The sequence below is a fragment of the Desmodus rotundus genome, chromosome 10 (genome assembly GCF_022682495.2).
Source record: "Desmodus rotundus isolate HL8 chromosome 10, HLdesRot8A.1, whole genome shotgun sequence".
Taxonomy (NCBI): domain Eukaryota; kingdom Metazoa; phylum Chordata; class Mammalia; order Chiroptera; family Phyllostomidae; genus Desmodus; species Desmodus rotundus.
Genome location: NC_071396.1, coordinates 40,061,803 through 40,130,256, shown reverse-complemented (window position 1 = coordinate 40,130,256; position 68,454 = coordinate 40,061,803). Strand labels below are relative to the sequence as shown.

The 68,454-nt window shown below is 45.4% G+C and overlaps 3 protein-coding genes and 3 pseudogenes across 3 annotated transcripts; 3 read left to right on the top strand and 3 right to left on the bottom strand.

Annotated features, from left to right (window-relative positions):
• Positions 1-3,143: 3,143 nt before the first annotated feature.
• Positions 3,144-10,011, bottom strand: LOC128779402 (olfactory receptor 14K1). Its single transcript, XM_053913023.1, has 2 exons — positions 9,194-10,011; positions 3,144-4,305 (listed from the first exon to the last, which is right to left on the bottom strand). Exon 2 carries the CDS (start codon positions 4,280-4,282, stop codon positions 3,335-3,337), a length of 948 nt encoding a protein of 315 aa, XP_053768998.1. The 5' UTR covers positions 4,283-4,305; positions 9,194-10,011; the 3' UTR covers positions 3,144-3,334.
• A 7,417-nt stretch (positions 10,012-17,428) lies between these two features.
• LOC128779346 (TIP41-like protein) lies at positions 17,429-18,256 on the top strand (annotated as a pseudogene).
• Positions 18,257-40,649: 22,393 nt separating this feature from the next.
• Positions 40,650-43,605, bottom strand: LOC112296399 (collagen alpha-1(XVIII) chain-like; annotated as a pseudogene).
• LOC112296398 (keratin, type I cytoskeletal 19 pseudogene) lies at positions 43,604-44,801 on the top strand (annotated as a pseudogene).
• Positions 44,802-48,722: 3,921 nt separating this feature from the next.
• On the top strand, positions 48,723-49,685 carry LOC112296396 (olfactory receptor 14I1). Its single transcript, XM_024551252.2, has one exon. The coding sequence runs from the start codon at positions 48,723-48,725 to the stop codon at positions 49,683-49,685; it is 963 nt and encodes a 320-aa protein (XP_024407020.2).
• Positions 49,686-58,163: 8,478 nt separating this feature from the next.
• Positions 58,164-67,004, bottom strand: LOC112296395 (olfactory receptor 8U3-like). Its single transcript, XM_024551251.3, has 2 exons — positions 66,908-67,004; positions 58,164-60,318 (listed from the first exon to the last, which is right to left on the bottom strand). The coding sequence occupies exon 2, from the start codon at positions 60,131-60,133 to the stop codon at positions 59,210-59,212; it is 924 nt and encodes a 307-aa protein (XP_024407019.2). The 5' UTR covers positions 60,134-60,318; positions 66,908-67,004; the 3' UTR covers positions 58,164-59,209.
• Positions 67,005-68,454: the final 1,450 nt, after the last annotated feature.

Below are 68,454 nucleotides of genomic sequence, written 5' to 3'. Positions count from 1 at the left end.
TACCATTAAAGCCTATGTCTGGTGATAGAATTCCTACCTCTAATTCAACAACCTCCCTTCATTCTACAAAGAACTTTTTAACTTTTATGCATTTTTATGTCTCTTCCTTGTCCTTTTTGTTTGTATGCTTTTAATCCATCTCGTCCCAAATCATTATTCCTCCATATGAGTTTCCCAAATTTGTTGATTGAAAGGGCAAATACTTGTAATATTCTTAATTTATTTGTCTTATCTACTGATCACCTCTGGCATTTAACCTACAGGCAATGGAAGCCCCCCTTTCTGGGACAAACAAAGAAATGGCCAGTACTGGACATTTGATTCAACTGCCTACTTGTGGGGGGTCTTTGAAATAAATATTTTAATATGTCAGAAAATAATAAGCAAATGTTTACACCACACCAAATTCAGACTCTTCCATAAGCCCATAAAAATGTTTATGCTTTCTAAAAGTGACATACATGTTTTGTTTCAAATTATGAGCACACCAATTTCTTCTTCCAGATATGAAGGGCCACTGTTGAACTGAGGTGGAAATCCTAGTTCCATTTATGTTCATCTGAATCATTACCGGGGTGGTAATGTTTGGGGAAAAAAGGAGTGGGAGGGCAAGACAGGAGTGTAAGCTTGCAGGGTATTCATGGCTGTGCCAAATCACCATCTACTGTCTGCAAGTATATTATAATGAAAGTTCCATGAAGTGAGTAAAGGAGGACCTCGAGGATGGAGAAAGATTTCCTAACACAACCCTCAAAGCGATATGCTCTATCACTGTCACATGGTGTCACCAAAGGTCCATGACTTGTCACAGCCCTTTTCTCTCAGTGTAGAACATGAGAAATCATCTCAGCTCTACTTCTTTGTACTACTTCTCACCCTGCTTCAAACTTTGGTTGTATGTGGGAAGCCCTGTCCCGTGGAGCACTCCCAGCCACGGAGGAGAATGAGTTGTTCTGGACACAATCTCTTGTTCCAGCGGGAAAGGGGGTGGCGATTCCCTCTAGTGGAGAATGCCCCGAGCCCTTCTCTGAAATGGCTTTCATTGGGATCGGTATGCTCAGGGGTGTACAGTATGCATACAATGCTCATTGATCAATGTCTCCAGGCTATAGTTATAGAAAACAGACATTATCTATAGATACCAACTGAAGGAACACAGAGATCTGCCTCAGGCCAGGGTCTGTTAGACACGCTGACGCCAGATCATTGTTAAGCCCGTTCATGGGATGAGGAGTTGACTCCTTCTGCGTTTGGACTTCCATATCTGATTCCTGGCCACAGGGCTACCCAAAGCAAAGCAAGCCTCAAGGGATACAATGCGTTCTTCAGGCCCCATCTCCCACGGGAACCCTCAGTGCTGGTACCGGGTCATGCCTGCCTCCAGCATTGCTGGCGTTCCGGTAGAGACTTGCAGGCCTCTTTCCAGGCCTTGCTTGCACGGACGGGGCTACAGTCTCTGATACCACACAAAGTCGTCCCCAACAGTTGTATTTCTAGTCTTTAGGATTCCTCCTAAAACATGGTCATTATTCCATGTCCTTAATTGTTAGGTAAATGTTTTTTTTTAATATTTCAGTGCCTCTGTACTAGGGATTCATTTGAAAATTGATATATTCACTCAGTGTAATGTGCATTTCTGAGAAAGGCACAGTGAGATTGTGCTGCATTTGAACTGAATTGCTCCGGATGAAGAGTGTGTTGAAGGAGCAGTTATGATGTAGCTAGTGTTTGCTCAGCGTTGAGACCTAAATGGTGACGATCAATCAGACTCTGGGCATGGACTTCCCACCAGTAGGGCACCCCATCCATTTGCTTATTAGAAGAGATCTACAATTTATTTCCAGTCTAGTTTATTTATGCATGAGGCTCACTAGGCGATGTATTTGAACTATTTCCATCAACTATGTGCCGGGCTTTAGAGATCGGTAAATGTGTAAATCCGTGCTTTTAGAACTCCAGGTAGCCAGACTCTGCTGAAGCTACACTTGGAGGTACGATCTGGACAAGTAGAGGATTTCGTGAGGACAGCGATATGATCAAAGCTTCAGAAATGTTACAATGAGCCTACAGAACTTGCAAGGTGTTTCTACAGGCAAGAAATTATACATATATGTAACTGAAAACATGCCGACCACCGCTCCTCAGTCTCGGTTATTTGACGGGTTTCGCTGCACTCAAGCCACGCCTGGTCGGTCGGCAGCATCAGCAGAGCGCATGCGCACCTGTCTGATTCAGTGCAGGTGCCGACAGGCACGCATCTGTGTCTTGTGCAGTTAAGGGAGCACGTGGAGGAAGCAGCAGGCAGGAAAATAAAGGCGAGAGGATGTTTCTGCAGGAAAAATGGTAAATAATTTAGAACACTTAGGATATTGGAAATCTTACACGATAATTAAATCTGAAAAAAGCAGGAGGTGGGATTTATCACAGGAACAAAGGCAGTTGTCAGGCGGCCATCTTTCATGGGTTGTAGTGCGTTGTAAGAACAATCATCCCAGTGTCGGGAGTCAACACAGTAGATGGAAGGAAATTTTAATAAACAGGAAAATATCTGAGTCCAAAGAGTATGACTGGCATCAAAACAAACAGATACGTGAAAGAACCACCTTCTTCAATATGTGAGCAACCGTATAAAGCAAATAATCAAATATGCGTTCTCAAGTAAGTGGGGCATATGACAAAGTTGAGTATGTACATATGTTTTTAAACTGCAGTGTTAAAATCATCGTTTTAAATTAAATTCATAATTTTCATTGAATACTGGAAGTCAGAGTCTAGTGAGAAAGTTAAGCCCTGGCTGGGTGGCCCAGTGGGTTGGAGTGTTGTCCTGCGCACCAAAAGGTTGCAGGTTCGATCCCTGGTCAGGGTGTGTATGGGAGGTAACTGATCCATGTTTCTCTCTAACATCAATGTTTCTCTCTCTCTCCCTCTCTCTCTCCCCCGCCTTCCTCTCTCTCTCTCTCTAAAAAGATTGATTGAAACATATCTTTAGGTGACGATTTCAAAGGAGGTTGAGTAAATAAAATACAGATGCAAAATCTAGGCTATTAAAACATTTGTTAAATGGAGAAAACGCCAGGGAAGATAATCATGTTGGAGGAATAAGAACCCGTACAAACCTCACGTGTGTGGGGCTCAGACAGGAGTCGAAATCACCAAAGCTACAAGAAGAAAATCTTCATAGTTTCCATGTAACCAAGTGAAGGAGTATAAGGAAAACACGTACTTCCTATTCAAACTGATGGCCTGAGTTGAACACCCACAAATCTCTGTGGTGTACTTGTCTCTAGTACTAATCATTTCAAACAGCTAGCTCATGATGGAGCAAAAAGAGATTCTACTTTCTCCCTGCAACGTTTCTGCTATTTCTATCAATCCACAGGACTTTTCCTAGTGCTGCCTTAATGTCCTTGTTCCTCAGACAGTAGATCATGGGGTTCAAGGTGGGGGGCACCACGGAATAGAAGATAGATACCAGCACGTCTAGAAGGGAGGGCTTGTCAGATGCTGGTTTTAAATAAGCAACTGTGCCTGTCAGAACGAACACGCTCACAACAATGAGGTGAGGCAGGCAGGTGGAAAAGGCTTTGGACTGCTTCTGTCTGGTTGGGATCTTCAGCACCGTGGAGAGAATGTACACATACGAGACCACAATGCACACTGAACATGAAAATGCATAACAGACACCGATGGCCACGCTGACATTAATAGTCACGTGCTGTTCTGAACACGTGAGCTTCAGTAGGGCAGGAACATCACAGAAGAACTGTTGTATCTTGTTGGACCCACAAAATTTCAGAGAGAATGTCCCAGTTAGGTACAAGATTCCAAAGGCCCCTCCATTGAGCCAGGACACAGCCGTCAAAAGGACAGAGGTCCTTTTACTCATGACAGCTTCATAATGCAGTGGGTGGCAGATGGCAACATAGCGGTCATAGGACATCGCTGTGAGGATGCCGATCTCTGACCCAGCCATCAGCACCACCAGGAAGAGCTGGACCGCACACCCCAGGAAAGAGATGGAGTCGCTGAAGGTGACAGAATTGAGAACGGACTTGGGGACTGTGGCAGAAATGAGACAAAGGTCTAAGAAGGACAAATGCCTGAGGAAGAAGTACATTGGGGTGTGGAGGTAATGGTCAAGAATTGTGAGGAAAATGACGATGATGTTCTCCCACGTGGCCATGAGGTAGAGAAGCAAGAAGAACACAGCGAGAAGCCTTGACAGCACCCGGCTGTCCGTCCATCGCACCAACGAGAATTCCATCACCAGGGTTTCGTTCATCGTGTTTTACGGTCATAAGCCCCCTGTTCGGTCAAGAGAAATAGTCATGTTAATGTCACAGATAAAATCCACTTGCTTCTTTAGCTTTGAAACATCGTGTACATTAGCATCATGGGCTAGATAGAAAGTTTAAAAATACAAAAATATTCACATTGATTGTTGACTCGGGTATGAAAACAACCATGGATATAACATTTCAATATGACTGCAGTTAAATTTGTGGTCAAAGAAGAAGAGTGCTCCCTAGCTACTTAGAACTCATTTTGAGTAAGTTTATTTCTAATGGGAATTGCAGGGTTGACTATGTGATTATGACAAAGCATTTCTGTTTTTTCTCCCTCACCCTAGGACTTGTTTATTGATTCTTAGAGGGAGGGGAAGGAGGAGAGAGAGAGAGAGAAGCATCCATGTGAGAGACAAACATCAATCGTATGCGCCCCAAATGGGGACAAAGCCTGTAATCTAGGCGCATGCCCTGGCTGGGCATCGCACCTGTGACCTTCAGGTTTACGGAAGAACATTCCAACCAACAGAGCCACACGGTCTAGGGCTCAGGTGCACTTTTCATGCACAAATATTATCCTAGTTACCGTAAATTTTCTTGTGAATTGGGCATCATGGACTCGTTTCCTGCTCACTGCATACTGCAATCTGTTTAAATAATCGTGATTAGGAGACGATATTCTAAGTTTTTATTCAGCAGCTCCTACTGAAGGACATTAAGGTTGCTCCCTGTCTTTGCACTAAAAAAAAAAAGAGAAAGAAATTGATTCTTTGTTGCAAATGTCAGAGGATTTTGTTGTTGCTGCCGTTCTAGTGCAGCTGTTTAGTGCGGCACTCAACAAATAGAGCGCTACTCTGGTAAGTTTGATTAATTGGTTTGTAAATGTTTGCTGCCATTTTTTATGGAAAGACCTAAACTTGAGACCGTCCAGGTCATGGGCACGTAACACTAGGAAGGAGTTAATTAATGGCAAGAACCAACAAACATTAGCAATGTCCCCTGCGCCTAATGAGAGAGGCTGTGTCCTCTGGCCTCCCAGGGCTTATCGTCCAGGGTCAGGGTCACTCAGACGCGCCAGCGTGAGGAGGTCTGTGGGCATGTTTTCCTCCTTCGCATCCTCTTTGTTTCTAGAAGCTCTCTTCGATTTTTCTTTGGCATCCTTTAAATGACAGCTGCTTCATTCCCGTGCAGCCTCAGTGCTCTCTAATATTTGTGGCTTTCCCTGTAAGCACCGGGAGGTAAGAAAGCACGATGGTCTCTGACTTCTGTAAGTACCACTCAGCCTCCCAGGCGCCCGGCTCTCAGTGGGCGCCTACTACAGAAGCTGCGAGGACTCCCCGCCTCAGCGCCTTTCTCACTAGATACCTCCCCCCGGCCAACCCCCGTTCTCGCCAGGTTTCTGGGTACCCTGGCCTGAGCCCAGCTAGGCCACACTATTGCCTGTTTCCCCAGAAGCCATGGGTACGCGCTGAGCTGCCACACCTTGGAGTTTCTTGTAAAAGCTAGATGGAGTGGAGCTTTGTAACCTTCACCCTGAGACTCTCCCGCCCGGGGAAGGCCACCTTCAGTTTAATTCCAGGGCCTTGGCTGCACGGGGCCCAAGGGCCCACTCAGCGTTTGTGCAGCTGAGCGAGAGCAGATGCTAGTCCTCGGTGGTGCCTGTGCAGCCCTAACCAGACTTGGAAGCCCCCTCCCCCCCTGAGCCTGCACTGCAGCCCCTCTGCACCTCCTCCCCTGCTGGCGAGGGAGGCCTTGTCCCTCCAACGATTCTCTCTGTGCTTTCTGCACTCTGCCAAGTAACAGGGCCGCAGCTTCTGGCAGGTTCCATTTTGCTGATCTCTTATTAATCTGTAATTCCAACAAGTGCAAGTAAAACATATGCATGTGGATTGACCAGGGCAGCTTCCTTCTCACAATGTGGACTTATTTTTTATTGATAAAACCACTATTTAGCCCTGGCTGATGTGGCTCAGTGGATTGAGCAGGGGCCTGCGACCAAAGGGTAGCTGGTTCGATTCCCAGTCAGGGCACGTGGCTGGGTTGGGGGCCAGGTCCCCGTAGGAGGACATATGAGAGGCAACCACACACTGATATTTCTCTCCCTATCTCTCCCCTTCCCTTCCCCTCTCTCTAAAAATAAATAAATAAAATCTTTTTTAAAACCCCACTATTTATTTTTACAGCTAAAAGCCACACTTACTGGTTTTACAATTAGACAAAATTATCAATATTTTTCATAATCGAACACAATTATTACCATTTTTGGTATGAAATCTTATTACATTTTAATATTATGATTCTATCTAAAATAAGTTAAATTTACAAAACCCCCAAAGCTAATATTTTCTATTTTTGTCTGATAAGGACGATACATGCCCACCTAGTGTTTGAAGCCACCTAACTCTAGACAGTGCACTAGTGGGAAATAGTCATATTTTTAAGGTAATCCATTAGTAGCAGGGATAAAATAAATGGCAGGGAAGAAAAGAGCATCTCAAAGAAAAAATTTAGGCATTCTATTTATTTTATTTTTCGTAAGGGTAGAAAAAAGTTACATACTAGAGAAGGGACAAAGGAGAATGACAAAGTGAGCTAAAAATATACTTGGTTTCAGGAGGTTTAAGAAGATCAGAAGCTAATGATGAAAAACCAAGCAGGACATCTGAGTCACCTCTCATCCTCACACACACACACACACACACACACACACACGCATGAACACACACTTCCTTCCCACCACACAGAACCACACACATGGCACCACGACAGGACACAGACAACACACACACACACGCACACACACAATCCTCACACCACTTCCCGGTGTAGTTTGTAAATCAGACTAGACTCACAGACACACTCCGTTTAGGAGAAGCATCCTCCTCACTCCGAGCAAGCGTGCTCAGATACCTGTTCTGCAAACATCTAGTTATTTCCTAGGACTGAGTTCCACGTGCCCCCGTTTTGTGAATAAAGATGAACGCACCCCTTGTGGCCTGTGACTGACCGAAGAGGGCCCAGCACAGCTTGCACCAGGTTGGAATGAGGAGAAGGGAGCGAGAGACGGGTGGTTAAAACGCAGAACTATGCGGAAGGAATTATAAGGGAAGAAAGCTGGACAGACGTGGTCACCGGGTCAATGCACAAAGGCAGGAACAGGGGGAAGAGTTTCAAGTAAAAGGAGGTGAGAAACAGCATCGCACGTTTCAGAGAGTGACCGCAGAGACTAAGGAAACAGTGACAGCCCCTCTTCCGGGAGGCTTATGTGGCCCCAATTCAACAGAGTAGCAGGAGCGGAGGGAACAGATGAGATGAGGGAACAAGTAAGCACACTGAGTATACTCCTTCTGTATGCTGGCGATAAAATCTTAGGGAAACCTAGTCACTGATTATGCTGAGCAGTGGCTTACGATGATTTATCTGGAGCAGTATTCTACTACATAAACTCAAAGACACAGGCAGAAATGAAGAAATGCAAAAGGAAGAGAGACAGAAACGGGAGAGAGGGAGTGAGGTATAAAAAAAAAAGGAGGGAGGAAAATAAGAACGATGAGGGGAGGGAGGCAGAGAGAGCAGCACTTTATTGCGGGAGAATGAAGAACATGGCGGGGGGGGGGGGGGGGGGGGGGGGGGGGGACGCCTGCTAGGAGGAAGCACCTTCCTCGGGGAACAGGGGAGCAGGGGAGCAGGGAAGAGCTTACCGCGCACGTCAGCACACTTGGCTTTGTTTCCTCTGCATCCGTGTTAGTGTCGTGAAGATGGACCGAGCGTGTCCATGGGAGCAGGCGAATCGCCCACCTTCATAGCACCCCCCAGCCCAGCGCAGGAGGCTTTCTGTGGAGTAAGAAGTTCAAAAGGCTCCTAGGAAAAGGCGATTGCGTTGAATTTTGCTAACTTTGGGTCCCTTTGCTAGAGAAGGGCGGCCCTGGCCCTGCTTTTGGAGCAGCATGGAGGAGCCTAACTCAAAGGTCACACCCGAGCCCCAGCTAGGCCAGGCGAGGCAAGTTTGCGGCCTGTGCTGTAGCCCCAGCTGGAGTGGGAAACTTCCAGCACTGTCTACAGGCCCTGAGAGCTGCTTTCAAAGGAACCAACCCTCTGCCATGGGTTCTGCTCAGCCAACCTCAGGGAAGGTTGTGTGCTCAGGGAAGGTCAAAGCCCATCAGCAGGGCGCGTCCTCTCATGCTCCTGCTGCCCCCTAGGCGCCTGACTTTGGCAGTGGGTTCTCCTCCCCACGGCCTACTGTGCCTGGGATCACCTCTGAAACAGGTGAAAGCTCTGCGTGCTTCGCTCTCTGGGTAATGCGGACAACACGATAACTTTTTCATGTACTATGATGCGCTCGTCCACAGCGATTCCCCAGAACTGCATGAAAGTCCACGAGCTGTGTCCTGACCGAGCTTCCAAAACCTTCGAAATGTTTACAGTGCATGGAACAGCCCCAAAGTAAGGGGGTTCTATGGGAGAGGCTTAGAATTCAGTGGGGCTCAGTTGACACATTTCTGAACTATTTCTATATCAGAGAAAGAAGACTGTCGCCGTTGGTGGAAGCGGGAGGGCGAGGACGGAAAGGTGAAGAGAGAGGGAGGGAGGGAGAGGAGACAGCTCCTGGAGCCTGTGCCGTCTGGGTAACGTTTCAGCGTTGAGTACAGGCAAGAAAAATAGCGTTTACAGGAAACTGCCGATGAGAATGCTTTCCCAATACAAACACGTTTATTTTAGATTCCAAAATAATTTTTTGGTGAGGAAGTACAAATGAAATAGCTCAGTAATTTGGGGCTTCTCTCCAAAATTCCCGTTGAAAAGAGCTCTGTTTTCAAGCCAGAGAAAGGGGCAGGACGCTGCAAAGAGTTTTCCCTTGTGCCTCCAGACTCCTGTTGGACGTCCCCTCCCACTCCATTCAAACTTACCAGAGTTTTGATTGAGTATCTCTGTCCTCCACACACCAGTATTTGTTCTCTGTGTGGTCTCCAGTTTCTAGGTGGAAAAGAGTGCTGTTGACGTCCTGTGCCTCACACGACTCTTCCCTGGAGCAGGGGCAAGGCTTTGAAAGCAGTCACAGGTGGGCCTTCATAGACTCCAAGGGGCTCTCCCAGCAGGCCACTGTCCGCTCTGCCTACACTGAGCTCTGAGATTCTAAAGCCCGGGAGACCTGGCCCTTAACTCCCAGCCCGGACCCGAGAGCTGCTGCCACTGCCCTTTCCTCCCGTGAAACCGCAGATGAGCTCTCTCTGGGGCTCATTAGAATAAAGGGCAGCAACATTTTAATTATTCTTATATGCATATGACTATTGATCCTAAGACATTCGTTTGCTTCTAAAGCATGGAACAATTTCAGTTTAGGTCTGCTCCCACCAACCTTTAGGTTGAGTCTGATAACCTCAGCTCAGCCTCAGCAGAGAGGGACACTAAGCAACACGAGTCCTCTGATCAGTACGTGGTTTTGTTTACTGCCTTGAGCCACGAAATGTCCCACTGATCTTTCCTTTACCCCCTCCCTGGACTTCAGCCAGCCCCCAGGGAGGGAACTGCCCTTCATTGTCACTAGTGACCAGAGACGCCAGGGTACACAGTTCCAAGAATTGTCCTAATTTCTGGCGCCTGTAGCAGGCGTCAGGCGCTGTCCGTGGCAGCAAGGGTCCTCGGCTCCTCCTGGAAGCAGCGTCTTGATGAACCCCAGCAGGGCCTTCTCCGTTGTGGGATAAAGTGGGCTACATTTTCAGTGCCTGGTCATGTAATGTTCTCCTCATCTGCTAGAACAGACATGAATTTTCCTTTATTTGTTCGTTGTTTGGCTCCAATTATTGCCTCGCCAGGTACCCTGGATGATAAACCCTCCAAGATGCCGACATCTTATTCCTATCATCTTGCAACCTCTTGCTGACACCCTCCCACCTTCATATCGAGTTGGTGTTTAGATTAGAATGTCATCATTTTTTCATTCATGATGGCATTTAGAATGATCACGGAACCGTCAGCCTCTGGGACCAGCATCATAACAGTTTTTTCAATGGATTTTTGGGAGAGAGAGGAAGAGAGAGAGGGAGCGAGGGAGAGAGAGAAACGTGGGTTTGTTGTCCCACTCACTGACGCACTCATTGCTTGTTTCCTGTGTGTGCGCTGACGGGGGACCCAACCCGCAACCTGGGCCTACCAGGATGAAACTCTGACCAGGTGGGTTCCCCAGCCAGGGCATAAGAGCTTTTGAATCATCTTATCAATTTCCAAGTAGCTTGGAAGACATTTAATTGAAATTGAACTTAGATCAACGTAGAGAGTACCGTCATGGTAGGAAATAAAGGTGGCATATGTTTCCCATTTACAAACATTTTTAAAATTATCTCTGCCATGTGTAGGGTTCAGCACACAAGTCATGTGCCTATTTTGTTACATTCATCTCCAAAGACTTCATTCCTCACCCACATCTCTATCAGTTTGCTAGTGCAAACTGACAAGTAAATACAACGGACTGGGTAACTTCAACAGAACGTGTTTTCTCACCGTTCTGTGGGCGAGAAGACCAAGATGGAGGGAAGGTGTGGGTAGGGTTGGTTCCCGTCAAGTGCTTTCCGTAGCTTGCATACAGCCACCATCCTGCTATTTATTTATTTGTTTATCTATTTCCTTTTAATGGAATTTATGCAGTGGTCCTGGAACTAAATCATACAGGTTTTAGGGGTACGATTCTACAACACAGCACCTGTACCCTGCGTTGTGTGTTCACCACCCTGAGTCAGTCTCCTTCTATCACCATTTACCCCCCTTTACCCTCCTCCGCCTCCCCCCAACCATTCCTCAGGCAATCACCACACTGTTGTCCAGGTCCGTGAGTTTTTTTCTCTTTTTTCCCTTCTTTTGCTCAATCCCTTCCCCCAATGACCCTCCAGAGCTGTCAGCCTGCTCTCCATGAGTCTATTTGGCCGGTTAGTTTATTTTGTTTATTAGATTCCACACTTAGGTAAGTCATATGGTATCTGTCTTTCTCTGACTGGCTTATTTCATTAGCATAATACTCTCTAGGTCCACCCATGCTGTTCCAATAAATAAGTAAAATCTACTTCCTTTTTATGGCCAAGGAGTATCCCATTGGGTCAATGTACCACAGCTTTTGTATTCATCCACCTACTGATGGAACCTTGAGCTGCTTACAAATCTTGGTGTTTGTAAATAACACTGCACTGAACACAGGGATGCATATGTTCTTTCAAATCAGTGTTTCGGGTTTCTTCATATATATCCCAGAAGTGGAATCACTGGGTCATAAAGCCCTTGCATTTACAATTTTTCAAAATAACTCCATACTGCTTTCCACTGTGGCTGCACCAGTCTGCATTCCCACCCACAGTGCATGAGGGTTCCCCTTTCTCCACATCCTGGCCAGCACTTGCTTGTTGATTTGCTGATGACGGCCATCCTGACAGATATGAGGTGATGTCTCATTGTGGTTTGAATTTGCATCTCTCTGATGATAGCGATGTTGAGCATCTTTTCATATGTCTGTTAGTCCTCTGAATGTCCTCTTTGCAGCAATGTCTACTCAGCTCTGTGGCCCATTTTTTAAATCAGATTGTTGGTGGGGGCGGTTGTGTTATTTTATAAGTTCTTTAATATTTTTGATATTACCCCCTTATCAGATGTATCTGTGAATACGTTCTCCTGTTTAATGAGTTGTATTTTCATTTTGTTGATGATTTCCTTTGCTGTGCAAAACCTTTTTAGTTTTATGTAGTCACATTTGTTTACTTTTTCTTTCATTTCCCTTGTCCAAGGAGATATCTCAGAAAAAAATATTGCTACAAGAAATGTCCAAGATTGTATGTTTTCTTCTAGGATTTTTATGGATTCAAATCTAACACTTAAATCTTTGATATATTTTGAGTTTATTCTTGTGTATGATGTGAGGTGTTATAGTTTCATTTTTTCTCATGTATTTGTCCAGTTTTCCCAACACCATTTATTGAATAGACTCCCTTTACAATATTGTGTGTTTTTGCCCTTTTTGTCAAATATTAATCGACTATAAAGGCATTCTCTTCTGTTCCATTCATCTATATGTCTGTTTTTATGCTGGTAACATGCTGTTTTGATTATGATGGCTATGTAGTATAGTTTGATATAATGTAGTGTGATTCCTCCAACTTTGTTCTTTCTCAAGATTGCTGTGGATATTCAGGATCTTTTGTGGTTCCATACAAATTTTTGGAATATTTGTTCTAGTTCAGTGAAATACATCATTGGTATCTTAATAGGAATTGTGTTGAATATATAGATCACTTTGGGTAGTATGGACATTTTCATGATGTTAATATTCCTATCCATGAACACAGTATATGCTTCCAATTATTTGTGTCTTCTTCAATTTCTTTAGTGTCTTACAATTTTCTGAGTACAGGTCTTTTACATCCTTGATTAAATTTACTCCTAGGTATTTTATTCTTCTTTATATATGTATTTGTTTATTATCTTTATTTGTTGATTGTAGAAAAAGAAGAAGGGGGGAAAGAGAGAGAAACATCAATTGTTGTTCCACGTGTTTATGCATTTCATTGGTTGTTTCTTGTATGTGCCCTGACTGAGAATCAAACCCACAACCTTGGCATGTTGGAACGGCACTCTAATCAACTGATTGAGCAGCCACTTATTCTTTTAGAAGCAATTGTGCATGCGAATGTTTTCTTAGTTTCCTTTCAGGGAGTTTATTATTGGTGTAAAAAAATGTCATTGAGAAGTTCTGGCCAAGATGGAGGTTTAGGTAGAAATGCTTCACTTCCTCACACAACCAAAAGAAGGATAACAACCAATTTAAAACAACAAACAGCCCTGGATGGTGTAGCTCAGTGGATTGAGCATGGGCCTGGGAATCAAAGGTTCAGTGGTTCAATTCCCAGTCAGGGCACATGCCTGGGATGTGGGCTGGGTCCCTGTTAGGGGGGGTGTGAGAGGGTACCACACATTGATGTTTCTCTCCCTCTTTTTCTCCTTCCCTTCTTCTCTCTCTAAAAATAAGTAAATAAAATCTTTAAAATAAAACAATAAACCATCAGAACTGCCAGAAAATCAAACTGCACAGAACTCCAAAACGAAGGAGTTAAACAAACATTCATCCAGACTGGTAGGAGGGGCTTAGATAGGCAGGCGGGTGGAGAGGGTGCGCAGTAAGGCAGAGGACTGGGTGGGTGAGGCGGTGGCTGGTGGACCCGGTGGTCCCATATTCACATGTAAATAAGCCAGGAGGAACAACTGGGGAGTGAAACAGACCATGCAACCCAGGGTTTCAGCACGGGAAACTAAAGACTCAAAACCTCTGGCTGTAAAAGTCTGTGGGGGTTGTGGAGGCAGGAGAAACTACCAGTCTCACAGCAGAGTCTGTTGGAGAGGCTCACAGGGCCCTAGAAGGTACACAAACCCTCCCACCTTGGAATCGGCACCTGAAAGGACACAATCCACTTGTGAGAAGTGAAGGAAGTGATGGAAAGCAGGGCGAGAGCTGAGCAAGCAGCACAATTTCCTTTCTGACGCCTTCCCCACATACAGCGCCACAGTGCAGCAAGCAGGTTTGCCCCGCCCTGGCAAATACCTACGGTTCTGCCCCTTATTATGTAACAGCTGTGCTGAGCCAAAGAAATATGGCCCAAATGAAAGAACAGATCAAAATCCAGAAAAAGAACCAAGGCATGAAGAGATAGCCAACCTATTAGATGCAGAGTTCAAATTTCGATTGGGTGCTCACAGAAATAGTTGAGTATGATCACAAAATAGAGCAAAAAGTGAAGGCTTGAAAAGTGAAATAAAGGAAAATGCACAGGGAACCAACAGTGAAGGGAAGGATATCGGGACTCAAATCAACGATTTGGAACAGAAGGAAGAAATAAATATTCAACCAGAACAGAATGAAGGAACAAGAATTAAAAAAAAAAAAATGAGGAGAGGCTTAGGAACCTCCGGGACAACCTTAAACCTTCCAACACCCAAATCATAGGGCTGCTAGAATGAAAAGAGGAAGAAAAATAAGTTGAAAACTTATTTGAACAAATAATGAAGGAGAATTTCCCCAATCTGGCAAAGGAAATAGATTTCTAGGAAGTCCAGGAAGCTCAGAGTGTCCCAAAGAAGTTGGACCCAAGGAGGAACACACCAAAGCACATCATAATTACATTACCCAAGATTAAACAGAAGGAGGGAATCTTAAAAGCAGCAAGAAAAAAGAACACAGTTACTTACAAAGGAGTTCCCATAAGGCTATCAGCTCTTTTCTCAAAAGAAACCTTGCAGGCAAGAAGGGGCTAGAAAGAAATATTCCAAGTCTTGAAAGGCAAGGACCTACATCCAAGATTACTCTCTCCAGCAAAGCTATCATTTAGAATGGAAGGACAGGTAAAGTGCTTCCCAGATGAGGTCAAGTTAAAGGAGTTCATCATCCCCAAGCCCTTATTATGTGAAATGTTAAAGGGACTCATCTAAGGAAAAGCAGATGATCAAAAATATGCACAGTAAAATGACAACAAACTCACAACTATCAACAACTGAACCTAAAAAAGAACAGAATCACAGAAATGGAGATCACATGGATGGTTATCAGCGGGGAAGGGATGGGGCAAGAATAGGGAAAATGGCACAGGGAATAAGAAGCACAGAGGGTAGGTTCAAAATAGACAGGGGCAGGGTCAGAATAGTGTGGAAAATGGAGAAGCCAGAGAACTTAGATGTATGACTCATGGCCATGAACTAAGGTGGTAATGAAATTATTTTATATTAATCATAATATTTTTAGTGAGGACAATGTAAATAAATATGCCTCAGTGTTTTTGAAATTGTATCTAATAGTTTGTGATTAATAAATTCGTGACCTGGCTATGGGTGTATTACACTGTAGTACTTGGGTTTAGTGAGTACCGGAGCTAAAAGTGACACCTCACAACACGTATTATACCCAAATGGAGCAAACGCATTACTTCTGCGTTTTCTAAATCAGACATCTTTGCAATATATTTCCACAGATGCCAACATACCGTTGAAATTTGAACTTAAAATAAATCTAAAGCTGGTCATGTTTTATTTTAAAAGCATAATAAGCATATTTTGGGCATTTTTTTTAAGTAAGATAAAGTAGGTTAGAGAATTGTTTCTGACTGTGTTGAGCAGGCGTACATAAAGCTTCAGAGATCATTTGCTTGTGTTATTTTTTCAGCAAAGTCACAGTATAGCAGACCTGTTTCTAAACATCTGGTCTTTCCCCGCCCCCATATCATTAGTTTCTTTATAAAAAGTTGATTTTCACACTTGCTTTAAAAATGCAACCTCTGTATGGAAAGGACAGTGTGTGTGTTGAGTTTCTGGAAATGTAACATTGAGCTAGGTAGCACGCAGACATCCTTAAACAGTTGATCACAGTTTGAAACTTTATTAAGATCAAAGGTCTTGTACTGTGATGATTCCAAATGACTTTAGAACAAAATAATTTGCCTATGTCTTTAATGTGATATAACCTAAGTGCAAAGAACTTTGCTTTCTTAATTTTTTCAGTAACTTGACGTAATCCTGAGGTAATGTGTATGAAATCTTGTACACGGACCTTCTCTTTTCTCCAACAACAATTTGCAAGAATTAAACAAAAATATTAGAACTCATGATGTAGAGCACCTTTAAAATGTGCATGTGGCAACTCTGTCCACCGGAAAGAGTTAGAGACGAGCGTCAGTGCAATCGTGGCGACCACTGTCAGACCTGAAGTCGTGGTATGTAAAACTATCTCCTATTTCCGAAAATCACAGATGATTGGTGTAATCATAAGCTCTACGTCAGCGGCAGAATTTATGTACGGCAAGCTGGGAGCTTGTGACCACACCAGGAAACAGGATCGCAGTCCAATACCTCACTACACGTGGACTCGGGCATCGACTGATGAGGTTCCATTGCCAAAGGGGAGACACTGCATCAGTGTGAGCAGTGACTGCAACGAATGTAACACATCAAACACGTTTAAATTCAGGAGTTCCAAATGACCCTAAAATATTTTGGTGAACGTGAGACAATGTTAGGAAACCAGCTCATCAAAACTGGGAATAAAAATAATAATACTGTGTTTTTTAAACTTGTCTGTGTAATTTGCACATCGGCCTTCCAGATTGCCAATCATTAGCTTGTGGTGTGGGTGTGTGTTGGGGGTGGGGGGAGGTCCAAGGATTTTAGCTCATAAATGAAGAAGGAAGATAAAGTTAAAATGTCATTTTGCAAACTCTAATGACAACATAAACATAGGAAGCCTTCATTAATGGCCACTGACAACCTCAGTGCAGGTCAACTGCACTGCATAGAGACAACTACCAATGCAGGTCATCTTGCCAAAAAAAAAAAATGGACAATCTCATCAAATCTTACTAACAATCAATTTATGAGAATTATGGGAGTTAGACAAAGACAACACCATGGATATGTATTCAGCAAAATCCAGACTGCAGGCAAGTCTCTGTTACAAGCCACCCAGTTTCTTCAGCAACAATGAAATCGCAAAGTTAACAATAAATAAGAAAATAAAGGTGAATTTATAGACAAGATTTAGGAAGCTTATCCATTAACTGCCAAGTATAAGCCTTATTTATATCGCAATTCAAGCAAACATGTTTTACAAAAACTAATAACTCAAGCAAATGTGTTTTACAAAAACTAGTAACTCAATTATAAAATATAATGAATTTGATATTCGATAATATTTAGAAAGTGTCATTTTTTAATGGTGATAATTTATAGGGGTTTTGCTATGTGCCAAAAACCAGTGTTTGTACTCGTGTATGGGGAGGGGGTCTCTTTCCCCAGCTTTCCTGATGGCCAGCAGCTGAGCAGGCATCCCTGACCACCCCCCTCCCCCACGTGGGAGGACAGACCAGTATGGTCTGAACTCTCTTAGGAAGGTAGGAACTGGGGCACACAGCAGGAGGTGAGCAGATAAAGTCAAGTGGGGGGTGGGGTGAGGCTGGGGAATGGTGTGTACCGCTGTGGTCCCCTCCGCCCACTTGGGCCCCCCCTGGGCCAGGATGGCCCAAGGCTTCCAGAGCAGGACTTCTCCTTGGGGCCCTGGAGGCTGACAGCTACCAGCCCCCACGTCACTGAGGTCTGCAGACCCGGAGAAGTGAGCTGATGAATTGCATATGCCATCGCTCCCAGAAAAGATGTTTGGAGATGACGTTTTAAGAATCCACCACTTTTCTGGGTTTGGGATCGAGGTCAATGCCACAGATGCTTTAAGACGTCTGACCAACCACCCAGGAACGCTCAAAGGAGCCTGCGCGGCAGAGGGGCAGGAAAGCAGGACAGAGGGCCCACACTCCCAGGGGGTATTAAACCCTAGGGTGGGACCTGCAGGGCAGATTACAAGGGGACGTTACTTGGAGAATCACTCAAGTTGAAGGTTGTACGTACAACACATCTTGTAGACACAGAGAAACCGAAAGCCAGAGAACAGATGAGGTTTTTTGAAGAAGTTCTCCTGTTTGAGGATGAGTTCACCATCATGGAGTTTTCACTCTAAGTGTGAAAATTAGAGTAGAGTGCCTCCCAGCTTTTTCCTGCTGTTGCTTTTTTTACAGACTTGACACAGTGCTCATCAGAGTGAGTGACCCGAGACTTTACCAGAGGCCGACGAGACCAGCGTGTCACGAGAACATGCATCAGGAGACTGCAAAATCGCTCATTTAACGCCTGCTCCGCCTCCCGTCTTCACGGAGCCCCCTGAAGTAGCACAGGATTCCCCCATCAAGGAGGCCATTTGTGAAAAGCTGGGATTTCCAGAAAGAATGCGTCGTAACCCCCCAGACTCACGAGAACCTGCACCTGCGGGACAGAACGTGACCTGCCCCACGCTCACCGTGGACCTGACGGAGACCTTGGCGGTGCGGACAGGGGCACTTTCAGTAGGAGAATTAATGGCCTTGTCTGTGTGCAGGTTTTCTGTAGCCTTAACGGTAAAAAGAAAATAAAGGGATTGTTGCAGGCAAAACGAAAATAAAGTCAAGGTGGAATATCCTGCGATTGCCGCAGAGGCCCTGAGAAGCCTGCTCCCGTTTCCAACATCCCATCTTAGGGAAGCGGGGTTTCTGCAGGGACAGCAACCTAAACAAGACTACGGAGTAGACTGGACCTAAGCGACACGCTTCGGGTGTCACTGTCTCCCATCACCCCAGACCGGACCGTCTAGTTGCAGGGAGCAAGCTCAGGCTCCCGCTGATTCTGCACCACGGTGATTTGTCTGACTATGTCATCATATATTACTATGTAGTGGTAATAGAAATAAAGGGCGTGGTCAATGCAATGGCGCTGCAATCATCCTGAAATCACGCTCACCCTGGCCTGTGGGAAAACATTCTCCCACGAAACTGGCCTCTGGTGCCAGAAAGGTTGGGGCCCGCTGAGCTTTGGGGGCCCCTGGCTGTCCCAGGTCCTGGGTGTAGCCTAGAGATGGTGCCCATAGTCACTCAGCTTCTGGCGGCCCTGTGAGGATGTCGCCTGACTGCGGGAGACCAGGGGCCAGGGGGCAGGTGGACGCTCCCAGTGGGCGTGGAGGGAGGCTGCGGGCTTGTGCGGGGTCAGGATATCTCTGCAGGAGGTCCCCTGGAGCAGAGCGGTGTGGGAGGGGCACCACGGGGCCCTGCAGGGGCGAGGCGGGCCCAGCTGTGCGCTCTGGCTGAGCTCCCCTTCTGTTGTTGAATGCTCTGGCCACATTGACAAATATCTAGACTTTTTTTTAATGAGTTAAAAAAGCCAGCCTCTGTGTGACATGATACACATGAACAAAAGTTCTATTTTATTTTAAATGTATTTTCCTGGTGAAAATTAATCATTTAGTGATTTTGACCTTGTGGTTGCAAATATTTGTTCTATAATTTAGCTTTTGATTTAGAAAGTATCTGTGTTTTGCTGTGTATAGTGTGCACCCAGGTTTTTCGACCAAACTTTCGGGAAAACAGTATTTCATTTAAATTTTTTAATTCAATTTTTATTTATTTATATTTAGATACTTGTTTTTTGTACTATAAAGGAATTTTAGCATTTATTTTCGAACATGTTTGGTACAAGAGATCTTATGTAACAAATAATTAGAAAACACAAGAACAGACACAAGGTATTTCAGGCACTACCCATGTATGATGGGCATCCTTATATTTCCCTAAAAAATTTGGGCCAAAAAGTATGCATTATACATGGCAAAGTGTGGTAAGTTTGCCCCTGGAGTTCAAAGTGACAATCCAGTAGAGAGAGTTAGTTGTTCAGCTGGTCATTCACATTACATAGTTTCTACAGAGCTTTTGTTTGAGAGACAGAATTTACTCTTGGGCTTATATATTTTGTGATGCAACTTTCCTTCCTTCACAGAAGTGACCTTCGAGTGTTTCCTTATTAAATAGAACTGCGCAAGTGTTAACCAGCGTCATGGGTCTCCTACGATGACTAATGTGTTCTAACACTCACTGGAGGCCTTTGCCACCACTCTCTGGGTTTCTTCGAACACATTCGCTGACCCTGGCGGCAGACTGACCTTCCCATCACCTGGTTTCCCTGCCCGACTTCAGCCCTGTTTGGCAACATCAAAAACAGGTTCTTCTGTAGAACTTCTTTTTCCAAGTAAGAAGCTTCAAAGGCCGCTCTCAAATTTGAATTGTCCTACCTACACATCTTTTTAATTACAAGAGTCTCCTAAGTGTGACCTACTCTGATCATTTTTCAGGTTTGTCTCTTTGTTCTGGAGGCTTAATGTTAATGCTTTTTACTAAGAGGGTGGTTTGACATTATTAATTAGCTAATATTGTGAGGCAATTGCACACTTGAGTTGGAATTTATTGTTAATAATTATAGAGTAAAACCATATTTGAATTAATAGTTTTAATACTTTGAATGTTGTATTTATTTAAAATCCTTTTGAGTATTTGAGAGCACTGATTTTTTTACCTCAGAGTCTGGCTAATTAATGTACATACAATGCTGGTTTGAGTTTTTTCACTTTCTTGCTGTTCCTTTTATGAGTAAAAATAAATGTTAAAACAAATCTCTAGACAATAGATGTTGCGGAGTAGAAAAATAAAAAGAAAACAAAAGGTAAATCATCAATAAATCACATAAACCTAACAAAATAAATGAGCCAGCAATATACTGGCTGCAGTAATATAAAACATATAAACACCTTAATTAATAAGCTCGAACAGCCCTGAACAGTGTGACTCAGTGGGTTGTAGTATCATCTGGTACACCTGAAGGTCAGGGGTTCGATTCCCAGTCAGAGCACATAATTAGCTGTGGGTTGGATTCCTGGTCAGGGCACATGTGGGAGGCACCCGATCGATGTTTCTCTCTCTCTCTCTCTCTCTCTCCCTTCCTCTCTCTCCAAAGGCAATGAAAAAATGTCCTAGGGTGAGGATTAAAAAAATAAGCTTGAACATAAAAACAGGAACTACTGCTCTATGTATACTGGTGTATGTATACTGGTGTATATCACACTCTTTAAAAAGAGACTGGAGATTCTTTACAAAGACATATGAAACTGTCAAAAAACGGGTCATGCATTTCACCATAAAGTGAGTCGCAATAAACTGCATTGGGTCAAAGCATTAAAAGAATTACCAATATTATTGAATATATATTTGTAATATATTGTTTATGTGTGTGTGTGTGTGTGTGTATCATGTGTGTGAACTCCTATTATGGGGAAATCTCCAAGATACATTGCTAAGAGAATAAAATGTACATAACATTTGCTTATATTAAAGAATGGAAGGGTCACAGCCAACGAGGATGGTTTTCTGTAGAGAGAGGAGGCCCACAGCATGACTCAGACAGAGTGGAAATTCTTCTTTGTACTTTATTTTTTTACTTTTTACTGTGAGGTCATCAAATATTTCACATAATGTGCAACAAAATTAAATTTAAAAAATTAAATCCATAAATATTAGAAACAACCAAATCTAACTTTGTATTCAACTTTTAGCCTAACCGCAAAAAAAAAAAAGGGAAAAATACTTTTTGTTCTCCTACTTATGTGATAAAGTGTATGGTTTGAAAATCATTTTTCTAACTTCTTTTTAAAATATATTTTATTGATTATGCTATTACAGTTGTCCCATTCCCCCCGCCCCTTTATTTCCCACCACCCTGCACACCCCCTCCCTCCCACATTCCCTCCCGACTTAGTTCATGTCCATGGGTCATACATGTAAGTTCTTTGGCTTCTACATTTCCTATATTGTTCTTAACCTCCCCCTGTCTGTTTTCTACCTACCATTTATGCTACTTATTCCCTGTACCTTTTCCTGCATTCTCCCCTCTCCCCCTCCCCACTGACAACCCTCCATGTGATCTCCATTTCTGTGATTCTGTTCATGTTCTAGTTGTTTGTTTAGTTCATTTTTGTTTTTGTTTAGGTTCGGTTGTTGATAGTTATGAGTTTATTCTCATTTTACTGTGCATATTCTTGATCATCTTCTTTCTTAGATAAATCCCTTTAACATTTCATCTAATAAGGGCTTGGTGATGATGAACTCCTTTACTTGACCTTATCTGGGAAGCACTTTATCTGCCCTCCCATTCTAAATGAAAGCTTTGCTGGATAGAGTAATCTTGGATGGACGTCCTTGCTTTTCATGACTTGGAATACTTCTTTCCAGACCCTTCTTGCCTGTAAGGTTTCTTTTGAGAAATCAGCTGATTGTCTTATGGAAACTCCTTTGTAAGTAACTGTCTCCTTTTCTCTTGCTGCTTTTAAGATTCCCTCCTTCTCTTTAATCTTGGGTAATGTATATATGATGTGCCTTGGTGTGTTCCTCCTTGGATCCAACTTCTTTGGGACTATCTGAGCTTCTTGGACTTCCTGGAAGTCTATTTTCTTTGCCCAATTAGGGGAAGTTTTCCTTCATTATGTTTTCAAATAAGTTTTCAATTTCTTGCTCTTCCTCTTCTCCTTCTGGCACCCCTATGATTCGGATGTTAGAACGTTTAAATTTGTCCCGGAGCTTCCTAAGGCTCTCCTCATTTTTTTGAATTCTTGTTTCTTCATTCTGTTCTGGTTGAATGTTTATTTCTTCCTTCTGGTCCAAATCATTGATTTGAGTCCCAATTTCCTTCCTGTCACTGTTGGTTCCCTGTACATTTTCCTCTACTTCCCTTTGGCCTTCACTTTTTCCTCTATTTTGTGACCATACTCAACCATTTCTGTGAGCATCCTGATTACCAGTATTTTGAACTGTGCATCTGATAGGTTGGCTATCTCTTCATGGTTTATTGTATTGTTTCTGGATCTTTGATCTATTCTTTCATTTGGGCCATTTTTTATTTTGTGTCGGCACGCCTGTTATGTAGAAAGGGGTGGAGCCTTAGGTATTCACCAAGGAGGGGCAACCCTCTTTGCTGCATTGTGGCACTGTATGTGCGGGAGGGGTCCCAGAGGGAACAGTGCCACTTGCTCCACTTTCAGCTGACTTTTAGTCACTTCCCCTGCTACCCACAAGCAAACTGGGTCCTTCTGGTGCTTATTCCTGGGTGAGTGGACTTGTGTACATTGTAGGACCCTCTGAGTCTCTCCAATGAACTCTCCTGTGAGACTCAGAGTTTCTCCTGCCACCTCAACCCCCACAGGTTTTTTCAGTCAGAGGTTTTGAGGTTTTATTTCCCCTGCACTGGAACCCTGGGTTGCATGGTCTGTCTCACTCCCCAGTTGTTTCTCCCAGTTTGTCCACATGCAAATGTGGGACTGCCTGCTCACCAGCTGCTTCCTGGCAGGGTCTGACAGCTGCTGCCTTGCCACACGGCTGCCCATCTCTGCCCCTCCCAGCAGTCTGGATGAACGTTTCTTCTTTAACTCCTTGGTTGTCAGACTTCCATACAGTTTGATTTTCTGGCAGTTCTGGTTGTTTTTTGTTTTTAATTTTTTTGTCCTTTTGGTTGTGTGAGGAGGCAGAATGTATCCACCTATGCCTCCATCTTGACCAGAGGTCTGAAAATTATTTTCTTTCGGAGTGATGTTTCCCTCCACTATCCTATCAAAAATTGGATGTTATGATAGTTAATTTCATGTGTCAACTTCATTGGGTCACACAATGCCCAGATATGTGTATGTACCACAGCTTCTTTATCACTCATCTATTGATGGAAGCCTAGGCTGCTTCCATATGTTGGCTATTGTAATGCTGCAGTGAGCATAAGGGTGCATATATCTTTTTGAGTTAGTGTCTTTCTTTCTTTCTTTTTCTTTCTTTCTCTCTCTCTCTCTCTCTCTCTCCCTTTCTTCCTTCCTATAAATACCCAGAAGTAGAATTTCTGGGTCATGTGGTAGTTCTATTTTTAATTTTTTACTATTTTGCATAGTGGCTCCACTAATCTATAATTCCACCAAAAATGTACAAGTGTTCCCCTTTCTCCACATCCTCACCAGCACCTGTTGTTTGTTGATTTATTGATGACAGCCATCTGACAGGTGTGAGGTGATACCCTATGTTTTTTATTCGTATTTCCCTGATGATTAGTGGCAACTACTTATATGAGTGTGCATACTGGGTTTGGAAGACAACATGGAACAAAGTGAACTCTGATGCATTAAGAGTAGGAGTGACAGCTGCACAATCACTTTGACAATCAGGAGTCACCTGGTAAATGGTCTATGACCCATTTATTTCTCTGCCAGGTGCTCACTCCTAACACGATTCCTACTTTCACAAGACTTGCCCAGAGGCGCTCATTGAATTTTTATTTGCAACAGCAGGAGATTGGAGAGCTGATGTTTAAACAACGTAACACGACATAGCAGTTCTATTGTAAGTGATTTCCAACCATCAGCACTTGCGTGAATGAATCTCCCGGGCAAGAAGCTGAGTGCAAAAAAGAAAAGTCAAAGGAACACTCTCAGCGTGACTCTCTGAATCTAATGCTCCAACGAGATACACACATATTTGAAGATACAAACACTTGAGATAAAATTAGAGAAATCTCAAGGAATTGACTTGAATAACATTGAGGCTGCTGCCGCTGCCCGGGGTCAGCAGGAGTGGACACGCGGCGTCCGAGTGCCGATGTGCATTTCCTGCGTGTGTGGTGACCGCGGATTGTTCTGTTTTACTTCAAACATGTGAATACTAAGAGGATATATAATATGTTGTGTGTGCAATATATTTCATGTAAGAATTAAAATAATTTTAAAAGTGTCAAAATCAGCATAAAGCCACCAAGCAGAGCTCGCTCTACAGCGTCCTGTTACTGAGTACGGTTTTGCTGCCCCCCTCCCCCCCACTTGCAACCAGAAACATGCTCCTAATAAGCAGACGGTCCGTGTGGCGTGTTCAAGGAGCAACCCGATATGGCAGATACTCAGCAACACTTATATTGGGTTGGCCAAGAAGTTCCTTTGGTTCTTTCCATACGATGGCTGTAATAGTGTTTAGTTGTCTGTAGCTTCATTCGAAACAATTTTGTTAGATTGTACTGTGACAGCTGTCATATTGGCATACATTTTTTAAAAAACATTAAATTGGTGGATTTTTGTGTAGCCATTTTGATACTGAAGATGAAAAAATATGCAACATTTTTGGCATGTTACACTTTATTATTTCAAGAAAGGTAAAAACGCAACTGAAACCGAAAAAGGGTTTATGCCGTGTATGGGAAAACAGTTGGAAACTACCGTAGTACAAGGCACATGTTACAGGTGAAATTTATGTTGTTGATAAGAAGCATTTCACTGTACACACACATGCACACACGCAGGCACACACATGCACCCACGCAGGCACACACACTTCAAACTGAACGCAATAGAAGAATAACTTCTATTCCAAAAAAGCCCAATAATTATGAGACAGAGCATGACAGGTGAAAAGAGTAAAGTGGATATAAAATAACAAAATCAGAAGTCATGGAAACAAAATGCAGTCACTGGACTAAAAAAATAAGTAAATGAAAGGGGAAGGGGAAGAAGGCATGGGGGGAATAAGTGGTAATGGAAAATGCAATAAAGATCAACCACTAGAAAAATAAAATAAAATAAATGAAATGCAATCCAGAATCAACATAGTCAAAGAACACTGAGAGGATCAGAGAGTGACCCCGAGGCATTGCCTCAGGATGTGCCGGAGACAAGAAGATGAGAACTGTGGGCAGCTGTCACACGGGGAGAGTGGGGAGCACGCGTGGGCGGGTGCAGCAGCTGAGCATGTACAACCCTTACGCAGCCACACACAGAGACCCAGCACCACAGCGTGTTAGAAAATTGTGTGGTTTTCCAAATGGTAAGTAACGAAATATTCAGAGCATTAGCACATATGTTATCTCATGAAAAATAGCATCCTACTCTCGCCAACACATGGCATTGGAATCCTATCTGAAATCGGCAGGAGGAAGAAATGGGGGCGCGGAGGCTACGGGAGGCCTAAGCCACGTTTCCACCCAGAGGACGTGTGCAGCCAGATGGGGAGGCAGAACTCTCAGCAGACAATGACAAGCATGATTTGGAACCGAGCGGAGCCCTCAAAGTCGCCGGCAAGAAGGAAAGCTTTCCTCACCCTCCCCTTCCCCCGAACAACCAGCACTTCTCTGTACAGGGGGCTGGGCCACAGTACTCCGGGGAAAATGAGGCAGCTCAGTCTCTCCTATGATTGTCTGTGCTTTCCGCTGGTGTGACTGAATGTTTTACCAAATCGGTGCCGTTCATTGGTTTTTGTTTTTGCACGTTCCTGCCCCAGTTCTTGGGCTGAATGAATAAGTGAAAGATATGTGCAAACCTTAACCAATCAGACAGCTTCCTGTGAGTCATATGTATACCCAGTAAACTGCCCAATTATGTATTTAGCTCATTGGCTGCTTTACCAGAAATGCTGTGACATCGTCAAAATAGTCAAGTAATAACTTAAAGCTAAGTTATTAATCTGGAATCCTACCATCCAAATATGGAAGTAAATGGTTAACATTGGAGAAAAGGGTCTGTCCTTGGAAGGGTCAGCTTATTTCAATGGTCAGTCCCCCTGTGCAAAGGAGCCTCGTGGAACTTGAGCAGAGGGGCTGCGTGAGCCTGCAGCCAGCGTGGGGAGCGCACTTTGCTGTCCTACCACTACAAAGGAAGGAAGGAGCGAACGGTGAACACAGGCCCCGAGTGTTCAAGTGTTCGGGGACGGGGCCGTGCGCCCTGTGTGAGAGCACCGCATCTGTTCCCAGGAGAAATTTCGCACTTCCTCTCAAAGTTTCTCTTTGATTTCACTGTTGCCAATTTCCCTTAGAGCCAAACCCAAGGGATGCTTTAACAAGTTCTTTTCCCGGGCTCCAAATGACAGCAGCAAGCGCTTCGAATTTCCTGTTTAATTGTAAGTTTTTAATTGTTATGTTGTAGCTCTCTAACGAGTCCCTTGGTACTTCCAGAGCAGGGATTTAACTGGCAACGTTCCCAGCTTCAAGAGGTGGCTAAGTAAAGAAAACAAAGTTGCTTCAATTTTTTTTTCATGGTGTGAGAGGCAATTTAACCACTGCCCAGGCCCCCATCCTGCCCCTATCTTAATAAACAGTCTCCCTGGGAGGTCAGGTGACTACCAAATGAGAAAAATCAAACCACAGCTAGGGAACTGCCTATGACCGTTTTCACAGAACAAAGCAATTGCACTTTGTGTTCTAATTAGTGGATAGTTCTGATGTTTTATTCTTTGTTCTCAAATAAAAGTTTTCTGGGTTTTTTTTTTTAAATGTATATTACCTAACTCTCCTTTGAAAAACAGAATATATATATTTTCCATTAATAGACAAGCCTCGGGAGAAAATGTACTAACATTTATCAAAACAACCAGCACTATAAAATCAATTTTCATCCTACACACTACCTCGAAACACCTAAAGATGGGTTACTAGACAAAAATACTTAATTAACTGATTACTGGTCATATCAGGGGTACAGCTGGGATTCACCAAGTGGCCAATCGGCACACACTGGACATTGACAGCCTGACCTAGGGCTTTCTAAGTTTTCACTCTTCTTTTATAGCCACTATTGTTGTTTTTGTCCTTAGATGTTTTTTTTTTTTTGAAAAAGCATATTTAACAACCTCATTTCTTCTCAAGTATCAACCAAGAGTCATTGGAGCCCATTTAACACCAACGGGATTCCCCAATCGGGAGTGAGGTGAAGGGGGAGACTTTATTCAGCGAAATCAGCTCAGTTTTGACACATCGTGGCTGGGGATCAGCAGGGCTGTGAGGCAGCCTTGGGGCAAGAGGGCCCTGGTGTCACAGCGTGGCTCTGCTCTGCCCCACTCAGGTCCCGGACTGTGAGACCGCGTGGAACTGCTCCACCTGCGCAGACACAGTCTTAAGTGGAAACCAAAAGTGCACCCAGACACAGAGGGGAGCTGACTTACTATGGACAGGTCCCTGTCCCTGGTCCCTGATTGGTCTGTCCTCATGCATATGAAGACTCCAACTCCTCACATTTTGATTGGTCCAAGAAGCACTGTCCTGATTGGTCAGAATGGAGTCACTCTGATTGGTTAGTGAAAATGCAAATGAAGATACAGCTGTGCAGCTCTGATTGAATAGGGCAGGTCTTCAGGCCACTGGTTAATTTACTCTCCCAGGAGCTCCTTTATAAGGGTCTGCTCAGGTGGCAGAAACAGTGCCAGTGACTGGCAGCTCCGTGGGCTTCTCTCTCAAGCATGGTGGGCACGAGAGCCCCTGTTCAACAGCAGCTGCTGGGCCCTGCTTTTAATTCGGGCCTGATTAACCACAAGTAGTCCTTGGTGGGTATTTGCTTTCTTGGATGGACGCAAGATTATGTATACGTAAAGTCACATATTTTTTTCAAGATTTTATGTATAATATAATATAAACTTAATTGGACATATTATTGGGTATAGAAACACATTATTCAGCTCTTACTTTACAAAGGTTATTTGATTGTTTAAAGTTTACACAAAGTTTCACTTGTTTAGCCCCAGGACCAGGGCTGGGATGTTTAAAAAATAAACCAGTAAATGTTATCAATTTAGTTGAGGTATTTAGACCTACATCTATATCTGTGATTAACATATATATACTTCGGGGGAATATATATATCTTCATCTCTATGTATATGGGTACATATATATTCAGAAGTAAAACCATTCCTCATTTGCATAGTTTTAGTATTGTGCATAGTGTTGTGATATTTTTAGCCACGATTTGATATCTCGCACTTCCGCTTCCTTTAGGCGCATACGGCAGCTGCAGTTCTGAGATCTGCCCCACGGCTTATTCCTCACACTTGTTATTTACACAATGTGATATTGTTACTCCAACCAAGTTGCTTGTGTGTCCCCTCCCGGCCTAAGACATCCCTGGAAGTAGACGTCACAGCAGAGCTTACGTCGCCAGAAATAAAGGAGACGGATTTAAAACAGCCATCGTGAAGACAGACAAAAAGACCAAAGGGGGTCTTTGTTGCCACGCAGCATTTGCAATTATTTAGGGTGAGCTATCCAGGAATGTAAGTTCATATCATTGAATATTTATTTGTATATTTATAAATCATGAAGTTTTGTATAACTTCCTGTGTATGGCATACATTATGTTACGTTTGTGTATTGTTAAGTTTATGCTGAGAATTCTGCTCACACGACACAGGGAAGGGTTTGCTGACGATGCATGTGTTACTGTAGAAGGTTGACGAATCTGGGACCCTTGAGGGCCCCTGTGAAGCCCGACTGAGCGCATGTGAGCATGGAGAAGGGCCTGGGAACCAGAGGAAAATGAGAAAAAGAGGCACATGGGTGAATTCCTGATTATTTATTAAATCTTGTGGTATCACATTTTTCCAAGATGGCTGCAGAGTAGGTGGAAGCTGCGCCCACGTGCTCCCAGCCCCAAACTGGATTTACAGCTAAATTATAGCACAATCAACCTGATCAGCCAACCGAAGGCTAAGTTGATATGAAATATTAGAATCAAAGAGTACAGAAGAAACTACATAGAGACTGGTAAGACAGATGGAGACATGGGAAAGTGTGCAGGGGCGGCCTAGAAGCTGGAGGTCTCAACACCACACAGGGAGCCCCGGCCCAACGCAGCAGAGGTGGGAAGAGGAGTCTGCTCACCGCCTGGTGGTGGGACTCGGTGGGGATTCGGCCTGGGAGACTCGGAACACGCCCTCCCAGGGAGGAGCACGCCTGCTGTTACAGCGTCAGCCCCGGGGGTCCGCAGTCGGGACTCCGACAGCTGGCGAGGCCACGCTGCTGTGCTGGGATCCTGTGCAGGGGGTTGCTGGCCACCCCAGCAGGGACTTTAAGGGGACCTCGATTTTCTGGGGAAGCGTTTAGTGGAGACTCAAGACAGTTACTAAACTGCGTGGCTTAGGAAACAGGACTGGTTCTCCACCACCTCCTGAGACACCCTGCCTGCCCTGTCCTCTCAGAGTGCAGGTGCAAGGTTGCTGTGCCGGCCGGGGACTTTTGGCCTCACCCTGCGGGGTTTGGTGGGGTGCTGGGGAGCAGCACAGACTGGGACACTTGGACTGCGTGTCCTGGGGTGGCATCTGTTGGGGAGCCTGAGTTCAGGGCTGTGGGGCTACATTGCAGGGAGGCAAATCCAATCTCCCCTGAGAGTCAGCCCAAGCTACCCTGGGAGGGAAAGAAGTGCCTACCCCCCTCCTACAGGCTTGCAGGCAGCACCCCCAATGGGAGACTGTTTACATCAGCCCTGCCAAGTCCCAGATACTGGAGCTGCGCTGTCCCTTCCTGCAGGGTGGGCTGCCATTATCCCCAAGAGACTCTTTTGGTCTATCCCCTTGAGCCCAGGGTGGCTGAGCTTGCTCCTGAAAAGAGGGCAGCTGGCTGTCCCCAACCTGAATCTGCAGAAGCCACCCCCCCTGGCGCTGGAGACTCTGGCAGAGACTAAGGGATTTGGCTTTGAAACGGGGGCTACTTTCCCCTCATTCAGTGCCCGACTGACTGTGTGACCCCCAACTAGGGGACCCAATAGCCCTATCTCAACTAGCCTGGGCTCAACTACAGTCTCTCATCAAAAGGCTCAAGAGGAAGACCAGGTAACCTCAGGGGGCATCAGAGTAGGTACAGGTGGAGGTAGTCCTCAGGAAGCCTTGGTCTTTTCAAAGAGCTGCCTACAGCTCTAAGCTGGAAGAAGCTGACCCTTTTACACAGATGGGCCCTGCACACACAACATACAGGTCCAACAGACACAGACACAACCGTGAATAGCAGGGTAGCTACAGACACATAGCCCAAGGCCAGTAAAAAATCACACAGTGACCGAACCTGAACACCAGCCAAGTGGACCCAGAACCAACAAAAGCACTGGTGGGCTGTAGACTACCCCAGACCTCGACCAAACTAGCTGCACAACCAGCATACCTGAAGGGAGATTCTTCCGGGGCAGCCCTGGCTCAGTGACTTATACACGGTGACCAAGATTTACCCCTGTAGTGACCCAGCCTGAAGTGTTGGCTCCACTCATGAAAGGGCCAGCAGCATTCAAGACTCAACTATAGCAGGGGGTCACATAACCCACGAGAAGCGTTACTGAAGCACAGAGGTCAGGGGACCTGGAAGATTGGGCCACTAAGCCCCGAAGACACCTTCATCATAAAACCATCACAGAAAGTTTGGGAGTTATAGCAGATCTACCTATAGCAGATCAACACAGAGAGACAAAATGGGGAGAAAAGAAAAGTGTTCCAAACAAAGGAACAAGAGAAACCCTTAGAAAAAGAAGGAAAAGAAATGGATAAAATGGAAGCAACCAAAATACCAGATGCAGAGTTTAAGACAATGGTTGTACGGATGCTCAAGGACCTTAAGAGAAGACTGGATGATCTCAGTGAGAACTTGACAAGCAGAGAGTGAGCATAAAAGGGACGCAGAAGCCCTGACTGGTGTGGCTCAGTTGGTTGGATGTTGTTCCACAAAGTAAAAGGCCACCAGTTCGATTTCCAGTCAAGGTACCTGCCTGAGTTGCAAGTTCCATCCCTGGTCATGGCATGTGTCAGAGGCAGCTGATTGATGTTTCTCTCCCTCTCTTTCTTCTTCCCTTTTCCCTCTCTCTAAAAAAGAAATAAAGTCTTTTAAAAAGAATATAGAAAACATAAAAAAGAGTCAAAAATGAAGAATCTGAAATGAAGACTCCACTGGAAGGCATCAACAGCAGGATGAAGCAGAGGATCAAATCAGCAAATTAAAGGACAAGATAACAGTGACCACCCAAGGACAGCATGGAAAAGAAAAGAGAATGAAGAGAAACAAGTGAAGTCTAAGGGACTTCTGGGAAACATCAAGCATAACAATATCAGCATCATAAGCGTACCAGACAGAGAAGAGAGTGACCAGGGGATAGGGCACCTGTTTGAAGAAATAATAGCAGAAAACTTTTCTAACTTGGTGAAGGAAAAAGTCACACAAATTCAGGAAGCAAAGAGTCGCAAACAAGATGAACTCAAAGAGACCCACACGAAGACTCATGATAATCAAAACGGCAAAGGTTAAAGAGAATCTTGATGGCAGCGAGAGAAAGTTAGTTACTCACAAGGGAATTCCCATAAGGCTGTCGGCCAACTTCTCAACAGAAGCACTTCAGGCCAGAAGAGATTGACATGAAGCATTCAAAGAATTAAAAACAAAGGCATTCATCAAGACTACTCAACCCAGCAAGGCTATCATTTAAAATTGAAGGTGAAATAAAGAGCTTTCCAGACCAAAAAATAAAAAAGGCTAAGGGGGTTCCACCAAAATAGTATTGCCAGAAATGTGAAAGGGACTGCTTTAAGAAGAATAAAAAATATATAGACAGAGGAACCTAGGTATAAAGAAAAATGGCAATAAATAAGTAGCTGTCAATAATAACCTTAAATGTAAGTGGATTAAATGCTCTAATCAAAATTACAGTGCAGCTGAATGCATAAGAAAACATGACCCATATATACGCTGTCTACAAGAGACTCACCTCAGAACGAAAGATTCACACAGGCTGAAAGGGAAGGGACGGAAGAAAATATTTCACACAAAAGGAAATTTTTTTAAAACATGCAGTAACAATACTTAGGAGGAGGGACCACAAACAAACGAGAATTTATTCATAAAAAATTGTGTATTTATTCTTACATGTTTAAACTTCAGTCACCTTCAAACTACTCTCCATTTAAAGCAATACACTTACCAAGATATTTTTTCCACTGCTCCAAACAGTTTTTGAACTCATCAATTTTGATGCTTTTTAATGTTTCCATTGTTTTCTGTTTCAACTCTTCTACGTGGGCAAAACATTTCACTTTGAGGACTTTTTTCGTCAGGGGAAGCGAAAAAAAAAAAAGCCAGTCAGGGTGAGATCAGGCAAACTGGGAGGGTGGGGCACAGGGTCCTGCCCATTTTGGTCAAAAACTGCTGACCACTCAGTGAGGTGTGGTCAGCTGTGCTCATAAATCACCCACCATGAAATGGGCAAATGTGTTGAAAGAATCTTTAAAAAAAATTTTCAAGGTAAGAACATACAATAGAGTAAACACAGCCTTTTCAATACCTGGTGCTGGAGAACTGGACAGGTGCGTGCAGAAAATAAAACGGGGACACCAACTGACACCACACACGAGAATAAACTCCAAATGGGTAAAAGGCGTAAGTGCAAGTCACAAAACCATAAAAATACTAGAAGAAAGCATAGGCAGTAAAATTTCAGACATCTTGCAGAGCAATATTTTTGCCAATATATCTCCTAGGCCAAGGGATACACAGGACAAATAAATAAATGGGACTACATTGAATTAAACACTTCTGCACAACAAAAGTTTTCATCAATAAAATGAAAAGGGAACCCACTCTATGGAAGAACATATTTGCCAATGATACATCTGATAAGAGGTTAATTTCCAAAATACATAAAGAATTTTTTACAACTCAACACTAGGAAGACAAATAATCCAATGAAAAAATGGGAAAAGGACCTGAATAGACACTTCTCCAAAGAGGACATACAGATGGACACTAGACATATGAAAAGATGCTCAACATCACTAATCATCAGAGACAGGCGAATCAAAAACCAAATGAGGTATCATCTCACACCTGTCAGAATGGCTGTCATCAAAATAAATCAGCAAACAAGAAGTGCTGACGAGGCTGTGGAGGAAAGGGCACTCGTGTGCACTGCTGGTGGGAATGCGGAAGCAGCCACTGTGGGAAGCAGTGTGGAGTTACCTCAAAAGGTTAAAAATTGAACTGCCTTTTGTCCCCTGATCCCACTCCTGGGAATATATGTCCTAATTCCAAAACACTCATTTAAAAGAATATGTGCTCCCCCGCGTTCATAGCAGTGTTGTTTGCAATAGCCAAGATCTGGAGACAGCCCAAGTGTCCATCAGTGGAAATAAGTGATAAAAAAAAAAAGTATGGTACGTTTACACAGTGGAATACTTATGTAGCTGTAAAAAATGAAGGAATCCTTACTTTGGGCAAAAGCATGGGTGGACCTGGAGATTATATGCTAAGTGAAAGGAGCCAGACATTGAAAGACAAATATCACATGCTTTTACTTGTATGTGGAATCTAATGAACAAAATAAACTGACAAACAAAATAGAAACAAGGAATGGATAAGTGGAACACACTGAAAGCGCTCCGAGGGGAAGGGGGTAACTGGATGAAAGAAGGTCAAGGATTAGCCAAGGCACATGTATGCATAACCCATATGAGGCAGGCAGGCAGAGTCAGAAATGAGGGAGTCCCAAAGGCATCGGCAGCAAATGCAAACTATGCCAAAGAAAGCTAAGCCAGGCGTCCGAGGCCAGACAGGCTGAGTCCCTGAAATAGTCACTCCCCTCCCCACAAGGAGCTGACTTGAGGCAGGAGACTTGGAGACAGTAGATAAAATAAAAAGGAGGAAGTCCTGGGAGGCTGGCATCAAAGTAAGTAGCTGACATGACATTTACCAACATCCTGAATTCTGAAAATACTCTATTAACAGCATAGTAATACTTAAAACCACAGCCCGGCTTGTGCACTTGGGCCCTAAACCACCTATAGTACACCTTAGCATCATTATAATCTAATGGTAATAAATTGCATTTTCCACCCCCCACCCCAAAATGGGCAATCAGAGAGAACCATGGGTAAAAAAAATTATATAACTGCAAACATATGCACAGTAGGAAGTGGATTAAGAATAGGGAAGTAAAAAGCCATATAAAACGAAACCCCCTCAGACAACAGGGGGCCCGGCTCTGTTCAGGAGATCAGCCCACTCCCGTATTCTGTGTTGTGTACTGTCCTTAATAAAGTTTGCTTATTCTCTCAGCTCTGTCCGTGTGATTCATTCCATTCTTTGTTGAGATCACCAAGAACCCGGTTACCTGTGCACGCCTGTCACACACAGACACAGACAGCAGTGTGGTGACGGCCAGAGGGACAGGGCTATGACGGCTGAGTGGACTTGGGCAAAGGACGGTGGGGGTGGGGGGAGCGGGAATGGGGACACGTATAATAGTGTCAACAATACAAATAAAATTTAAAAATCTTGTGCGAACGGATAGCCAGCCTATCTCATGGCCTCAAGAGAATTGCCTTTATAGTTCCCAATGAGTGAAATAATCATATTTGATTCGAATTCCAGAAAAGATTATGCTCATGAATATTATATTATCTAGCATTTTAGTAAAGATTCAGAGTGCTCCTCACCCACGAGAAATACAAAATGGAGAAAAGGTGTGGAATTTAGCTGCTACCTTCCAAACGCACAGCATCACCACCGGGGTATTGTTCAGGCGGAATTAATTTTCTAATGAGGAGAAAACTAATTGTCTTCGATTCCTTAGCAAAGGGCAAACCTGAAGGGTTGTAGTTGGTTGATACGGTCTGTTTATATTTTTAGCTTGGAAACGATGCAACCCAAGGCAAACGTTGTTTAATCGCGCTGTCAATAACTCAGCTCAATTCTACCGCGGTGCTGCTTGGGGCCCTCGGAGAGTCTGCCTGCGAATCTCTGAGAAGGACATGCCCAGTCGAACCCAGCTCCCCCATGATACAGTGGGGTGCCCAAAATAACTCAAATGTTCATTTCAGTGAGTGGCCATGTTTGGAAAAGGGTTCTACCACCAATATTATACATATCATCGCTTTTTTAAATTTTAGTACTTTTGTGGTGCTAATTTCTAAATTGAAATATTTTATTTCAATGTAACTTATTTCGCAATGAAGACTGAAGTGCAGACCCTGATGTATCATCGCTCAGATGCTGTGACTGTCACCGCCAACGGGTTTCTTCTCATCCAATAGCATCATTTGGGGCGGCTTTCTTCAGGCTCACCTGGAGAGGGAAAGTGGAGGCACCTGTGGCAGGATTTGAATAACACACCTGTCTTTGTTTTCTTTCCACCTTTGTTGAAATGTACCCAACATGTGACATTGTGTAAGTTTCTGTGCCCGACACAGTAATTTTACATGTTTATATGTTGCAAGATGAACACACCTTTCTTTGTTGAAAAAGCGCTTCACTTGTCACATATGAAACTTCCATTCGCTGCACTTTGGCTCGCTGTGCCGGGTTCTGCGGTAAAGCTGCGGCGCCAGCGGCATTCTTGTTACGTTAGTACTGCTTTAGAGTGAGTTGCTTTTCAGGCCGTGTACTTCTTATTAGTCTTATTTTTAATGTATCTCCTGGATGGTCTTTAACATAATTGTGTGTTTTCTAATATTTAGCTATGGAGCCACAAACAAATAGAATAGGTATAACCAAACTTATTTTATATAAGTACCTATATAATATTATAATGTCATGTATTCACAAATGTATACATTTTTTATAATCTTCTTTCATTATCTTTTTTGATGAATATGGGTGCTACAGCAATGTTCTTCCTTGTTTTTGTTCTGTCGTTTGTTACTTAGGTTGGTTTTATGCATTTTTTATCATTATTATTGGGTTTTATCCATTTTATTAATATTTGAGCCCTGATGGGGTAGCTTAGTTGGTTAGAGTGTTGTCCCGATAGGCCAAGTTTGTGGGTTCTATCCTCAGTCAGGGCCCGTACAGAAATCAACCAATGAGTGAGTGCACAAATAAATGGAACGAGTTCATCTCTCTCCCTCCCTCTCTCTCTCTCTCTCTCCCTGTCCCTCTTTCTCCCTTCCTCTCTGTCTCTAAAATCAATCAATAAGATACAATAATATTTTTAAAAAGCTCACCTCTGGTTTTATTGATTTTCTTTATTCTAATTTTGTGTTTTATTTATTTTTATTTTTACTATATTCTTTTTAACTTATTTTTGTTATTTCTTTATCCAAAGATACTTTCAAAGAGAATAACATGGTACCTAAAATGCTTTAGTTTAATTCTGTAATTGGTATAATTTATTAGAAATAGAATTCCAGGTTCAAATTCTCATGTACCCATTCTTCAGATCAGTCACTGTAATGTTCATCAGTTATCAGCTGTATGCTCCCTTTGTTTTGAAGACTTCTAGAACATTCTTTTTGTTTCTGAAATTTCTGTGGTAAGTGTGTGCGTGTATGTGTGTTATGTGGTCTTGCAATGTTTTTGTCAGTTAGGATCCTTTTAAATCAATCAAGTCTGTTTCTCAGGTTATACTCGATCATTGTATCTCCAAATATTTCCTTCCTCAGATGAGGCAAGTCGCAGGCACCTAAAACTATTGCATAAAAGCATGATATATATCAAGTAGAACCACTATTTATGGTCCAGCTTTCTTGTCCGGGGTTCTTGCCTCCTGTAGTCTGCTGCCGCAACTTTTCACCTGTCGCTCAGTCTGTGTCACGATCACTAAGGAATCCAGGGAGACAGTCGTCATTGGTCTGGATATGAGAGCTGCAGGAGCTGCCCCAAAAGCAGAGCTAATTACACCATGGAGGGCAAACAGTTTGCCCTCTTCCAGCCATAGCTGTGGACTCTTCGACATGGTCCGTAGGCCCTTGGACAAGTCTGTAATGTGAACAGCTCCTATTTCATTCATTGTCATGGGACCTTTACCCGAAGAGAAGAATAAAACAAATACCTCTCTTGTTCATGTGCAAGTTCTCATCAAAAGACCAGCTCTCCCTTGCCTCGTGTAATTCTCAGCAGAACGCTTTCACATGGCGCTCTGAACTATTGAGACTTTTCCGGCGTTAGAACCCATGATGGTACCAAGGACAACTGAAGCAGCATTCCGGCACCAGCCACTCCTGGTCAGCCTCCACTACGTCACCGACGTGCATCCCTTCCAGGGCACAAAGACATGTCGGGATTGGGACACAGACTGCACCGGGCCCAGGCACGGGGCTGACCATAACATGCCTTGGCCACAGCATGTGTCTGCTCTGGAACTGAAGTCTTGGAGCTCAGCCAGCGGCCACAGCCCCCAGCTGAAATCACTGCTTCTATCCTCTTGTCGTTGAGTCCTCCATACCTGCCTGCCAGCAGCGTTTATTTCCTTCTGACACATCTCTTCAGCTTCTTAGTCATCTCTCTTTCATACATAATGGCTGTCAGTTTAGTTTTAAAGTTGTCACCACCAAATGTCAAGTTATTCACAGGTTACCAGTTAGCCAAACCCAGCAAATTCATCCACCCTTGTGGAATGTCTTCACGTGTTAAGGGATGGCTCCATTAAGCTTGACTGTGCGTTTATATTGCTGCTTAGGTCCCAGCTGCATCCCCGGAGAAGTTGTTCAGAAACTTGTCTAGCAATTTGGCCAGGTTCTCTCAAAAGACTGACTTTTAAGAGAGTGAAGAGAGAAGAATAGAATAGAAATGAATCGATGCCTTAGCTTCCTTATGGCAGCAGATGACGTCTTCAAGAGAAAGGATGCAGCCTCCCCCAAGTCCTGCTCGCCCTGGCTTTGGACAAGTCCACCTCCCAAGGCCGAGAGCGGCGTGTCATCTGCCCATCTCATGCAGCTCAGACATCTTCATGACTTAAGATCTTGAGTTTTGCACAGTTCATCTCCAAACTGAACAAGTAGAAACAGATATTTCCCAGTACTTTCCTTATATTTAAAGGATTTTTTCTCTTCACTCAATAAAAAGAAACTAGAATTACCATGATTTAATTTACAAAATAAGCACAAAAATTCTAGATGTTTAAAAAACATTTCCAACAGCCTCTTTCGGCATTGGCCAAGGCCGGGTTTGTGTGAACTTGGGGAGAGGTGCACCGTTTCTGAAAGGACAGAAGGAGACTCCACAGAGGTGCGCGCGACACAGATGTGCCACCAACGTGACAACCGACATTGCAGTCGACAGTGGCAAAGTGTTAAGTAAATGTTTGCGTGCCTGCTATTTAAAACAAACAACGGTTGATGTTTCAGATTCTGCTTGGCCCTGGCTGAGTAGCTCAGCTCGCGCGAGCCTCCTCCTGATACGCTAAGCTTGCAGGTTCAACTCCCGGCCCGGGGCACACACCAGAATCAACCCATGAGTGCATCACTAAGTGGAACAGCAAATCCTCTCTTCTTTCTCTCTCTCTATCACTTGCAAGTCAATAAACAAAAAAATTAAAAATAATTCTACTTAGTTTTATATGGTATTACATTTAAGAAAATGCATGAATTCTTTCTTTATGCAGTGAGGACCTGATTCGTCAATGCCGCATGCAAACTCGGCAGTGGAGAATAAAGTGAGAAATAAAATCCGCACAAATCCCAAATTTACAATAGTAAAGCAATATCATTACTTCCTTTCTTCAGATCTGCAGGATTTCCCACTCTCTCTAACACGAAATAACAGATAGTCGCCCTGGAATATTGTGGAAGACATAGCAGGGCATCGCTTAGCTTTGGGAGATGTCGTTGTTCCCACCGAGTGGCATCTCACGGCGATGACAGAATAGCTCGTGCAGCACAAGTGTGCGTGACGAGGCTGCTACTTGGTGCAGTTTTGAAAATGGCCGAGAGATCAGTAACGGCCAGGCAGAGGTAACGGGTACCTTAGAATCATAGAGAACACTCCGCCCGCGGTGTGGTCATTTCACGGGGTGACAACGGAAGGACAGAAGGCCGAGAGAAGAACGGGAGAAGACACAGGGTCACAGTGTGAAGAGGGGATCGAGAACGCACAGGGTGGGTGTGTGCGTGCAAACTCGGAGCACTAGATGGCAGACTGGCTACACTTTGAGACAAATCGGAATTTCCAGGGTTGGGGGGAAGCTGGAGAAACTGACACCTGACTTCAACTGAAAGCAGTAGTTCAGAGAGCACACGTTCTCATTTCCAGAGGCAACAGGAAGAGGGTACGGAGTGAGAAGGGTGTGCCATCCCGTCAGAAAACGCAGCTCTCTAGTCACACCCATGGCTCTCAACACAGGTGCTGCTGGGCCTCCTGCCCACGCGCGTAGCCTGCGGGAGCACGTGCGTCCCCAAAGACACTGCCTATGGGCCCGGATCCCGCTTCCTCAGGGTGCTCCAAGTCCTCACGCAGCCTTCCCGTCAGCGGGTGGTGAACAGGCTGCATCTGATGTATTTTCCAAGGGCCTCTCGACTACCAGGCCGCGGTCCTCCAGGAGTGCGTTGTAAGTTGACGGGCTGAGTGATTGGGTTTTTCAATCTGTCGTCCACATCAAGGTTTCTCCCATCTGGTCATTTGCCTGAAGATGAAGACTTTTTAAAAACATTTATAATAAATAGTAGCACTTTTTGAGCAAAAATCTGGAAAACTCAAGCAGAGGAATTTCTGAAAGTACCAGACATCTGAATTCTGAGATTTTAAAATCTATTTTGAGGAGAAATGGACACAGTCTAATTTAATGCCGTCATTGTAGTGCTTTTGAATTGCCCACCCTCAGTGTGGAAAAACTGTTCTGTGTAACAGGATACCGTTGGCTCAAACGCCGTCCGTTCACAGTGTGCGGCAAACTTTGTAAAACACAGCAACGTGTACATTAACTTTTTAAATTTATTTTTATTGTAGAAAATCGGATGTTCTGGATAGAGTAGCGCGGTAATGCTGTGTTCTCCATGGGAGTGGTATGTTAGCGGCCATAGCTCAAGGATTTGCAAAGTCAGGTAGGACAAGAGCCTCTTCTCCCACCCCCATCTAAATAGGGAATTTGGTAAATGACAAGACTTTGTAAAACCCAAATTTATACTAATTACCATTTTGTAAGAAGTGTTTGCTTTTAACCACAATGAAGACCATCAGAAAATATTTTTTTCCTTAATGTTTCTCTCAAGTGTGGTACTGTAACAATTAAGCCTAGGTGTTTGCCATCGAATTAGAAAAACAAATGTGATGTCTTTGTAATCGATATATTGTCGATAAGGAAGTTCTACAATCTTTCTCGTTAACCCAAGAGACTGACTGCACACACGAGAAGATGAGAGAAAGCCTGATGGAGCGCAATTTCTCTCTCGCTTGGTGAGCTCGCTCGATAACCCTGGAAGATGCAGCCTGGGCTTCAGCTGGCCCTGACCCAGAACGAGGGCTTGCAGCTGGGAAACAGCTCCACCTCCCGCAGGTTGACCGTGGGCGTGGTGCTGTGGTGGGCGGGGCGAGTGAAGCTAGAGGTTCTATAGGCACCTCCACGGGAAGGCGTGGGAGGCGCTTGCTGGAAGCGCAGGAGGTCGGCCACAAAAGCCGAGCAGGCTCCTTGGGCGGCGGAGTACGAGCAGGTGCAGCCCTGGTCGGAAGACTTGGTGGGTGCCGGCCAGAGCGCTGGGTGGCGCAGGCTGGCTGGGGTGCACGTGGGAGCCTCAGTTGCAGAGACTCCAGGGAAGCGCTGGAGATCCAGCAGGCGCGAGGACCTGGCACAGAGGTTGCCGCCCTGTGAGGGCCACACCTGGCGCAGGGCAGACCCACCGGGAGTTCAGGTTCCCCTTGTGCAGCTGCACTGGCCTGGGGATGGGAGCTAGAAGAAAGCCACTCAGTCGTCTGTCCTGCAGAGGATTAGCGTTTGGGCCTCCAGCAGGACCTTGCACAGCCAGTTCAGGACACACAGGTACAGCTCCTCCCTCTCAGCCAGAAGACGATGAGCCAGCCCTCCGGGCACCTCAGACACCCTGTCCAGCATGGTGTGGTACATGCGCCAGATCCTCACCCCTGGGGAGGTGCCCGTGGTCCCGAGCTGGGGGTCCTGGGGCCCCAGGTGGGCCTGTGGAGGCAGGAACGTTGATAGTCTGCCTCTAAGGGCCAGGAAAGGAAGGTCACTCTGGCGCCCTTGGGAGCCAATATGGGGCCTGGGGGGCAGTTGTTTGTTCCCGAGGTACAGGTGGGCCAGGCTGGCCCCTGATGTTCTCATCTTTGGGACCTGGAATCCCAGGATGGCCTGGCTGGCCAGGGGTCCAGGCACACTGGGGCTAATGAATCCAGCCCCTCCCTTCCTGGGCTTTCCCTTTTCTCCTTTCTGCCAGGTGTCCCCTCAGTCACCCTTCTGTTACAGTAGACAGGGACCACTGGCGAGTCTTCCCCACTGGCCAAGATGGTATAGGGGGAGGTTCTTACGCTGAGCCCACCCAAAGCTAGGAAGGTGGACAGGACCCCAGCAGGCCAACAGCTAGCAGAATAATTGGACAGACAGAAGCCCTCCCCTCCCTATCCCTAGAAGAAAGGCAGACTTGAGCAGGAGGGGGAATGGCTTTTGAGACATGAGTCCACCATCCTCCCAGGTTGTGGTACCCGGATAAGTCTCTTTCCTTTTGCACCAGCACCTGCCTCGTGAGTTTGGCTTTCCTTGAAGCAGGCAGCCAGGCCTGCCTTTCAGTTACACTTCCGGGGCTTTGATTCAGCCCCCAGCTGGAGGAGGTCGAATGGGAGCTGCCCTGGTGACCTGGGCGGGCCCACTTCTCCTTTGCCACCCTTTGGTCCAGAAGACCCCTGTGCCCTGGCCATCCTGGAGGCTCAGCAGGGCCAGACTCCACAAGTGCACTGCTGTGGCAGACAGAGTTCCTGGGAAGGCCTGGGAGCCCCGGGGGCCAGGCGGACCCCTCATACCCAATCCAGTGCTGGCATCTCCCAGCTCCCCTTTCTGTCCATTGAATCTGTTCATCCCAGGACAACTCAGTCATCTGGGGAAGTAATCTCTCCCCTGTCCCCGGGCTGTCCATATAGACCGTGGGGTCCTCAGAAGCTGGGCTCTCCCTTGGCCCCTTCCTGGGCAGGGCCAGCACCCTGCCACTGTCGGGAAACTGTGCCTGGCTCACCATTCATGCCCTTAGTTCCTGGGGCATGATGCTGGCCTGTGAAGCCCAGGTCTCCCTCTAGTGGGGCTGGTCCTAGGGGACCTGCATACACAGCTGGTCCCTGACTCAGGGCCATAGCCACTGCTCTGTCCTGTTCCGACCATAGATAAAAGGCCCTGGGATTAGGAGTGGGAGGTGTCCTGGCTTCCCCACTCCGTCCTTCCCTGGGTCGCCTTTCTCTCCTTAGGCCCCTTTTTCTCCTTTTGGTTCCTGGGCTGCAGGAACTCTGGGGGTTCATCTGCCCCGACCTCTCCCTTGGTCCCTGGCGTCCGTGCTATTCCAGAATCCCCTGTAGAGCAGTGGGGCATGGGGATGTTGACCTGAAGGGTCCCCTGGAGCCTTCTATGCCAACAAGTCCTGGTCCCGAGGACCTGGGGCTGGGGCAGGGAATGCCAATGGTCCTGCTGGTCCAGTGGCTCCTGCCAAGCCATTCTCCCCAGGAGCACCAAAGGCGCCAAGGCCTCCCTTGCTTGCCTTATGTCCTGGGCACCCCCTTTGTCAAGGCTGCCTTTCTGAAGAGCCTCTCCAGGTCGCCCATCTTTTCCTGGAGCACCTGGGGGCCCTGAGGGCCCAGGGGGTCCAGGGAGCCCAGGGTGCCCATCCCACCCAGGCACAGGGGGATGGCCTACAGGTCCTGGGACAACCAGGCTGTTTATCCCAAAGCTCTCTGGGCAGGCCTGGGACGATGGTGGTCCTGGGGACACAGGAAAACTTCCTGGGCCTTGGAGGCTCTCCCGATCACCGTGAAGCCTGGGCCCCTCTCTGTGAATGAGGGCCAGCTTGTTATGTCTGATGGAGGGTGCTGATGGCCCCCGAGCTCCTTGAAGTCCTGAGGGTCCTCCTGGCCCAACCCCAGGACCTCCCTTCTCAGCCTGGGGACCCGTGTCTTCTGGGGTTTCTGTTGTCATCAGGGTTTTCATCTTCCCCGGGGTCACCCTTCTCACCATCCCTTTAGGGGGCGCCATCCTTCCCTGGTGGCCCTGGAGATCCAGGGGGTCCCAGTGGCCTAGGGACAGCCTCGCATCAGGGCGCTGCACCATAGGGCATGTGGGGCCCTTTTCCAGACGACCCCTTTAGCTTCTGCATGGCTACAGAAAGCTTCCACAAAATGAAAAGGAGACCCCTCCAGCCGACCACAGCTCCTTTGGCTGGTGTCTCCACTTCCTCTTTCTCCATGACCTCCTACAGCCGTGGCCAGCCGTGGGCCTCCCGGTCCTTCAGGGGCATGCGCAGCTGCAAAGTGCACTTCGGAGGGGGAGTCACCTACTGCGTGCCCAGCATCCACAGCGGCTCGGGCGGCCGTGGCGTGTTTGTGTCATCTGCCCACTTCATGTCCTCGTCCTTTTCTGGGGGCTATGGTGGCAGCTATGTGGGCACCCTAGTAGGGTCCAATGGGCTTCTAGTGGGCAGCGAGAAGTTGACCATGCAGAACCTTAACGACCGCCTGGCCTCCTACCTGGAGAAGGTGCGTGCCCCGGAGGCGGCCAGAGGTGACCTGGAGGTGAAGATCTGTGACTGGTACCAGAAGCAGGGGCCCAGGCCTGCCAGTGACTGCAGCCACTACTACCAGAGCATCGGGGAGCTGTGGGACAAGATTCTTGGTGCCACCGTGGAGAACTCCAAGATTGTCCTGCAGATCGACAATGCCAGTCTGCCTGCGGATGACTTCTGAACCAAGTTTGAGACAGAGCAGGCCCTGCGCATGAGCGTGGAGGTGGCCATCAATGGCCTCCACAGGGTGCTGGATGAGCTGACCCTGGCCAGAGCCAATCTGGAGATGCAGATAGAAGCCCTGAAGGAAGAGCTGGCCTACCTGAAGAACAACCACAAGGAGGAAATTAGTGTCCTGAGGAGCCAGGTGGGTGGCCAAGTCAGTGTGGAGGTGGATTCCACTCCTGGCATTGACCTAGCCAAGGTCCTGAGTGACAGGAGAAGCCAATACGAGGTCATGGCTGAGAAGAATGGGAAGGATGCTGAAGCCCAGTTCATCATCCAGATGGGGGAGCTGAACCCGGAGGTCACTGGCCACATGGAGCAGGTGAAGACCAGCAAGATGGCGGTCACTGACCTGCATCGCACCCTCCAGGGTCCGGAGACCTAGCTGCAGTCTCAGCTCAGCGTGAAAGCCACCCTGGAAGGCACGCTGGCAGAAGCGGAGTCCTGCTTTGGAGCCCAGCTGGCACAGATCCAGACGCTGATCAGCAGTATGGAAGCCTAGCTGTGATCTGCCTGCCCACATCGAGCCGCAGAACCTGGAGTACCAGCAGCTCATGGACACCAAGACGTGGCTGGAACAGATCGACACCTACCACAGCCTGCTTGAGGGCCAGGATGCTTATTACAACAACCTGCCCTCTACCCAGACTGCCTGAGTCCAGCAGCCTCCCTGGCTTCCTGCTTCCAGCAGAGGGATGGACGCTCCTGGGTAGGGCATGGGAGGGATGGGACCTTTACCTCTGGCTCTCCTCTGACCTGTCAATAAAATTTTATGGCCCAAGGGGAAATATTGAAAAGGGAACCAACCATATGGGAAAATATATTTGCCAATGATACCTCAGACAAGGGTTTGATCTCCAAAATATATAAAGAACTCACAAGACTCCACTCCAGGAGACAAACAACCCAATTAAAAAATGGACAAGGGAACTAAACAGACACTTCTCCAAGGAGGACATATAGAGGGCCCAGTGAAAGGATGCTCAGCACCACTAGCCATCAGAGAGATGCAAATTACAACCACAATAAGATACCACTTCACACTGGTCAGAATGGCCATCATAAACAAATCAACAAACAAGTGTTGGAGAGGTTGTGGAGAAAAGGGAACTCTAGTGCACTGTTAGTGGGAATGCAGACTGGTGCAGCCACTATGGAAAACAGTATGGAATTTCCTCAGAAAACCAAAAATAAAACCGCCTTTTGACCCTGCAATTCCACTGCTGGGATTATACCCTAAGAACCCCGAAACACCAGTTCAAGAGAACCTGTGCACCCCAATGTTCATAGCAGCTCAATTTCCAATAGCCAAGTGCTGGAAGCAACCTAAGTGCCCATCAGTAAGTGAATGGCTCAAAAAACTGTGGTGCATTTACACAGTGGAATACTTTGCAGCAGAGAAAAAGAAGGAGCTCCTACCCTTTGGGACAGCAGGGATGGAACTGGAGAGCACTATGCTAAGAGAAATAGGCCAGGTGGTGAAAGACAAATACCATATGATCTCACCTATAAGTGGAACCTAATCAACAAAGCAAACAAGCAAACAAAAAATATAACCAGAGATAGTGAAATTAAGAACAAACTGACAGTCACCAGAGGTGGGGTAGGAGGGGATAATGGGGGGGGGGTTAGGAACATGTATAAAGGACACATGGACAAAACCAAAGGGGGTTAGGATGAAGGGTAGGAAGTGGGGATGGCTGTGGTGGGGGGAAAATGGAGACCACTATACTTGAACAACAATAAAAAATGTGAAACAAATTTTTTAGAATGGCAGCTAAATACAATGCAATGCATGATCCCAGATTTAAAAACTACTATGGTTTATTAATTGCCATAGCATTACTTTCCTTCTTCATTTGGCTCAGGTTGGCATACCTGTCCGGTTCTCGTGTGCACGCTGATAGACTGAGCAGTCTCATTGCCCTCTCAGGGAGCGCTCGCAAACTCTGCCAAGTGAGCAGTGCCTCGGAGTCTGGCTTTCGGTCCCAACGCACGCACGTAGTCTGAGTACAGAAGTACAGATGGAGAAGGTGGAGGGCAGGCCAAGACCCGCTGGGCCCCGAGACACTCATACAGAGGGGACACCAAAAGAGAGACTTACTGGGTCAGAGAGATTTCTGGTACCATAGCTGTGAGTTCTTATTGCCACTCAACAAACCAGTGAGATTTCCTATGGGCTTTCCTGGCTGTGTTGCTTGTAGTGGGGAAGCAGAGCTGTGAATTTGTAGCCTTCATTTCCTAGATTTTTCTTCAGAGCTGCTTCTTCTCTCCCTCCTTCTATTTCCTTCCATAAATTGCAGCTCTTAGGAACTTTCAAGACATTGAAAAACTGGATTCTTCCCCAAAACTTGCTTCTGAGGGGCGGCACCCAATACGGGAGAATTACTAGCATTGCTGACTGTGTCCCCTGTGTGGGAGTCCCGCTCTGTGCCAAAATTCATTTTTCCTTTGACTTCTTTTCCTTAGAAAGTTTATTCTAAAAAGTGACCCATTTTTCTTTAATTTAGTAGCTGCTGACTTACTATGGCTTTAAAATTTTTTAGTCAATCTTGAATTTTGTATGATTTCTCAGTATGTCATCAGTTGAGTCTGAACCTTTAAAATATTATTTTATTAAGAGTTACGTGATTTTGTCAATTTGCTGTAATGTAAAAAAAAAAATTGCTAATCAGACATCACCTTGAAAATTAATTGAGTCTCCACGGACCTAGAAAACATTTTTGCGTGCCACAAAAATACTTGCTAATTGTACTGCTGAGAAACATTACTGGAATATAACCTCTGCAGGATAGCCAGGAGTTGGAGGGAAGCCAGCCTCTGGGGGTTGAAACTGCGGGTTCCCCAGCTGTCACAAGAGCTGTGACCCACACATGTCCCTCAGCAAAGACTCCTGTGCTTGTGGGTACTCAGCACTGTTCGCATAACTTAGGGTAAGTGTGACTCTCCCTGAGAAGTGACTCCTTGGATTCTACTCACTGAAGAAAGAGGTAGGATCACAGATTTCATCAGTGTCTCTAAAATGTGGGAAACAATATTCCTGTCAGGGAAGGTCAATTTGTTACCTCACATCTTAGATATTTTCGTGTCCTACTTCATGTTCCTTTAAAATTATCAATGAATAATTCACTAAACTAGCTGCAATGTGTCTAAAGATTATTTGTAGATTTCATTATTTTTACCCCATGTGGTTAAATGTATGCTCATAGAATAGACTGAGTGTTTCTGATTCTATGATTTATTTTAGGTGGTTTGTTTCTAAAAACTGGTATTTGAACATCTGTTTGTGACACATGTCTGGTCAAAATAGTGGCCCTGGCTGGTGTGGCTCAGCGGATTGGCCTGTGAGCCAGAAGGTCACCGGTTTGAGGTCCAGTCAGTACACATGCCTGGGTTGTGGGCCAGGTCCCCAGTTAGGGGCGTGCAAGAGGCAACCAAATGATGTATCTCTCACACATCGATGTTTCTCTCCCTCTCTTTCTCCCTTCCCCTCTCTAAAAAACAAATAAAATATTTTTAAAAATATATTGAACCTATAATGACACAAAAATTCCCTGAGAATTGAAATATTACATGAACAGTGGATAAAATACTCCTTGGGCTGAGTGTTGAGGGAAAATTCTGATGCCTACAGGCACCCCATGGACATTAAACCACATAAGTAAAGATGCTTTCTAAAATCCTAAAAGAAATGTCAAACTATCCAGTATAGTTGTATGAACAATTTCTCATATTTCCTGCAGCAAATGAGCCAGAGGTACACTGTGCTGATCATTTAATGTCCTATTATATCTCAGTGATTAATAAGAAATCAGCAGTACTGCTCATGCCGTTGTTTTCCGCGATTAGAAACTGCACTCTGTCTGGATGGGAGGCCTTGTCGCGGGGAATCAGATCCCATCCAAACCCAGCTCCCGCGGAGGTCAGTGCAGTGTGTGGAAGCAAGAGCTCTCATGTTTTATGTCTTAGCAACCCTGACATGAAGGAAAGGTGAGGCATGGACCGGCAGGTCTCATTTGGATGAAAACCATTGTCAGCAGAAGCTCAGAGTCATTCACTAAATTTGTGACGAAAACACTGTCTAGCATCACAAAGGGAGACAGCAAAGGCATTCTAGGCCCCGACACGTGGAGAGAGAGCGCGGCAGCTGGGAAGCGGAGGGCCGTCCCAGGACGCTCCAACCCCGCCTGGGACATGCACTGCACACAGAAGGGAACGAGCAGACAGACACTGGACCGGACCAGGCCAAGTCTGAGAAGTCGCTGCAGAGGCTGTGGCAGTGGAAGAAGGCTGGAGGGTCTGGTGCACTGTTAAGTGCTGAGTTCTCTGATCCCAGGATTGCTGAAGCACATAGGATATTACAACAGAGTGGGGAAAGAAACAATAAGAAATAGAGACCTTTATTGATTTCAAAACATTCTTCTTTTGTCCATTTCTTTCTATACCCATTCTGTGGTTCGAAGCCATGTGGAAAGGCCACTGGCTGCGTGGACTGGAGGCGCTGGTCCACGTTGGTTTTGCAAACATCCTCCTTCCCTTTGTCCTTTGCTCCAGAGTGCTGCAGCGTGGGAGCGGATATGGACAACCTCACCGCCTTCACGGAGTTCCTCCTCATGGACGTCTCAGGCTCGTGGGAGCTGCAGATTCTGCAAGGCCTGCTCTTCTTGCTGATCTATCTGGGAGCCCTGGCTGGAAATCTCCTGACCTTCGTCGTCATTGTGGCAGACCCATGCCTTCACTCACCGATGTACTTTTTCATCAGCCACTTGTCCATCCTTGACCTCTGCAGCATTTCAGTTACGGTTCCCAAACTGGTTGTGAATTCCCTGACAGGCAGGAAGTCCATTTCACTCGTGGAATGTGCTGCTCAGATTTTCCTGTACATTTTCTTTGCATTCACAGAGCTCGCCTTCCTAGTGGTGATGTCCTATGACCGCTACGTGGCCATTTGCTACCCTCTGCACTATGGGGTGACCATCACCCCACGTCTGTGCACATGGGCTGCCGGCAGCTCATGGGGCAGTGGGCTGGTGTATTCTGCCATCCACACTGGGACCATGTTCAGACTTCCCTTCACAAAGTCCAATGTGATCCATCAATATTTCTGTGATGTGCCACAAATTATGAGAATATCATCTCCGGACGTTAAGTTTTCTGAATCTGTGACTCTGGCTGTAAGTTCTTGCGTTGTCTTGGTATGTTTTTCTTTTTTGGTGATGTCCTATATAAACATATTTTCAACTGTGCTGAAGATTTCTTCAACGGAAGCCCGCAAAAAAGCCTTATCCACCTGCACCCCACAGCTGGTAATCCTTCTCATGTTCATATTTTCTGGAATGATTGCTGTCTTAGGCCCCATTGCAAAGGAAGCATCCCTCAAAAACCTGCTGACCGCCATGTCCTACACCATGGTGCCCCCGCTCATAAACCCCATGGTCTACAGTCTACGCAACCGCGAGATCAACGCCGCACTCCGCAGGATGCTCAGCCGGTGCTTGGAGTTCCCAGGCAGGCACTCCATGGATTTACCAAATGCGTAAAAGCAAGAAAACTTCACGGAAGTATAACTCATAGGGCTCGATGTTCCTACGTTTGCCTATGTCCCTGTGAATTAGCCACTGTTAGCATCTTTGCGTATTTTTGTTGCCCAAATATGTGTGAGTTACAAAATTTACTGTATTAACTTCCTTGTTTAAATTGTACAATGCATGCATGCTTCTGGAAAACACTATTGTGTGTGATGCATACATGCTTCCTGAAAACACTAGAAGCCTGGCCCATATTGCCGAAATGTTTGGACAACTTGGGAGTGATTGTGAGCTAAACGCACAGGACGTCCCTGGCAGAAAGCCATGCCTCGTATGTCAGTCCCTTAGTTTAATATCCTTTAATGCTAACACGGAGCTCTTTTATGAATTTTATACCTGTTTTAATGGTGTGAATGATCTTTTTGCTCAGTTTGTGGCGGTTTTGTGCTTCTATGCTGGCTTTTGAGCGGCCTGAATGATCAGCTGTAATGCAGCCAACTTCATCAGTCTTTTGTGGTTTGTATTTTGCTTCTTGTTTAATGTATTGGGGTGACATCGGTTTATAGATGGTATCCGTTTCATTTGTGCCGTTCTATACTATGTCAACAAACCCAGCAATTTCTCTTCTGTGTTTTCTTTCTTGAATAAGTGACTCTTACTTATCCTGGCATCTGGAAGTTACTCGACTTTGCTAGTCTTTAAAAGCATTAGTTTTCACTTTTACATTTTCTCCTTCAGTCTACGTTTGCGCGTGGTGTGGCTGAGTCGAACTGCAGTTGATTCAATACTGTTATCCCACTGTCCAGACACCGCTCATTGAAAGTGCGTGAGCTCGACCGTGCGACCCCCTGCTCACTCTGCCAGACGATGTGCGTTCTTACACGAGCAGGCCTGTAGGTGCCTCTTATTCTGTGCACATTAATCCCTGCTTGCTTCTAGACCCCCATCGCACAATTTAATTAAAGTAATTTTGTAATGAGTTCCGACATATTGTATAATGAATCCTCATTTACTCTTTTTCCCTTTTTTCTTCTTCTTTATTCTCATTCTCTTCTTCCTTAGCTACACGTATTGCCGTATAAGTTTTAGAGACCCTTTTCATTTGCTAAAGAAAGACACCCACTGAAATTTTATCGTATTTTATCAAATGTAAAATTATTTGAGGAAAAAGGTATTTGTGTTTATTATAACCTAAGTATATGTCTATTATTTATTGCATATCATGCACATATAACATGATAGATATAATAGCATTATATTATATATAATTATGTGCTGCAATACTGTACACATACATGATATAATATAAACATGTGTAATATACAATGTGTTTAGTATACATTGTATATAACATGAATTATGATATATAATGCATATATACGCGTGTGTGGGCGTGCTAATATCTATTGTTGTTCTATGTAAGTAGTAATTTTGAAAATACAATTTTCACTTGTTTCTTCCATCTCTATGGGTAATATAGAGAGAGAGACATGGAGGTGGAGATGTGAAATCAATATCCTTGTTGACCTTCCATCACAGTTTAATTCTCCAAACCCTAGTGTTAATTCTAAAAACTTACCTGTAGGTTCCCTGAAAGTCTCCAACACACGGCTCCTTAGCCATCGATGGTGTTAGTGTGGTCCTGTCCTTTCCGATCGTTTTTCCTACCGTGTTATCGGTACAAGGCTCGGTAGCAGTGGCATCAGTGGGTGTGTTTATCTAGTTTCTGATCTCACAAGAACAGTTTTTATAGACTAGTGGGTGTACTTTCACTGCGTTTCCTATTTTTTATCCTCGTCCAGATCGAGTTACTCACTTCCAACCCTTGACGCCACCCTCTGCCTTTGTGGCGCTGCCTGTTCTGCGTATTCGCATCAGTAGAATCACACAGCCTGCGGCCTTTGCCACTGGCTTTTTTCACCTAGCACAGTCCTGCCGCGCCGCAGCCTGCACTGGCCCGTGAGTCCTTTTGTTGTCGGACGGTGTTTCACTGGGTGGACAGTGAGCTCACGTCATGTGCAGTCTCACGTTTTCCCTTCCTGAGTGGATGCTTTTGAAAGATTGTGGTGCCTGATTGCCCCGCAGGCACCCCGGTTTTCCACTCCACGAATATTGGTGCCGCCTCTTTTGTCACGTGGCTTCATTGGCCCCAAAGTTTTGCTCTCTATAGCACAACGGAGTGGTTACGAAGAGATTCGGTTTATCGTAGGCAAATGGGAGTAGTTTTGCCTGGATTTTGAAAAGCTCCTCTTCATCCTCTGCTGTCGTTTTAATTTCTCGCTCGTAAGGAGAAACTCTAGGCTCCCAGTGAGGGTCGTGGCTGGACCCGTCTGCCTTCGGGGGCGGTGTCTCGCCCCCCTGGGGTCCTGGGCAGCCAGAGGACCGCAGGGCTGGGCAGACTCCGATGTGGCTCCTGCCTCCCACCCGCCCGCCCTCTCTACCTGACTCTGACTGAAGTCTTCATCTTAAATAAAAATGGTTATTTCTACAACTAACAACAGCTTCAATCACTGATTTACGCTCGTGGGTCTCTGACTAGGACATGGCACCCACAGGACACTGTCTCGTGCTTTTTTCCCTAATGTCTGTGTGACCCCAAACCAGCCACCCCAATTATGCATAGTGGGCCATGAGTAATTTCTACCAAATCACTCTGTAGAGGCTGTGATGTTACAACCTCTAAACTTCACAAAATAACAACTAGCAAACATGCATTCGGTGTCTCACATAAATTGTATTTTTATGAAACTTTATGTTGTATGGGCAAAGCACCTTGTCATGTGTATCGATAGTGTATATAAAGAATACTGCCGATCAAACTTCATATAACTATGTAACTAACCCCAGTTAACTGCACTGTGGGCAAGGAGATCGACACGCAGAGAATGTGTAAAACACCAGCACACTCTTAATCGCTCAGAACAATAAATTAACTAACGACGTGCCTGTGGCAGGTTCCCAGGTGCCAAAGGAACCTCGGAGGCAAAATTAACAGGCCTTATTTTCTACACCAACTTTTTATATAATGAAAAGTAACCCCATTTTTTTACAGGACTGGGCAACTTATGTTATACAACCATTTCTTCTGAAAACATTATCGTGTCTCGCAGCATAAACAACCAAAGTTCAAGCAATAAGTGGGTACTGAGGATGCCCAAGCTCAAAGTCAAAGCAGGAGCTCAGGTTTGCTAACAGCGATATGAAGCTGATTTTGCCACATGAAGAGTGTCCCTAAAGCCATAATGGTGTCGTGGAATAACAGCAAGTAATATTTTCACGTCATTTGCACAACTTGCATCTCAAGGGCACTTATAAGACATGACTTACGTAATGTTAGGCCGTTCAGTACTTGCAGTAAATTACTAAGATTGATACAATAGCATCCTCTTGTTTCATAAGGAAATCACTGTAGAATGTAACACCCACCACCCTTTTCCCTATCACAGAACAGTGACTTAATTGATTCATTCAGTAACACTATTAAGCAATTAATCCCATAACTACAATATTTCCCTCTAAATGAAATACAGATAGCAAATAACTTCCTAATTATACTCTCAAGAAATTACTGAGTTTGCCTTGTCAAAATTTCTATTCCTTAGTAATCCCCTAATATTAAGCCTTACCTCGACCCAGCCCTCCATGTTTGCATTCAAATACGTAAATTCTAAGAGCACAAAATTAGTATACGTTTTTACACACCTGTGTCCAATCTTTGGTTCTACAATCAAAATACTCTCTTAGCAACTATGCCCATTTCTTAACTGATAATAATAAAGGTGACATTTTTAAAACTAAAAAGTGTTTCTAACTAACAATTTATGATTTTTATACTTTAAGCAGTATGTTACATATTTGTAAAAAGGCCAAACTTTTTATTAATGATTTATATCCTACCCTTTCTACAGAGTGACTTTCTGATACATATACCATTTTCTTACCAAAATATTGGCCCAATATCTTATTACACTTTATTGGTCAGTTACAGAAACCTGAAGTGAATGGAGGTTAATGGGGCCAAATAACATCGAGGGCACTGTCGGGGTGTCCCTAGAGGGCGGCGGGGCAGAAGGAACCCCCCCCTCTCTCCCGCACCCCCGTCCCCCCCAGGGCTGGTGAGCAAAGCCTCCTGTAGACCCTGCAAGCACTTTTTTCTAATCCAGGACGTGCAGAATTCAGACCTGAGCTGGACCTTGGGCTTCATTCTCTTCAGCTTCCTCAACCCGCAGAAGAGGAAACTGATCACAGAAGAGGTTAAAGGGTTTTTCCAAGATCCACAGTTGGTTGGAGGAAGAGTCAAGGTTAAGCCCCAGGCCGCTACAGCATCCTGACATCACGGGGAGAATTCTTCCTGACTGATGTGCTTTTGCTGGTGGAATTGGAAAACTACATGGGGTGATAGTTGCCTCAGGTGGAATGAAAACCTATCCTATTTTTAAAAGTATAGTATTTTGAGTTTTTAAGGTGGCAACAGAGCACTTGGATTTTGCATCACATCCAGGACCAAACTGGAAATACAACTACACTGGGGAACAATCACCCCGAATAGCCAACCAAAGACTAGGTGACTAGGAGCTTTATAAACAAGGATTTGCAGAAGAAGCCGTGTTCAGACTGGTAGGATGATGGAGATGCCAAAGGGACTGGTCTAGGTCCCGGGGGCGGGGACAGAGGTGCCAGAGGGGGATCTCTGCTGTGGGAGGTTCATTCTGAGAGGTGCAAGGCCTAAACCCCAGGCTGGGCTTCCTAGAAGAGAGCTCCAGTGTCGGGGAAAGGCATCCACAAAGCACCCTGCTGTAAAAGGCAGCAGAATTCCTGTCCACCACAGAGAGGCAGAGTCTGCTAGAAACACACACACCCTCTTAAAGGGCCAATGTGCACAGTGGCCTCTGCAGCCCGTCACCCTGGGTTCTGAGAAGGGAGGGTGGTTCAACCAGAATTGCTTGAGGAGAGCCTGGAGTCTGTGGCTCTGGGGAGACCCATGGGAGCCCAGGTGCCAGAATCCCTGCACTGAGTGAGTCTCACACCCCAGAGTAGCCTTTTTTCTCGAGGAGTAATCCCTTCTGAGTGGCATCAGCCTGGAGTAAAGCAATTATCCCGTCCCCTGGAACCCCTCTCTCCCCACCCTGGGTATGCTGCCCTGTGGAGGGGTCGGTGGCATTGGCCAGACCACAGAGGTCTGGGCAGACTCAGGGAATGTTGGTGACTGGATTTGGGGTGGGACCACCCCCTCTACTCTCTGGTGAACCTGACCAGCACCTCCCCCTCACGGGGGATCTGATGGAAACACCTGCCCAACTTCCAGCTTCCTGGAGTCCCCACCCTACTAGGGGCTCCACCCTACTGAGCTCAAGGCAAAATCTGTGTCCCACACGGTCCAGTGGCTCTGGGGTCAGGGACCACACCCACCACCTTCCCTGCCTGCTGAACAGCACCACTCCCTAACTGCACTAGCCCCATCCTCCCAATGCCATGGGAGGCTCTTCCACTGGGAGCCTGGCAGGCAACCAGCAGGTACAGACAGGCAGAGGCAGATCACGGGGTGTCTTGGGGTGTTTGTTTGCCTGCCCCCAGCCCGGTGCTGGTAAAAGCTGGCCTAGGAGCACAGCTTGGACCTTCCCGTGTGCAGCCAGGCCCAGCAGAGGCAGCCACAAACTGTGGATGTTCGTAGCTTCAAGCAGGTTGTCGGGGACCAGACAAGGACAGTAGGTTGCACTGGAGTCCCTCCCAAGGGGCCCAGAACCGACATGCCAAGTGGCCAACTTCAGACAACATGGGCCCAGGATCCAACAAACTCCACCAAGAACATGGCCAATGAGAGACCAAAGCCGGCACTAAACTCTGTTGAGGTGAGATTCCGCTTTTTTTCTTTCTAACTTTTTTCTTCTTTCTTTTCTATTTTTTTTAAATTTTCTCTTTTTCCTTTTCTTTTTCTTTGGTTTCTTTTTTTTCTTAAGTTTTTCTTCTGTCTATTTGTATTCATTTTTACTTTTTTCTTAAACTTCCCTTTTTTCTTTTCTTTTAAAAAAGATTTTATTTATTAGTTTTTAGAGAGAGGGGAAGGGAGGGAGAAGGAGGGGAAGAAACATTAATGTGTGAGAGAAACACTGATCTGTTGCCTCTCATGCGCCCCCTACTGGGGACCTGGCCCACAGCTCAGGCATGTGCCCTGACTGGGAATTGAACCAGCAACCTTTCAGTTCGCAGGCCAGTGCTCAATCCATTGGGCCGCACCAGTCAGGGAGTGGCTTTTTTCTTTTCTTATTCTTTTTTCCTTTTCTACTATTTATTTATTTTATTTTAGTATGTTATGTATTTATTTACTTTGTTATTTCTTTATTTTTCTAAAATGATTTGAGGCAGCACTAGCCCAGCATTTCTCATGCCAAGGACAGGACTCAAAATGCATAAAATTGGGTCTTCTCATGTACTGATACACCAAGGATTTAGAAAAAGTAGCCCAGGAGTTCCGGCCACAATGGAGACATAGGTAGAAACGCTTCACTTCCTCACACAACAAAAAGAAGGACAGCATCCACTTTAAAAACAAAAAACAACCAGAACTGCCAGATATTCAAAGTTCATGGAAGTCCGACAACCAAGGAGTTAAAGAAACATTCATCCAGACTAGTAGGAGGGGTGGAGACGAGCAGCCGGTGCAGGGAAGATGCACAGCCAAGGAGGTGGCTGGAGGACCAGTTGGTCCCACATTCATGGGCCCATAAGCTGGGAAGAACCACTGGGAAGCAAGACAGACAGAGAACCCAGGGTTTCAGCGTGGGAAACTACAGACTCAAAACCTCCAGATATAAAACTCCGCGGGAGTTGTGGCAGCGGGAGGAGCTCTCGGGATCATAGGAGAGTCCCTGGGAGAAAAAGCCCATTTTTTTTTCTGTAAGATGGATCTGGTAGCACTTAGTTGTGTTTAAGTTCACTTGAAACAATTTTGTTAGATTGTATTGTGACAGCTGTCATATCAGCATGCATTATAAAAAACTTATCAAATTGGTGGATTTTTGTGTAGCCATTTTAATATTGAAGATGGAAGAAAATATGCAACATTTTTGGCATATTATGCTTTATTATTTCAAGAAAGGGGAAAACGCAACTGAAATGCAACAGAAAGGTTTGTGCCGTGTGCGGAGAAGGTGCTGTGACTGATCGAATGTGTCAAAGTGGTTTGCGAAGTTCCGTGCTGGAGGTTTCTCACTGGACGGTGCTCCGGTCAGGTAGACCAGTTGAAGTTGACAGCAATCAAATTGAGACATTAACTGAGAACAATCAACGTTATTCCATGCAGGAGAGAGCTGGCATACTCAAAATACCCAAATCAATAAAGTTATTGGTGAAAATGAAAACTGTGTCTTATATTTTACAGAAAAAAATCATATGGACTTTTTGGCCAATCCAATATTTAAAATCAAAGCAGAAAATGTGAGGAGGGGCACAGGAAACCCTTCGCTGGCACATCAGAGATGTGAGAGAAAGCAAAGCAGAGAAATCTCTAACATTGGGTGAAAAGCAAAGTGGAGAAACATTTCTTTTGCATTGGTGGGTACAAGGTACCTACTTTCCCCTCCTCCCTCTTCCCCTCCCCCTTCCCCTCCCCCCTCTTCCCCTGCTCATCTCCCTCCCCTTCCCCTGCCCCATCCCTTCCCTTCATCTCCCACTTCCCCCTCTCCTTTCTCTCCCTCTCCCCCTTCCCCCCCATCCCACCCCTTCTCCCCACCCCCTCCATCACCGCAGCCAATCCTGGCAGGCACAAGAGCGTGTAAGGAGGACAGGTGAGTCAGATTTTCCCCAATTTGTTTACATGTATGTGGATGAGCTTACAAAGTGTTTCTAATTCTTACTATTTTAAACAAAATGCTCCGCTAAACGCCTTCGTTTATGGTGCTCTAAGTGTGTTTGAGTACTTAATTGGGGTAGATTTGTAGAATTAGCTTACTCAAATGAAGAGTTAGCCAAATTTACCTTGTGGTAGAGGTTCCCAAACTGCTTCCGTCACGTATTTAGGACAAATGCGCAATCTTTCCATCTTACTTTGATAACAGTACGACTGGTATTTCTGAAAGCCCCGCTGGATCAGCATCTGCAATACCGGGCCTGTGTGGGAGGCAAAGGCCTGTTTTTAGGGCACCGTGTCACACGGAGCTCACTGGACAACAGGGACCGTAGGTGTGTATTTCATGGTGGGAAAATGAAGAAAACTTACGGCACAACTGTCTTGTGAAAGTATTTATTATTTAAACCTGGTTCACTTATTTGTGTTTTAATTTTAATTTTTCAGTTACATTTATGTGTTTAATTTCTTCTTTGAAGCAATTTAAAAGGAGGAGATCTGTAATTAGCACTTAAGATTCACAAATGATTTAAATTATCCATGTGGAAACAAAAACTACTGGTAATTTTGAGATCATAGTTATTTTAACGTCATTACCATTCAAGGATTTTTTTTTCCTCATGGATCATTTCTTTACTGTGGTGAAATATGCATAAAACACCTTTTTTCTTGCCTAATTGTTCTGCCTGGAACTCAGCACTATGCTGCATGAGAATGGTGAGGGCGGGCACCTTCCTCTTGCTCCGGACCTTACTTAGAACAGCTCTGGGCTTCTATCAGGCACGGTCTCCGCTGTGGGCCTGTCCTAGACAGGCCTTATTGTGTTTAGTTGTGCTCACTCTGTGCCCAGCGCACTGAGAGTTTTCATCATGCAGGATGGTGAATTTTGTCAAGTGCTTATATCGCATCTCTTGGGGTAATCATATGACTTTTATCTTTTATCTTGATATTATGGGATAATATGTTTATTGATTTGCATATGCTGATTGTTCTTGCATCCCAGGAATAAATCCCACTTGGTCAGAGAGTATAACCCTTTCCCTGTGCTACTGAATTTAGTTTGCTAGTATTCTGTTGAGGGTTTTTGCCTCCATGTTCATCAAAAATATTCGTCTGTGGTTTTATTTCCTTGTAGCGTCTTTATCTGGTTCTAGTATCAAGGTCATGCTGGCCTCACACAATGACTTTGGGAGTATTAGCTGTTTAGGGGTTTGGGGGGGGGTTTGAAGATTTTAATAAAGATTGATGTTAATTATTCTTAAATATTTAGTAGAATTCACCAGTGAAACCATGTGGTCCTGGGATTTTTATTGTTTGGTGTTTAAATTACTGTTTTAAGCTCTTTATTTGTTATAGATCTGTTCACATTTTATTTTTCTTTTTAAGATTTTATTTATTTTTAAATAGAGGGGAAGGGAGGGGGGAAAAGGAGAGAAATATCAATGTGTGGTTGCTTCTCATGCGCCCCCTACTGGGGACCTGGCCCACAACCCAGGCATGTGCCCTGACTGGGAATCAAACCTGCGACCCTTTGGTTCACAGGCAGGTGCTCAACCCACTGAGCCACACCAGCCAGGGCCACATTTTCTATTTCTTTATTACTCAGTTTTGCTAGGTTGCGTGTTCCTAAAAACATACTCATTTTATCTAAGTTACAGTTCAGAGCAATATGCTTACTATGAAAAAACGGTGTCTAGCTGGCCGGGGCAAGCAGCTTCTTCAGGGCCCCCTGCATGTCTCTGTTTCTCAGACAGTACACAAGAGGGTTGAGGCTGGGCGTCAGGATGGAGTAAAACACAGACAGCAGTCGGCCGCGAGTGGGAGAGTATTGAGAAGCAGGCCTCAGGTAAGCAGCGCTCCCAGTGGCGTAGAACAGAACAACGGTGGCCAGGTGAGAGGAGCAGGTGGAGAAGGCCTTGCCACGGCCCCCTGCCGAGCGGATCTGGGCGAGGGCAGAGATGATGACCCCATAGGAGGCCACGGTGAGGGCAAAGGCACTGAGGACGATGCACCCGCCCACTGCAAACCCAACCTCCTCGTGGGTGCGGAAGTCACTGCAGGAGAGCCTCATGAGCGGGGAGCTGTCACAGAAGAAGTGGTCAACCATGTTGGGCCCACAGAACAGGAGGGAGAAGGTGTTGGCAGTGTGGAAAATGGCGTAGAGAGCTCCGCTCAGCCAGGCCACAGCGACGAGCTCCACACACAGCTTTCTACTCATGATGACACTGTAGAGGAGAGGCTTGTGGACAGCCAGACAGCGGTCATAGGCCATGGCCGTGAGCAAGAAGCACTCGGCAGCACACAGCGTTACAAACAGAAAGAGCTGAGCCACACATTCCCAGAAGGATATGACATGAGAACCCACCAGCGAATTGACTAGCGCCTTGGGGATGGTGACCGAGGTGTAGCACATGTCCAAGAAGGACAGATTCTGCAGGAAGAAGTACATGGGGGTGTGGAGGCGGCTGTCTCTGCTCACAGCTGCAATGACGGACATGTTTCCGAGGAGGGAAAAGAGGTAGATGAAGAGGAAAACGGAGAAGCTCACGAGCCTCAGTTCAGGCGTGTCTGAGAAGCCTTTGAGAATAAATTCGGTCACACCAGTCTCATTTCTCATTTCCCTTTCAAGTCGTAGGGAGAGAGAGTGGAGGGGCAGTCAGAAGAGCGGTGGTCTTCACGATAGTGCAAAACACATGATCACAGGGTGGACCAGCAATCCGGGTCCGCACCATGCTTCGAGCGTCCACTCCCTCTCCTTCTCCCTCCTGCTGCTTCTCTGTGAAGTCTAAGCAGTAACCAGTTCTAAATAAATGACAGAGAAAAAGCATGTGTGTATTAAGATACTGGTTATATGCATACATTGTAAATAACAAGCTTGGAAATGATTGACATTTCTTATTTTGAAGATTTCATGTATTTATTTTTAGAGAGAGGGGGAGGGAGGGAGAAAGAGAGAGAAAGAAATATCAATGTGTGGTTGCTTCTCTAGCACCCCCCACTGGGGACCTGGCCCACAACCCAGGCATGTGCCCTGACTGGGAATCAAACCAGCGACCCTTTGGTTCTCAAGCCTGCGCTCAATCTGTTGAGCTACACCAGCCAGGCTGATTTACACTTCTTAATGTACAAGATGAAATAGTCTCATTCTGCCATTAATTACCCTCTCAAGGACCGCTGCATCCATGGCATTAGGTACACAGAGTTCATGGAACCAGGGTAAACCAGGTAAATGGCTGTGTAACACAAGAGCTTACGGAGGTTGAGCAGAGAATGCAAGTGTCTGAGCAGCTTAGGGGCAGGTGGGTATGGGATTGTGAAGGGTTACCTGTATGCCGTTTTAGGTACTGTGGTGTCAACTCTTCCATTTTTTATCAGTAAAAAGAAATGTTCTAATTTCAGCACAAATGCTCAACTAGAACAACGGTGACCTGGGTCTGGCCCAGTGGCTGCCGTTTCGTGCGTGACTATATTTAGTCCCTGAGGCGTCCCTCGCAGGAGGAACATTGCTAGGCTATGATCTGGAAAGTCACAATAATGGCACTTTTTCTGGGGACGCATGTGAGACTGTGCCTTGAACACTGGCAGACAGGGGGCCTCGTTTCGGGACCCACCAGTACGGAGCCAGCCTTTGTCTGCAGCCCTGAAGTGGCCGGGGGCTCATCACTCGCCCTCCCCCGGGGCAGCAGCAACAGGACACTCACAGGACTTAGCTCGTTAAGAAAGAACAAGAAACTGAGCGTGGGGCAAAAGGCTCTGAGCGGAGGAAGACAGTCTGCCGACCCTCACAACTCGAACAGAAGGAAATCGTTCCTCGGAATTCAGAGACTGTCGACACAGTGTGCACAGCACGCAACTGTGCTGCAAAAACCAGCCGGGACCCGTGCAGATTTGATGTTTAAAACTTCCATTTAAATGTTTTTCTGAATGTGTCTGTCACCTCTACGACTTCCATTGTGCATATATATGGTTTGTGTTATTATAAGTAAATTGATGTTAAAAATTTTAAAAAAACTTATCACTCATGACAAAATATTTTTATGACCTAAACATCTCTATCAATCTTTATAGGCAAAAAATTAAAGTTATTTCTGGGAATGGGATCATGTTTTTTTTCCCAAAAGTTAAAATGAATACTGAATACACATTGGCTTTGTTATCACACTTTCAGAAATAAAATATGGTCGACATGACTGCAAGAACTGATTGAAGAGTTGTATGGTGCTAACCTCTTCACGAAGATAGGAAGACCCGAAGGACAGAATGTCTGCTGGGGTGCCGTAGCAAGGGGCGCAGGCTGGGTGGGGCAAACGTGAGAACCCTGTGTTCGGGAGGCTTAACACACGTCCTAGGTGAAGGTGTTGGCAGGGTCAGTCTCTTCCAAAGTCTCTATCCTTGGTTTCCATGTGAAGCAGGATGGAAAGAAGCCAGGAAAATTCTTGGGCAAGTGGAATTAGGAAACCGAGGCAAGAACATCACACCCAGCCAGACAATTTGAACTGGCAGCGAATCTCAAGACCTTATCCTCTCCAACCAAGGACACTTGTGAGCAAATGGTTTAAACTTCTCCCCAACCAGAGAATAAATAGTTTAAATCACTCTGAGCAGGGAGATAGAGAAAAGAGACCCAATTAATGCCATTTGTGACAGCTAAACCCAAGGACAGAGGAAGTCAGGGGAACAAATGACAAAAACCAACTAGAACCAGACAGACCCGAGAAAAAAGTAAAGCAGTAATGTTGACCAGGGAATAATCTTAAGCTACACTACACAGTCATTCGGATGCATCGGCATATTAAAAACACACCAGGAAAGCTGATGAATATTCTGCTGAAACCCTCCGCTAAGGTTCTGGCCCACAGAGGAGAGAGAAAAAACCCGCAAGACAAAGGATACCAGCACGGGCTCTCTCCAGAGCATTCCCATGCCCTCCTAGGACGTGAACTTTTTACTTCCCATCTCCCAGACTCTCAGGAGCAGTTTGGAGTTTAACTTCCCGTGCTCAACCAGAGGAGCTGTGGGCAGTGGCTGCTCGTCCTGGGCCAGCCCCCGATCCCGTCTCCAAGGCCCTCTCTTCCCTGACTCTGCTAGAGAGCCAAAGAAGCCCAGCCCAGGCTCCCTCCTACTGCTGTCTCTACCCTAAGTCCTTCTTTGTTTCACTGTTCCCAGCTTTTCTGACATGCTCTCAAAGCCCCCGGGCTTGTGTGGTGAAATCTTTCCTGCACAGTCAGGAACCCACACACGGGGCAGGCCGGCCTGCGGCACACCCGCTCTGGGCCAGGCCCCCAGCCAGAGACAGACAGACATCTTCTTACCCTGTGTCTCTTACCGTGGATTTACCTCTCTCTGTGTCAAATTTTCTCTGCTTAGAAGGACAGAGCCCAGGGCACTGACCTCGTTTTCACTTCATTATTTCTTTAAAGTGCCTTTCCCCAAGCTGAGTCACATTCGGAGGTACTGGGGTTAGGGTTTCAACACAGGGGTTTTGGAGGGGCTACAATTCAAATGGCAAAAGCCAGTAAGAAACATAGCAGATGTGGGGGACGGGCGGCAGGAGGGGGAGAGGTGAGCTGCTGGGAGGGTCCCTCCGTCTGTGAGCAGTGACAGCGTCTCCTAAGGACAGAGAGGGAAGACAGACTTCCTCAGATTAACCGGTGTGCCCTGGAGCACCTTCCCGGTAAGAAAGAGTCACAGTAACAGTTCTCGGACCTACTCTAATCCCCACTCAGTGGGAATGATGGAACCGTAGACTTGGGGTGTCATACGACCATCGCCCCAGGGCAGCCGGGTTTCAGACTCAGCTACAAATCTTCGCAGGTCACGTAAACTCTACGCATAGTTCTCTCATCACTCATGTTAAGAAAATGAGTTATACTTTTGTTTGAAATTTGGCTCGACAGTGAAGCTGAGAAGCAAGCTCTGGGTTTCTTCATTTGCCCAGTGAAGGAGTTGGGACGCAGTGACCCTGGGGCCCCAGCACAGACAGGCTCAGGCAGTGAGTTAGAGTCACACAGGATGTCCCAGAGCCGCCACAGGGCAGCAGGAAGCTTGCCTTCCGTCCCTCTGGCTTCCTCCACTGCACCCCCCGCCCACGGCTCAGTCGCCTTCCACTGAGCTGACAGACACCTCAGGTGTTATCTCTCCCTGAAAGCTGGATGTAAAACTGAGTGTTTCCGACTCAGTGAAAGGTGCTTACCTGTATTCCAACCATTTCAAGCATGAAGGCATGGGCATCAGTTATGGTTCAGAAATAAGATAAACGTCCCCCTGACAAGCTGCGTACCTTGTGTGCTTTGTTAATTGGATGAATCTCTGCCTGCATAACACTAAACCGGGTGTTTTTATTACAAGCAGGTTAGCAGGCAGCACGTTTGGTCCCTGCTGCCTCTAATGCGCATGCGTAACCAATGCCGCCAAGCTTCGATCTGTTATTTCTCGAAATATTGAGTGTAGAATTGTGCTGTGTTTGCTAGGACCGTGGTGCTTCTGGAGGCCACGCAAGTGACCTGGTGAGCTGCGTTAGGGACCCGCGGAGGACCCGGCACAGGCTGTTGTCCCGCAGTGACCGCAGCCTGACCCAGCCCGGCCCAGCCTCTCCCCGCTCCCATCCCGCTTCACAACCCAGGCAGAAACAAAGTGTGTGCAGCGCCCCATGCTTCACTGGGAAGCAGACGACACAGATAAAATAGCAAACACATCTATAACTGTTTCTCGAACGACTGACTACCCACCAGCAGGTGGGACTAAATGTGGAAAAGATAAGATACAGAAACACAGAGCCACACATTCCCGCCACAGAGGACACTTTCTAACTATGTATAGCTTGAAACGGCGTACAAAGAATAATGTATCTCACCGACTCGTTGCTGCACCCCTGTTTACGCGAGCCGGCTTTATTTCAGGGCCGATGTTCGGCTCTACGTGGGCACCCTCACTTCCAGTCCTTCCCTTCCTACTGATTTTTTGTGGCATCACAAAAACACAAAATTTACGCTGTGCTTTGCTGTTCATTTTGAAAAAAGTATTATCCCTGAGGCCAAATATTATGTGACAAATATCTGCAAGATCAGAGTCTTTTTAAAAAATTTTATTTAGCAAAAGAAAATATTTGGTGTTTAACACAATGAAGAAGCATCGTCGGAGGCATAAAAATAATATTGTGCTTTCTGCCTTTCAAGTGCAGAACGTGTTATATTATAATGTCATATAATGTGATACACTGTAGAGGTATATAACATTATTTTTATAAAATATGTCCAATTACTAACATGCTCAATATTAATAATTGTGCAGAGATATGTGTGTGTGTACATACAGAGAGTAATTATTATATGTATGCCTTTGAAGCGCATTGTAAAGACTTGAAAGCCAGGAATGACACAAACACCCACACGCCAGTCTTTCCCTCTCTGTCTGTACAGCAGACGCCGTGGGATACCGCTCCCACGGAAGCTCAGACAACGGTGAGTGCATTTTACACTGAGTTGTTGATGAAGTAAATGTTTAAGTGGCCATATGGAGAATGGGGAAGATTTTGAATTTTATAAAAAGGTTACAGATTCCAGGTGGAGAAAAGATGCAGGGTTATGGAGATGGATTCTAAGTAACATATAAGAAATTAGCAGTTGTATTATTTTGGGATGGATAAAAGAATAAAGAGATTATCCAAGTTGCAATGATTTGTTAAAATTGCATAAATAACCTTTGTTAAGTATTCCAGATCTTCCACCACATAAATAGCTACATAAATAACTTCACTATTTCAACTGAAGAAAATTAGATTCACACCAGATTATTTTTTATGTTGGACATTTCCCCTTGTACTTAACAAAGCATACTACCCTGAGAGAACAGATAGGTGTTTTTGTAACAGAGTACCTCTGTGCACTTAGTAACGAAATGCAAAAAATATCTGTGCTCATTGAAAGGACAGAGAAAAAACCTTTTCAATCAGTTCTTGAATCGAATATGTTATTGGTAATTAACCAACCTAATTTTATCAAAGTAAAACTTGAATTCATACATTCAAACCATCATTTCAGGTTTCTTTCTGAAGACAAAGCACCCTCTGCCAAACCCTGTGCCCGTCACACTCTGTACTGGGGCGCCTCCCCCGGCTCTGAGGGGAGAGCACCCCTGGGAGGGCCCCGGTGGTGTTTGGAAGGAAGAGCGCTCGGAATGAGTCAGTTTCTGTCACCTAGGTAAGAATCAGTCCTCACTAAGGGGATACCTCAGGCTCACGTCACACTGTTTTTAAAGATCAGACTTTTCTACTCCCCCAACTAAATCAACAGTCATCTCCCCTTCCCCTTCCCGGATCACCCTAACATCATTTTCACACAATACGTTTTCTCAGTCTGCTCCTTTCTAGATTTCAAAATAATATTTACGCAAGTTCCTCAAAGAAGTAGATGTGTATGTTGAGATGTTTATAAGAGCTATGTAACAGATTTATAGAAGCGTTCATTACGTAACAGTTATTTAAATTTTCTGTTTTTATTGATGGCTATACTAGCTTAATTTCTGACATGGGCCCACCCACTGTCAAGTCCAACAATCTGCCTGTGATTTAGTCCCTTTTCAGAGACTCGTACTATATATTTTTTCACATGGCTTCTAATTCAGCCTATTTTCTTGTATGTTTATATACTTCGGAAAAGCACCATTACCACCTTCATTTATGAAAACATAAAAAATAAGTAAATAAGTCATTCTTACGAATATTTCTAGCCTCATGTTTCAAAACTCCAAGCATCTACGTGGTTTACCATTTGTTCCTGTCGTTCCTTCTCTTCCTCCCCCGACCCCCCCCACGTAACATGTCCCCAGACCCGTGGAACCAGTCTGGTTAATTTATAAAACCCCTTCCTAAAGTGCCAAAGAAAAGCCACGTGTGGGAGATTTCACACACGAACTGCGCACACAGGGACTGCAGATCTCTAGAGGTGTGTCTCCTCCTGTGCTCACCACCACCGGCAGGCATGAACATAGTGTCTCTGATATTACCGGTGAGTAAGTTTAATTTGTCTTACTCACGGAATGTCAAAAAAACCCTCTCTCGAGACAATTCGCCTGGTCTTCACAAAACATATGTATCCTTTAAATGAATCGTACAGCCTGGATGGGGTATTCTGACGGTCTATCATAGCGTTGTGGTATCATGTAGATATAGCCAGAATGGGAATAATAAGATAAAATAATAAGAAATGTGTGGGGGGGGCGTGGGGGCGGCTGGAATTCTGTTTAGAATTCTGAGATAGCAATGGTGATACAGGTCAGAGAAAAGGCAACTTTAGGGATAAAAGTTCCTACGAATGAAGTCGGAAGCAGAAGCCAGAGCGGGGAGCCAAGACTCCTCTGGGGAAGCAGGAAGAAAGGAGTGTGCTGAACTCACTCTGCCGCCGGCCGAGTCCTGCCAGGGGCACCCAGGCCCCTCCAGTCCGCTGTCGGATGCCTCAGCGTGTGCTCCGAGTGTCCTTTCCCGTCTAACGGCAGTGGGAATGCTCCAACCACCCGCCACTTCTTCGTACCAGTGGCTTTGACTATTTAACCTCTGGCCTTACAGTCAGCTGAGAACCCAAACTCCACCTGTAATCTCAGGAGATGAGCCACAGAGTGCTCCCTAGACGTTAGATGAGCCGGCACCTAGGTGAGCTCTCCCTGGGGCTAACCTGCGGACAAAATGCTCAGCAACTTATCAAATTAGGCAGCTGGACTATTCAGTAGTTAGTCACTCAGCCTTTATGCATAAAAATCCATTTTAGCAAAGGAATCAAATTTGTAAATGGAAAAGTTGAAATCAGGCTGCCTGGATGATTGAAGTAGGTGGACTTACTTGACTAGTTAAATGCATTTTGTGAGGCACCAGTTCAGCGCATTTCGAACTCCCGTGGCGTAGCACATCTGTGCTCTGCTAGTAAAGCCAGGATGTAACTCAGAACTCATGTACCCTCAAGAACACTGTGGACATAGTATAGATTAATTTTCACGAAACAAGCTCTATTAATTCACGTCTCATTGTCTGCAATCATCACGTAGTGCAAAGTAAAATATATTCATTGTCTCGACTTAAATTGAAAGAATATTCTTAAAATCTAGTTAAGTAAGAAAATAATTAGAGGTGTCTCACCTGATGGAGGCTCGCTATTTTTCGTTACTTGAGGTCACGCTTAAATACAGGGGTAAAATTGGATGCATGCACACCACAGTGGTGACAGCACTTACCTCCAGGGAAGCAAAATTTTTCTTTTTGTTATGAAAATACCATGAAGATCTATTCATAATACAATGTTTAAGAAATGCATGTGACATAAAGTTATCTCTAATCATAATCCAAAGCACACTTCTTAAATTATTGCATTTTCTCCATTTATACATTTCACTATTAAACACCGAACAGTTTTATAGGAATGTGTGAGCACGTGGCTTTACTTTTTTCCAAAGCTCATCAGCCACCTCAGCAACATTAGTCGAATAATCTCCTTTATTCTGTGTGTTGCTGCCTGTGAATATTTGACTGAAGAGTTGCTGCACTAGCTCAGAGCTGAGAAACACACCCAACCTGGATGTGGGTGTGCTGACGTTTACAGGAGCTCTCTTCGGTCCTCAGGAAAAAACAAGCGCTCCCTCCCTCTCGATGAGGACACAGAAGGTAGGGCCAGTCGTGGTACCTGATTTGCATTGGGTCCGGGAGTAACAGGGCAACGAGGGCTGGAGAGAAGTGCGCATACTAGAGAAGCTGGTGATAAAACCCAACCCTCCAAGCGAAACCAGGATCACAAAATAACAGCTCTGCCTGATGTGTTCTCATGGTCAAAGTGTCACATTTCTTTCTGTGAGATAAAATAGAGGTGAAGCGATAGCCGTCGCTGCCTGGCAGTTCAGATATTGAAAGGACCACATGACATTTTTAATTCAAGAACCTGAAGTTGCTATTTACAC

Coding starts and splice junctions, on each gene's coding strand:
- LOC112296396 (XM_024551252.2), top strand. CDS start 48,723: ATGGACAACCTCACCGCCTTCACGGAGTTCCTCCTCATGGACGTCTCA.
- LOC112296395 (XM_024551251.3), bottom strand. CDS start 60,133: ATGAGAAATGAGACTGGTGTGACCGAATTTATTCTCAAAGGCTTCTCA.
- LOC128779402 (XM_053913023.1), bottom strand. CDS start 4,282: ATGAACGAAACCCTGGTGATGGAATTCTCGTTGGTGCGATGGACGGAC.